Source organism: Triticum urartu, chromosome 7A (assembly GCF_056163025.1).
Source record: "Triticum urartu cultivar PI428250 chromosome 7A, HENAU_Tu73, whole genome shotgun sequence".
Taxonomy (NCBI): Eukaryota; Viridiplantae; Streptophyta; class Magnoliopsida; order Poales; family Poaceae; genus Triticum; species Triticum urartu.
In genome coordinates, this window is record NC_141879.1 from 636,628,821 (window position 1) to 636,700,909 (window position 72,089).

The following is a 72,089-nucleotide window of genomic DNA, read 5'->3' on the forward strand; positions in this document are numbered from 1 at the left end:
AGTGGTAGCCAACCTAGTGGTAGCCAACAAGTGCCAAGCCAACCAAGTGGTAGCCAACCTAGTGGTAGCCAACAAGTGCCAAGGCAACCAAGTGGTAGCCAACAAGTGCCAAGCCAACCAAGTGTTAGCCAAAGAGGATCTAGGCAACAAAGAGGTCGGCAACTAGGACTTACAAGAGGCCGTGGTGGTGGTAGAGCTCGTGGTGGTGGTCTAGGCCGTGGTGGTGGTAGAGCTCATGGTGGTGGTGATGGCCGTGGTGATGGTCTTGGCCTTGGTGGTGGACTTGGCCCTGGTGATGGACAAGGGCAAGTTCGTTATAGAGGAATGTTTGGATACCTAGATGGACCGCTTCCGTATGTTCCTCACTAACTATAATGTATCATATGTTCTTGTTTTTCATATGTTCTTCTTTTTCATATGTGCTTCCAATTGTTCTTATTGTCCGTACTAACCATTATGTTTCACTCATTGTAGGTATGGCGGCTTCCCAACCCAACAAACCAACGATGAAGCAGGATGGCGAAGATGAGATGGCGGGATGGTGGGAGAAGGCTGCCAAGAAGCTTAGAGAGGAGGATGCAGCCAAGCTAAAGAAGAAGAAGGAAGAGGAGCTTGAGAAGGATAGGAAGGAAAGAGAGAGAGCGTCAAATGCGATGCACACTAGGGAGAAAGCGTTGGTGAGGAAATGTGAGGAGGCACAGAAGAAGCGTCTAAAGGATTTTCAAGAAAGAACCATGAAGCTTTGAGTAATTGCAGCTAAAAAAGAAGAGAGGGAGAATCAGATATTCATGGAGAGGGTGGTTAAGGAGGCTCACCTCATAACAAAAAGGGAGGAGGAAGAGGAAGAAGAGAGGAAGAATAAGAAGGGAAAGGGGCCTTGCTCTACGCAATAGAGCTACTATGTGTCATGAACTATGTCTCCTCCTCGATTTGGTTGTGAACTACTATGTGTCGGGAACCATTATGTCTCCTCCTCGATTTGGTTGTAAGAACTACTATGTGTCGTGAACTACTATGTCTCCTCCTCGATTTGGTTGTAAGAACTACTATGTGTCGTGAAGTACTATGTGTTATGAACTACTATGTGTCGTGAAGTACTTCGTGCATATGTTCTCTTCACAGTTGTTTGCTTGCTATGTATCAATCCTACTTCACATCATCTTACTATGTTTGCATATGCTAAAAAATTCACTAAGTCCTAGTGCAACGCCTAGCTAGAGGGCATTGCACTGTACAGTGTGGCGCCTCCAAGCTAGGCGCTGCACAGGTCTGTAGCTTGCCATACCTTCTGTTGCTCTCTGGATAGCTACAGACCTGTGCAGCGCCTAGCTTGGAGGCGCCACACTGTACAGTGCAGCGCCCAAGAGCTAGGTGTTGCACTGTATAGTGTGGCGCCTCCAGGCCAGGCGCTGCACAGGTCTGTAGTTATCCAGAGAGCAATAGAAGGTAGGCCTCCAAGCTAGGCGACACACAGGTCTGTAACTTTTCCTTCATTGTGTTGCTCTTTGTCGCTCCAGTTTTTTTGTCCATCTAACTGGGTCATTTCAAGTCTCAGATAGTTGCATCACAGAATAAGCACTAATTTCAATATTACTATGAGCTAAGACATATAAACAATTCCCACCACGACATTACTAAGAGCTTCAAGTTGAACATTACCACCAACATAGAGTTCAACACATAGAGTGACCATCACGACAAGTTCGACATTACCACCAACATAGATTTCAACATAGAGCTACCACCAACATAGAGCTACCATTACTACCATTACTAAAAGAGGACGATGACTAGTTCCTTGAGCGCTTGCTGGCTCCCCCCCCTCTCTTGCAGGTTATCTTCTTCACCTTCCTAGGAAGAGGAACCCGCTCCGGCTCCGGCTCCGGTTCCTCCACGTCATCCACATCGTCATCCAAATAGACATCCAAAGCCACCATCCGCGAGGTGCCAACCGTCCTTTTGCCTCTTTGGGTGAAGTCTTCAGGTGTGTATTTCTTGATTCCCTTCCTAGGCTTTAACTTGTATGCAGACCGAACCTTGTAGGTCCCCAAGGTCATATCATCAGGAACCTATGCATCCACAAAAGATATGGAAAGACCGTGTGTGAGGATATAGTTAGCAATGCATCAACAATTGGATATATATCCTCATGCCATACCTCTTGGGTGACCACACCCACATCCTCATCCTCCAAAGGATCAGCATGGACAGAAGTTGGATCTGATGGTGTCGCCGACCTAGAACGTTCTGGTGATACATACTCGGGGTCACGACAACTGAAAAGGTTTGATAGCCGCCTTAACTTTTGGCCATGGCGCTGCAACATGAACAAGTGAATGAGACATCGAACGTAGCAACACATGTTAAGTGCTAGTTTGAAGGAGATGTGAACCTTAATGAATGCTCGAAGTGCACCTTCCCCATCGCTTTTGCCAGCCGGGGTTGTTTCCAGAATAGTGTCGGTCTCATCAGCTGCTTTCTTGATCTAGGCACGCTATGAACAGAAACTGTACCCACGTGTTAGGCAAGTGAAGATGTGAATAGTGCGAATGGAAAAGCAAAAAGGGCAAATACCACAAAGTTCATCATTGGAGCTGAAGGGATCACTGAGTTGCCTTTCCTGACTAATGCGTTGTACTGGTGCTGGGCTACCTCATCAAAAACGGTGGGTTCTTCCAAAATCTCCTCAACATACGCCGGCTTGCATACCTCCACACGGGTTCTTGCAAGAAACCATGTGAGATAGTTGTTGAACGCGATCGGGCAGTGCTCACGAAGCTGGGCTCGTTTTCCAGCCCTAGCTTGCTCCACAGAAAGCGCGAACTGTATGACATACTTGCTGTGATGCTTGGCCCAATCCTTGATCTTCCGCTGCTTTTTCCTATCCAACCTGCAAGTTAGAAACAGAATATTAGCATCATCGAAACCGCCCAGAAGCCGCTAAGTGCTCAAGGTTAATTATATCTTACGCGTGTAGCAATATGTCCGTGTCCTCCCACTCCGGCGGGTGTGGCTGGAACAAACCAAACGGGCGGAACACCCGATGTGGCAGGTGAAGCTCAACCGCCCAGTTGCATATGAGTGGACACCGCATATGCCAGAGACCCTATCCCTAGTGCACATCAGATTCAGCCTGAACTCTATAGGGTTCCCAAAACTCTCTCCTTTTCCATACGGTTCCCATTCAACCTACAAAATGGGATAGAATGCAAAATTGATATCGAGTTACGATAGAAGCATGATAATCACTTATGCAATGTTGATTCACCTGCTCAGGCGTGATCGCGTCCAGCTTGCTCCTGTATAGCTTATACATGACCGAGGGATCATCCGTCATCTCATTTAACACATCCCACTTGTAAGCCCAAGTGGGGAGCCATAGTGGGTCGTCTTTGTCGTCCCAATCCTCGTACTTCACGGTCTTCGGTCGTCCAACCGGCAAACGCTCCCAGCTCCATATGGAAAGTGCGAGCAAACAACCACCAATACCTCCAGATAGCCTACAACAGGCTTCGTCCAACTGCACATAAAAGAGAACACGGTTGAATTAACAGCAAGATCGCATTCATAATGTACCAATGAAGTGAAACAGAAACAACTTCATACCTGTCTATACAAGTAAGCCAGTGTCGCCGAACCCCAACTCCATTTGCTATCGATGACGGTCAACGCCTTGAGCCACATCCATGGAGCATTCTTGCATGTGCCATCAGCAAACATAGTCCTGGATATCACGTACCACATCAAGACACGAGCATATGTCTTCACCGTGTCCTCATTAGCATCCTCGGGGCAAGTACTGAAGTTCGATACAATCCACGTGAAAGTAGCACCGGCTGCGACTCTTTCCTTCTTCTTGCCTTCTACTTCTGGTTCCCGAGGCTCCGGAGGAACCATACCGATAAGGGAAAACATCTGCTCGCGCCACCCATCAGAATCGGTGCTCATACATAGAGGATTCCCATCGATAGGAAGACCGGTGATCATAGCTATATCCTGGAGCATCATGGTCATCTCCCCGGTCCGAAGATGGAAATTGTGTGTCTCCGGCCTCCAATGATCAATAAGCGCGGTGAGTGCTAGAGCATTGTTGGGTGGCGTCGACCAGCTGACCAACTGAATGAAAGGGAGAAGTCCTGTCTCCCTAACATACGGTGTGTACCGCTCATCATAGCGCATCCACCCAAGGTTGACCCCGTGAGCCCGAAGCTTCAGAGGTGCAAGCTCCTACAAGCAAACAAACAAATCATTACATATGGGGGGTATGTGTTTGAAAAAAAACACGAAATTCATAACACCGGCAACTTTCATTATTACCCGCTGCTCCACCGACATAGTGTACGACCGGTGTTGTTTGTCCCAGTGATCATCGAGAAGCCAAACCATCCTAACAATTTGAAAGAAAGCTTTCTTGTCAACACAATTATCTTTTGAATACAAATAAACTAAAGAAGGCCTACTAGATGCAACCATACAAATCTATGTATCCAACCATATCAAATCAAACAAAACTAATAAACTAGGGTTCCACAAATAACTAGGCCTACTTCATACAAATAACTTTTCCATAAACTATGCCTACTTCATACAAATAACTCTTCCATAAACTAAACTAGGGTTCCACCAATCAAACAAACAAGGGTTGTAATACATGCAAAGTTCTAATACATGCAAGATTCAAATCTAATCTAATCAAACAAGGATTCCCCAAATCTTCAAAATATCATATTTTTTATGGATAGAAAGAAGGGGGTCGGAGGAGAGTACCTTCTAGGATGGATTGGTGAAGAAATGCACAGACCAAATCGTCGGATCTGAAGGATTTGGGAGAGGGGATTGAGAGGGGGAGAGGAGGAAGCCTCCGGCGCCGCTGCTTCTATAACTTGCAACTGAATGAATGGGGTGGGGTGGGGGAGGGGGAGCGGGCGGCAGGCATCTAAGTCACAGTGCAACGCCTACGGGCTGGGCGCTGCACATTACATGTGTGGCGCCTAACTCGGAGGTGTTGCACTGCTGGGTGCGGGCCCAGGGGCTGCCACGGTGGACTGGAGTGCAACGCCCTCGAGCTAGGCGCTGCACCGTAGGGTGTAGCGTCGTCGTGGCGGGCGCTACACAAAAAGGTCAGGGGTGTGAAATAGTTTCATGGGCAGTTCATTCTGTGAATTGATTTCGTACAGAGGTCAAAATTGTCAGATTTGCCTATCTGGACGCCACCCCCGCCCCGCCTCAGGATTCGGCAGCCACGCCGCCACTGTCCCCCGGATCCGGCCGCCGCGCCGCCACCGGTCTCGGATCCGGCCGTCACGCCGCCTGCCTCTGCTCCTCGCCCGTTCGCCTTCACGCCCGCACGAGGGGATGCCAAGCCCTCGTGCTCCTCCATCGGAAGACACCGGAGGTCCTCCCGCCTGCGCGCCTTCCCTTCCTCTCTTCCTTCTCCGTCCTTCTCTCTCTCTCTCTCTGCCGGAGATGGCGTAGCCCTGCACGCGGACGAACACAGCGGCGTACTTGCCCGTCATGCTCGGGTCCTCGTCGAGTGTCTCCTGGCTCCGGCCCCACTGCGGGTCCCGGAACACGTTGATGTTGGGCGCCCCTAAGGTCAGCCCCTCTGCCTTGTTGTACACGCCCCACGCCTCCGTGCGGATCATCTGAGAGAGAAGACTCATCAAGTTCAGTTCAGTTCGGAGCGCACTCCTTGCTCATGCTCTGTTCCTGCCAATCTCGTCGCTCTGTTTCTGTTTACGATCTCGGTTCCGTGTTTGTGCATTATGGTGTTTGAAGGTCAATCAATGGACCACCACTACAGAGTTACACTTTCGAGTTTTTGGAGACGACCTGCACGGCATTGTCTATCCCAGCGCTTCTCCAACGAAGCCCCACCCAGCCCAGCGCTCCGCCGGCGATGCCCCCACCCCTCCTAATGCTTCGCCGGCGCTATCCCTATCTCCGACGACAACCCTCCATCCGGCCTCATGCGCGCCTACTTCTCTCTCTTAGTTCGGCCTGGCAAATCGCTTCAGTGCAATATTTTTTCAACTTCACTACGATGTTCGAAAAATGTGTGTTCATGTGTGCTCATGTTGCTTCAGCTTCAGCATGCTTAGAGCAACTCTAGCAGACCACGCAAAACGCCGGCCCGCAAAACGCGTTTGCAGTTCACGTGAAACCGCTTTTGCGGGTCGGCGAGGGCTAGCACAGATGCAGACCCCCCAAACGGACCCGTAAAAAAGTATATTCGCGGAATATGCTTTTTACGAGTCGGCTTTGCTCGGGCAATAGCGCAATGACCCGCAAACAGAGAAACTGCAAATCTGAAATTTGTCATAGGGCTTCACAAACAAGTTCAAATTCAAATGACATAAACAGTTTGCGCGCGAATAAAATCAAAGTTCATTACGCAAAAGAGGGCATGCGAAGGTATGCGCCCATGTCCAGCATCATCTTGGGGGGTCGATCTTCATTCGGCGCCATGGAGTCCATCTTGAAGTTCATCGGCGCCACCGTAGCCACCGTAGCCACCTCTGTCGCTTGTACCAACTCCCGCACCGAAATCATCCACATTGCCACCGTATGGAGCAGAGAAAACATCACCGGAACTGGAAGACGGACCGGCCGAGGCGACCATTCTCCTCTTCAATATCTCTCTCCTTACCATATCATGCCATGTTTTGATGACGTCGTCCATGTCATTGTGTTTCATTGACATGATCTTGTTATCTTCGGCGAGCAACAATGACGGCAATTTGTTTTCAGAGGCGCGTACTTTTCTCTCCTCAATGGCAGCTCTGCGCAACCCCTCTTCCTTGAGCATTTGCCATTTTTCTTGCTTCTCTTTTGCCTTCTTTTCGGCCAACTCTTTCTTGATCTCCAACGACTTCAACAACATTAACTCGTTTGATTGCACCATGGCATCAATCTTCTCCCTCAAGCTCGATGCTTCTTGCTCTCTCTTTATCTTCTCTCTAGTCTTCTTGTCGCCATCGGGCTTGTTCAAATTTCTTGGGCCATCATCATCTTCATCTTCATCCATGTTTGTAAGTGAGCCTCTTTTTGGTGGGGGACTCTTTGTCAGGGACGGAGCTGCCTTATAGGCATTGGGGTCAGTTGACCCCAATGAAATTTGATAATTCTTCACTAATTTAGTACTAATCACTAATATACATGACCCCATCAAACTATTTTTCTAGCTTCGTCCCTGCTCTTTGGCGATCAACTTCCACTTGTCGCACTTTTGGAGCAACTCCCAACAATGCTCGAATTTGAAGGATCTGCCTTCCGAAGCTTCCATGTCCTTGTATCTATGTTGAGCAATCTTGTCCTACTCAATGCGAACGAGATGTTGCAATCATTTTTCATGATACATAATGATGATGCACAACTTGAACAAAGGCAAAGCAAACTCACATAGTCGGACTCCACGGTGCCACTTGGAGGTGCATTGCGTACTTGCTCCAAGCAAGCTGCCCAACGGCTGCACATAGGCTTGATGTTCTCCCAACGACCTTGAAGCGACTGAAATGTGCGTGGAGTCTTGTTGGGGTAGTTTTTTATAATGCGGAAGTATTGATCTTCGATCCTTTGCCAATATCTCTTGGCAGTTTGATTAGTACCCGTGCATGCATCAAGATACACCGCACTCCAAGCTTTGATCAAAGCTTGATCTTCCAAGATGGTGTAGTTCTTCGATTCTTTGGCTTTTCCCAGCTTTTGCTTGTGAATTCTCAAACGCTTCCGCTTCGATCTCAGCCAAGTCATCCGCACAACCATGATCGTCCACGCCGCACTGTGTTTCATTGTAGTCGAAAGGTTTGAAGGGGGCTTGATCAATGTCAACCGCGTTCGTGTCCAACAAGTTCACGAACTCGGTTGTTGCATTGTTCGAACCACCGCTGTACCGAACGATAAGAAGTCACGAGCTACCGGTAAACAATGGCGAAAATGAAAGAGAATCACCAAAGTCTGAAGAGATATACCTTCCGGCCATTTTGTCAAACACCTCGCTCGCGGAGGGAGCGGCACCGTTGAACGGCATCGCCACAGCACCTCCTTGCGGGGGGATGGAGTGAGAGGTTGAAGAAGATTTGTTCCTTGAAGTCGGAACCTTCCTCCGCTTTGCGCCCGCGGCCTTGCCGGCCTTCTCCGCCGCCGGCCGGGATCGCACAGCGGCATTGCCGCCCGGAGCGCGGGCCATCGCGCCGGGGGCAACCGGATTCCCGCCTTGCACAAGTACGTTGCCCTGCCGCTTGCGGGCAGGCATGACGTGTGCTTGGGCGACGCCGGCGGGGCCTACGTGGCCGGCGACGAGATCCGCCCGAGGGAAAGGGGCGTGCGCGACCTCGACGGTGACGGGGGGCAGCATCGGGTCGTCCATGGCGGCGAGGGACGGCCGGGGAGGAGCGGCCGGAGCTTCGGAGGGGGGGCAATGGTGGCGGAGGGTGCGGGAAGCGGGAAAGGGGGCGCGGAAATGTCCCTCCCGCCAAATCTCTCGCCGGATGGGGGTTGAGCTCAGGCCGGCCTCCCAGCCCGTGAAGATAGAGGTTGGAGGAGAAGATTTGCCGCGCCCCGCAAAAATTTTTGCGGGCCGGGGCTTTTTGCGAGGTCTGCTCGTGCAGATTTTTCGGCCCCGACCCGCAATTTGGCGGTTATTTTGCGGGCCGGGGCGTTTTGCGGGGTCTATTGGAGTTGCTCTTATGGAACCTTCAGCTTGTGTTCATGAGTGCTCATCGAAACTTGAGCTAGCTCGCCGGCTCCTGGATGCCACTCCTGTACTTTCAACAGCACGGCCTGCTATTTTTCTCTTCACTGCTTCCTCAACTTGAACTCCATTTTCGTTATAGTTAGCAGCATGTTCGTTTACAGAAATTGCTGCAGAGAAATGAACTCTTAGCTTGTTTCTTTGAGACAAACATTGGTATACTTGCTAGTTAGCTTGGATTTGTTGTGTAGACAGAACAGAGCATGTGTGAGTGTGAGTGCGAGTGGAAGGAGTGATATGCTGCTGTTGGGATGGGATGGATGATGTTAGTTTTTTACCTCGCTGGTGATCAGATCTATATTATGCAGCAAAAGATTCTTTACCAAGCTCGTGTTCAGATTTCATTTGAAAAAAATACGTGGATGCTTAGGAGAGAAAAAATAAATTAGTATGTACCAAGAAAGTTCATGTTAAACTGCCTCAGGAGTTCATTTACTACAAACCGTGGATGGATACTTTTCTCTCTCCCATGTGTACATGCGTGTGTTCCTGAACTCTATGTACTGAGGCTGAGTATCCTCCCCTTACGCTTGTCCTTGCAACCTCCCAGACGCCGGATCGTGTACGTCTGCGAGGTGGTACCTTGTTACTCTCTTTTCTTCCTATCAATGAAATGAACTCCTGAGGATGTGGGTGTGGCATGTGTCTAAAAAATGAAATTGTGTTCATAAAACAAAAAATAAATAGAAGACGACAAACCCCAAGATGTTAGTAGGAAAAATTATGATAGGTTCAAATTGTTGAAATATGGAAGCTCAAAATTGTTAAAATAAATCCAAAATTTTCTAATACTCACCTCCCACCTATTTTCTCGCAAATATAAAAGTATAGAACCTCTCTCTTGAAAACAAAGAAAAACCCAAGGAATTTCACGAACAAACTTATATGAAATCCTAGATATATCGGGAAAAGAAAAACCGTCATTGTTCAACTTAAAAATAAACACGTGAAATTCCTAACAGGGAAAAACAAATTGGTTTTATTTTCCCCATTTCTAAAATAAATACATAGAAGTTCATAATAAAAAAGTTGAAAAGTTCAAATTAAAATAACGGTGTAGTTCGGCATTTAAATCAACTCTGATTTTTTTCTGTTACTAATCAGTGAAAAGTGAGAAGTTCAAACAAGAGCAGTTTAAATTCATAAAAAAATAATTTCACTGTTTCCAAATAAAAAAAGTCTAGAAGTTCAAATTTAAATAACGGACCGGTTCAATACTTATTACAAAACTAGGATTTTTTTGTTACTAAAAGAAATAAACCAAAAAGTACAAATAAAAAATAGAAGTTCGAAACTTATAAAAAACTCAGATATTCCTTGTTACCAAATTAATAAAATAAATAAATTCAAATTAAAAATAACGAAATTAATTCAATGCATACGGAAAATCCAAAATTCTTTAGCGGCTCTGTCGCCCGAACAGGGGAGGTGGGCGCGGCCAGGTGGGCCGGCTGGCTGGGGAGAGGGGTAGTTCGGCCACGGCCCAGGGGAGTTCCCGTTTTTTTATTATTATGTTTCGTTTTTCTTCTTATTACTTACGTTTTTATTTTAGTTTCATGTTAATTTAGTTTTATAAAATATAAAACTAACACCTAAATTAGCACTATAAATTACGCTGCCAAATTTAGTTTGAGGTTTAACTAAAATAGTTTAGTATTTTTCTAAATTAAAAAGCATTAATTATTTAGTTAAGACACTGTTTTAATTATTTTATTGCACTTAAGAATTTTATAAAAATATTATTTCTCCATCAATATCACCTATGCATTATTTTCCACAGTTTGAACAATTTATTTTTGACATCTTGAAATCTTTAAATTTTGACTTTAACTTCAATTTGAATTTGAACCGGGTTGAGTCAAAGGAGGATTTAGCAACAGTGAAAATGTGATATGATACCATTAACATGGGATTACCCTAGTTTAACTATCCGGGCGTAAGGTGGTCCGTGTCAGTGAACTGCACAAGGGCGGCAACTACACGGCCACGTGCGCTCGGCGCACTGCAAGGCCGAGGACGCATGGACTGCAAGGGAAGGAGGGCAACTCGTGGGGGACAGAGAGGGGACGCCTGAGATCTGCCTGTTCGGCGCCACACCGGTGGAGGCCCTCGCCGGGACACCCATGCACATGGTAGGTGGGGTGGGGTTGGAGGTTGGACATTGTAGCACTCGTCATCGGCCGCCACGGAAGTGCAGTCCGCCGCCGTACATGTTGCTGCGGTTGGTGGGGGACGCTGGGAGGCACGGGGCAACAGTCTGGTACGACCTCTCGCAGGAGTCCTGTAGCGGCGTCGGCCGGATCCACTGTCGGTGCCTCGCTGGAGCCCGCGCCGGCCGGATCTGAGGCGGAGCGGCCGCCCGGATCTGCAGTGGGGGTCAGGATGAGGGGTAGGTGGTGGTGAAGGTGGGGCACGGCCGCGATGGCTCGCCGGCGCGGTGTAGCCAGGATGGCTCGCCGACACGTGGCGTTGCGGAGGGAGGGCCGCCTCCGCCCAGATTAGTTGTCGGGGAGGGAGCGCTGGTGGTGCCATGGTGCGGGAGGGAGGGAGACGAAGGTGGGAGGCGGTAGTTGGGTGGGGCGCGAGGAGATGTGGGAGGAGTGGGGTGGATTTCGGCCAGGGGCTGACCTGTTCTTTTTTCACAAAATCAAAATGGTATACGTATCATATGACTTCCTAGAAAAATAGGACAACACTAACATCCACATGTGTGGTAGGAGCGAAACCCGTCCACACGCCCTATAACATACAGACTGCGTCACGTCACCGCATGCATGTATGTAGAAATCTTTTTAGATTTCAGTTTTTAAAATATTTTATCTCTTAAATGAAAAATCCGATTGAAGATCCGTTTTCATCATTAAATCCCTCGCGACGAGATCTTCGACACTAGATCTCATATCAATATATTTCGACGATTTTTTTGTTAAAAGTTGCCATATCTATTGTTCATGAATTGCCATGGTGTTTACATTGAAGTTGCCATGATATGTTTCAGTTATTTTCTTCTATATTTAAAAGTAAATTTGGACATATTATAAAACGGGCAATTAAGAGACTAGGCTTGCCATGAACCATAAATTAGAATTGTCATGATACATGCACTTAGAATTGCCAAGGTTCATACAAAAAATAATTTTTATGATCAAAGTACTGGAATTGCCATCATCAAAATACTAAAATTGACATGCTCTACAAACTAAAATTGCCACATGGCAACTTTAGTTTAAGCACCACGGCAACAACAGTGTAAACATCATGGCAACTTTTGGGCAAAAAAACATTTTGTCGAAACATACCAACATGGGGTCTAGTTTTAAAGATCTCGTCGAGACGGATTTAATGATGAAAACGGTTTTTTAATTAGGAGATAAAACATTTTTAAGCAGAAAACCAAAAAGATTCCTGCTAATGTCATTTATTTTGACATGGCAAAATGAGTGGTAATAAAGGCGTGTGGGTGATGTGCAAGATGCCACACGTGTGGGCGTTAGTTTTTGGCTAATACTTACCTTGAAGGAGGATATATACTTGTATATACTACGTGGAGCATGTGGCTTAAGGCCTCAACAAACTTCCTATTAACAAACGTATGCCCGTCTATTTCCTCTCGTCCTGGCGGCTGGAACCCTAGCCGCCACCAGGAGAGGCCAAAATTCCAGCGCCGCCCTTCGGCGACTCCTCTCCGCCGGTGATCTCGGTCATCACTAGTGAGGGGGTTCGTCGGATCCACACGTGTGGATCGTTTTTGCTCCCTCGTAGTCTAGGTTGTTAGGCTGTTTATCGTCTTGGCTTCGGCGGCGACGTTGACGGCGCTGAATAAAGATTCTTCGGATCCTTTCCTGACGAGGCCATCGGTCTTATGGTTGGGGATATATTTGGAAACCATTCTATTTAAGCATGGATGGGGCGGCGGTGGCATCCTCGTGGTGGACATGTGTCATCAGGCTTCGTCGTTGCGACGATGTTTGCTCCAGCGTCGCAGCGGAGCTTGGGAGGCAGTCCAGGAGCATATGCAGATTGTGATCTGCATCGACGACATCTGAAAGACGGAATATGTGCCGGGTTCGTGGTTCATGAATGGCAGGTATGGTTTCCTCCCTCGGTGTCTTAGTCGTTGTGGGATACCAGATCTGGAGTTTGATAGCGTGTCCGGGGTGTTTCCCGGTCTGATTAATTCAGTGGCAAGGGCTTCACTTTTAGTGAGCCAGTTTGGAGGTCCGCAAAGCTGCATATCAGTGATGGAGCCGCGCCAAATTCGGATGAGGAGGTGATCCGCCATTATTTTCTTCGATGGCTGCTGCCGTGGTGCCGGAGGCAGGTGACAGGTGTTGGTGTCAAGCTCAGAGATGTTCTGGTATCTTTTCAATTTTGCCATGTCGGTTCTTACATAACTTATACTTTGATCTTTATGATATGAATGAGACATATATTACCCTGTAAAAAAAACGAACTTCCTGTTTAAAAGACGGGAAAACCACAAACATCGTTCTTTAATTATAGGATCAAGTCATGCATGCAGACGCTAGCTATTGCATGCATCGGTTAGTTTGCTGGCTATTGGATATATCCAATCTAAAAGACCTGTTAATTAGTAGGAGTATGTATTTCTAGAAATATGAAAGAGGATTCCTATTCAATAACTAGAAAAACGTCCGTGTGTTGTAATGGGGCCACATTAACTTTAAAAGTTCAATATCAATTATGTTAATATTATATTTAATATTCTCATACATATTAAGTGACATTAACAATCTTTTTTACCATTAAATTCTCACACACACACCCTCTCCCTCCCTCTTCCTCACTCTCTCTCCCCCTCTCCCTCACTCGGGAGGTGGGACAAAAATAAACCCGGAACGGAGACTATCAACTGAGACATTAAGAGTAGAGATCATTTAGTTGATAAGAATAAATAGAAAACGGTGTTAAAAAGGAGAAACAAATTAGAATACGTTGAAAAACTAAAAGGACGATGTAAAAGGGGATTCGCCCTGCCCCCCGGGCCTTGCCACCGAACCGGCTCAGCGGTCCAGTCCCCGCGCGGTCGTCTTCTCCTGTTCCCCGAGACGCGTAGCTACAGAGCCGGGCTCCCGCCCAACCACCTCGCTGGCATCGAAGGGGAATGGATAAGGGTGACGCCCTTCCTTCCCTACCCCCATGGCCTCACTCCTCCTCGACGCCCCCTCCCAAATCCACTTCTCCTCGCTCGCTCGATCCCATCGATCTGGACGAAGTCAGACGCCACGACCACCATGACCGACCCCGTCCACATGGCCACTGCCCTCCCTGCGGGCTAGGAGCTTGTCGAGGAGCTCCGAACGCCTTCGCTACTTCGTCTGCGCCAACGAGATCAAGTCCAGCACCCCCGAATCGACGTCGCTGCCGTCTTCCTCAACCTTGGGCCACCGCGACATTGCCGTTCGATCCGCGCCACCCCGAGCTCCCATGTCTTCCCCTAGGGCGCCATTGATACCGCCATGATCTCCTCTTGCCTTTCCCCTGTTTTCCCTCTCATTTGCTCTCGTTAGGTATTTCGCCGTGGCTGAGAACCGCCGTCCGCCATGGCCATTGCAGGGGTAGCCACCGAGCTCCTCGGATTGACCCCGTGGCACATGCCCGCTCCTATGCACGCCCAAGCCCGAGCCTGCGGGGCCACTCCCTCTCCATGCCCACGCCCGTGCTACACCGCGTCGGTCGCGCCTGCCGCTGCCGTCGCGCTTGCCCAGCCACCGCACCACTGCGCCCCGCGCGACACACACCCTGGCCGCGCGCCACACTCTCGCTGGCTGCGCTCGCCCCGTCTGCTGCCGCCTATCCCTTCGCTCGCCCCGCTGTCGCGCCCCTGCCTCGCGCCGCCTCCAGTCGTGGCCATCTTCTGCCGGCCGCCCCCTCAGCCACGCTGGCCGCATCTCTGCCCTCCATCGTCGGCCGCTCGCCTCGCCTGCTGCGTGTTGCTTCCTGCTGCTATGCGCTGCTCTACCGCTGGTACGCTGCTGCGCCATGCCGTCGACACCGCCATGGACAAATGTGGCGGAGGGATTGTTAATGGAGTATGAGAAGGAGGTGGCGGAGAAAGTGTGGAGAGGCAGGAGGTCTGGGGCGGTGTCACCTGGCTGTGGTGGAGGTGTTTATGCGAGAAGTAGCCGGAGTGGAAGGAGAGGTCATAATTGGAAAGAATCGCAAAAAAAATCATAACCCAGAGATCTCAGTTCAAGAAAATGCTAATATCGATGGAGGGGTGATTTCCTTCAATAGGTGGAAAACATAGAAAATATTGGTGGTTATCAAGGAAAGGTAAAAATTTAGAAAAGTTAGAATTTTTGAACTGATTTCTATGCAAATGGGGTTTTATTGTTTGGTAACGTGATATCAGTACCCCGCTTGTGACGTGTCTGATTAGGAAAATTTGCAAATGTTAAGAAACTATTTATTGGGAGAAAGGTTGTACGTGTCTGTTATTTGTTTTCTAAAACAAATTTAACTAATAAGAGAAATCGATTGATTTAGATAAGTTAGGAAAGTTAGATTAAAATGTATTATTTGTTTCCTGGAAATCTGTTATTTGTATCCTAAGACAAATTGAACCAGTAAAAGGAATCGATTGATTTGCATAATTTAAGAAAGCTAGATTAAAATGTATTATTTGTTTCCTGAAAATCTGTTATTTGTTTCCTAACACAAATTGAACCAATAAAAGGAATCGATTAATTTGCATAATTTAAGGAAGTTAGATCTGTGATTTGTTATACGTTAGGAAAGTTCTGGTTGTAATAAAGAGTGGAGAGAAAAATACACCGATGGACCAGGGTGGGAGGGATGGTGGAAGGAGAGACGAAAAAAACTCAGCGAAAATAAACCGCGGTCCAAGGTGGGAGGGGGTGGTGGGAGGAGAGACGAAAAAAAAACTAGCGAAAATAAACCGCGGAGACGATTCACCAACTCGTCCATTAGAAGTAGAGATTATATCTACTATTAAACAATCAAACTAACTCTTTCTTAAAGCCATATGACAGATGTACACAGTTTAATTAGCACTGGATGATTAGGATTAGACTTAATCTAACAGCTAGCATTAACTTAACCTATTTTCTGATGCGTTGGCTGAACATGCTTCACCGCAGAGGATATACGAAGCTCCGCCCTGTACCTACGCGATAACTACAATCACGCAAAGGGCAGAAAAGAAAAAGGAAAGCGATCGCGATCAGATCCCCTCGCTCGCTAACTCCCCCGTGGTGCGACCCACGCCGCCTGCCTCTGGACACCAGACAAGGGTCGAACACCCACGCCACATGGGCCGCCTCCTGACCCTCCTCCGCCACCGCAGCCGCTGCAGAACCGACCGATGCGCGGCGCCTCTCCCACTGCGGCCCGCGACGCCCGCAGCACCTCCCATCCCCTCCTATCATCTTCCCTATCCCTACCCAGCGGACGACCAGAAGAGGTGGAGCTGACGTCTCCCTCCTTCATCTACACCGACGATGAGCCTAGATGGTGCCCTCTCGCCGTGCACGCCCTTGATCTAGATAGCACCGCCGAGCCCGTGGTCCTCCTCCCCGTGTCACCGGATCTAGGGAAGATCCGTCTCGTCCTCCCACATCGGCCACCATGGCCGTCCTCCTCTGCACCCAAGCTTTGCCCATAAGCTCCTTATGCATTATCAGGTTTGAGCCGGCGATTTGGATCGAGCAAGTCACAGGAGCTTGCTGGCAACACCCAGTCTTTGATCTCGTTTGTTGTTCATCTCAGCTGATTTTTCTCTGGAAAATAATTTGGAACATTAAAAACTGCATTTTGAAATGGTTCAAACAAACTGAATTTTATTCGTCCTGCAACTACTAGATTTTCCATTATAGCCGAGGGTCCAATCACCGTCGGATATCTAAGTTCACCGTCGGATACCCTAATAACCGACGGGTCACCGTCGGCTATCTCCCGTCGGCCTTGCTTTGTCGGCCATTACACATATATCCGACGGTACCGTCAGATAATATCATTTCCAAGGGTAATAGGCCGACGGTTAACCGTTAGACATAAATTGATCAGCGGAAGCTCGACGACACTTATAGCCGATGGTTCCCCGTCGGATATTTATTTTCCTACGGTTATTGCCTCCCGTCAATTTTCTTAATAGTCAACGGTATATTTGGCTGTCAAGGTTATTTATAACCGAGAGGAGTGTCAAACCGTCAGTTAATATGATTATTGATGGTGCATAGAACCCTTCTGGGATTCCTTTAGTTGAGAACTTTCTAGCACCATGAATTGATAAATTCACCAATGTTCCGAAGTTCCTATGGGCATATTGTGTACCCGGTGTTTGTTGCACCGTAGGAAATAAGTCACCCTTACAAATTGCTTGCATCGAGGGTTGTAGCATACCAAGAAATTGTGATTCATGGCGATAGTATTTCAAAATATTGGCCTTTCAAATACATCTCAGAATCACACAACTACACATGATCAAAGAAAATATATTTTATTTAGCATAACAACAAAAAGTATAACATGTCTAATGAGTTGAATCTATATTACATTGGCCACACTGACGCATCTAAGAAGTGTCAAATGAAAAGCAAAATAGTAACTAAGATATAATGGTCCAAACATTGTGCATAAGCTAAATTGTCCATGAACTTCATAACTTCACTTGGTTGCATGACTCGAAGATCATTAGACTCATCACCATTATCGTCGTCTTGATCGTAATGCCCATTGCCATATATATCATCTCCCACATTGCCATAGATACCATCGTCATCGTTAGTATCATAGCATTATCACAACTCAATTTATCTCCAATATGACTTCCCAATACCTAAGAAACTATAAGACTAGTTATAAGAGAGATGAAAAATGATATAATGCAGCTGACATTTAATTGAACTAAAAGGAACAAACTTGTTCGGGAATCATCTACACATTGTCATAGAAATGACATCTTAGTAATAATTATTAGTGTTACACCAGTACTTCAATCCTTTGCCAACCATATGTCTTGCAAATGGAAACTGAAAAGTAAAAGTGAACAACAAAAATAAAATGACTATTGTTTTGCACCTTTTATGCACAGGGTTATACAGACTAGTACTTCTAGATCTTTTAATACAATTCACTTCTATTTGTGATAACTTGCTTTAGTAATCAACTCTACAAGTTAACCAAGAGGAACGGTTTATCAACTTAAAGTAAAGAGTAAGTAAATCTAAAATCCACATCAACGCCTATGTGTTCATAAATCATTACATGGAGAACTAAAATGCCAAGGCGACACATACAACATGATTAAGGAACAAGATAAGATGGCAAATCTACCATCAGTTAAAGAAAAATCTGGATATGTGCCATTAAATCGACACAACTTTGAGAAAATATCATGGAAAGATCTTATTGTAGATATATAGAATTGAAAAGAACAATCCATTAGGAAATACATCATTCCATGGGCCATATGTGTCAGTTCATTGCCTCAATTGATGTCTTCTCCCCTGACCTACACACACATTTCTCGACACAAAGATATGCACCAGGGCCAGCAAACATAACACACGCACAAGATACTAGAATGTCTTCTAGGGAACAAGTAGTTGTACGAAGCTAAACTAGTATACTATTCTTTTGTAGTAGTTTTGCCAGCATAGTTGTGTGAATCGTACATATTTGACATCCTGGCTAGCAAGGATTTGACATTCAGAATCAATCAGACTAGACTAGATTAACGTGGGTTGAAACCTTAGATTGTACTCCCTTCGTTCGGAATTACTTGTCTCGGAAATGAATATATCTAGACGTATACATCCATTTTCAAGACAAATAATTCCGAACGGAGAGAGTAGATAAGTACTACTCAAAAATTACTCGCGAGTAATTGGTACGATGGAACCAAAGAGGTGGTACGTAAGTTCAACAACCAAAATTTGGCCACCTCACCGGTGGATAGGATCTGCTTGGACAATGATTCGTAGAAAATCCAGATGAATGGAAACATATGTACTCCAGCATGTATGAATTAAGAAAAAGCAGATGGATGGGATTTGATTATGGTGATACCTGATACGGTACCTCTTCGATCGGAAGGATCAAACATCTGGCTGGGTAGGGAGAAGACCTTTCCTCGGGCGGCTGTTCAGCTAGAGATGTGGACCTCTCGCCTCCTTTACCCTGCATGCGAATGAGAACCGGCCAGCGCAGAACATCAGCCCACGGCGCCGGCCGCCCATTAGCACGCCCCGCCGCTCGGCCATCAGCCTTGCGCCCCTGTCCCCCGCTCGCCCATCAGCCCGTGCTGCCGCCGCTCCCACAACAGCATGCGTAGTCACTCGCCGTTTTCCAGCCGCCACCACCAGTCGCCGTACTTTGCTGCATGAATACAAGAAAATAAGAGATCAAGGCGAGGGGAGAAAGGAAGTCCCGGGGAGACAGAGGAAAGGAGGCACTGACCTAGCACCGTAACTTGCCGAGTGCTGTCGGTCGCTGCCACAACGGGTGAGAGACGGGATCTGGGTGGAGAACTGCTCTAGGCTCCAATCGAGAGGTGAGTGGGAATGAGGAGCTTTTTTATTTTTTCATGAGGTGGAAGCTAATCTGGAGCTGGGCGTTGGCAAGGTTCACGACGTCCCAGTGGGTGGTTAGAGGAAGTTGAGATCGTGGCTTCGTGCCGCGTGGGCTATTTCGACTTTTTCTTTCCTTCGCGCGTGTTTTTTTTTTCAATTGGTTTTCATCACTAGTGTATCCCTAAAAAATACTTACGAATTTATACACATTGAAATATACGTTTTTTTGCGAGTGACATTGAAATATACGTTTCAAAATTTTAAACTCAATAATGTGTGGATGGGGACTGACAAAGTGCACTCTTTTTTTCACAAAAGAAGGATTAACACTGGCCTCTGCATGCACCCAACTACTTAATTAATTATTCATCAAAATCTTACAAATTAATACATTAATAAGTCTAAAGCCATCAACCTGGCAACAAATGTCGCTACTCCTATCAATTTGATGAAGGAGGTGCACATGGACGGGCCGTCTGCCCAAATCTCACACCAAAACCCAACATTTAAAACTGGAGGCCTCAACCAAGCCGCCCAACGGCGGGTCAGGGGGGACAAACCGGTCCAGCGGACTCTTAGCGGGCACCACATCCGTACGCCCAAGAGACTACCATCGTCTTCCGCCGATCCATCTTCAAAACAGATACCGACGCATTGATCTTGCCAGACCTTTCATCGACGCAACCATGACATCAGGCAACACCACCTTCCTACACGTGTCCAGCCCGACAAACCGTCGCCGAGACCCTATTGTGCCACGCTGCCAAGACTCCATGTCGTCGATGCGTCACCTGCAACACCGGTCCACCACAGAAACATTCCACTAGTCCCTCGAGCTGTTGAACACCTCCAAGAATGATGATCCCAAGGGGGGAACGACACAATAGCACCACCATCATCTGATCAACTGACCAAGGGTTTTCCCCGGAGGTAGCGGGAGGAGTTGGGAGCTTCATCTCGATGATGCCTTCAAGAAGGAGGCATCTTCGCGTTCTGTAGCCGACGACGATCTGGGACTCACCGTCTGTCGCTACCGCCCCGGGATCCAGACCAAGCATCGCTGCCGCCACCGACCACGTCCAATTGCGCCGCCCTCCTCCAGTCGTTCGTCCCGACCGGCGCCATCAACACCATCGCTGTGATCCAGCCGCCGCACCCATTGATCGAATTAGGGGCAACACCCCCACGATTCAGGGTATCATGTGCACCTCGGAGACCGCCACGGGAAGAACAGTACCTGCGCCACCGCCGCCGCACGCACGGGTTTTTCCTAGTGCCGACCACCGACGACGGCATAGGGGGGGAGGGGAGGAGGTGGTTCCAGCAGCTAGGGCTTGGGTCCTCTCATGTCGCCCGCATGAGGGGCGATGCGAGACTTGTGAGTCGGGCGTATATGCTCGACATACCTAATAATAAGAGCTACCTTCACTCACACGAATAAATGTGATACTTGGTTGAGTCCACCTTCATTGCTAAACATACTTTTATTCTTCCTACGAAAATTGAAAACATTAATCCAAATGATAGATTAACTATCTATTTCACATATCATTAATGAATTGGAATATTTTTATGGTTGGTCTACTATCACCCCTAGTCTCAATCAGTGTTGCCTAGATTCCATCATCAATTGGGTTAATATCTTATCTTACTATGTATTTTTCTTTTGAGAAAATTGCCAACCTATTCATCATCAATCATGATAGTACAACGTATATCAGAAATAATAAAAATTACGTGCAGATCCGTAAAGCATCTAGCGACGACTACAAACACTGAAGCGACCGAAGGCTCGCCGCCATCATCATCCCTCCCTCCTTGGAGTCGGGCGAAATTCTTGTGGTAGGCAGATGGGTACCTCCAACGACACAGACAAACATCTCTGTTGTCAACTTATTTTGGCTGAGTCATCGACATGGACAAGAACCATGCCAGACACATTTTTTTTCATGTTTACTGTCTGTGTACTATAATGCAAAACTTTAATGCACTCGCTTACAATTTCCTATTTCATACGAATAAATGAATTAAGAAAATTAACTAGCTTATCCATGATAAAATTGTCGACTAGGTCAAGCAAGACCTCGCCTAGCTTGGTCAATATACATGTTATAAAGATTGTCTACTCTTATATGCCTAGACATAAAAGACCGCCCCCTCGAAATGTCCAAAACACATAATTAGTCATTCTGAAAAAGACAACATATTTTAGTCTTCGCCATTTGTAAAATTGGTGTAGAAATACACGTTCTACGCATTAACCAATGGTTTAACTCGCCAGCCATTTACATCCACTAGCCATGCATGTGTTAGAATCTAATACAGATCTTTACACTACAATTATGTGGAATAAAACCACCGGTCCATCCATATGTCTATTCCCATTGTCCACTGAAACATATTGCCAACAGTGAACGCTAACCGTCGGTTATTATTATTGCCCCTCACATATTTTCTCAAATATCCGAGAGTATCGTATGTCCCGTCGGCCATCTTCACTCATGGCTGAGAGTTGTTTTTGGACCGTCAGTTTTTACACTTCACCGTCGGAGATTAAATGAAATAACTGTCGGTATACCCAAAACCGTCAGGTATTAGTAAGACCCGTCGGGCATTACATTGGATAGCCGAGGGTTGGGATTTCACCGTAGGGTATTTTACTCTACCGTCGGTTATAGCTAGTTATAACTATGAGTAGAGGATAACCGTCGGCCATTAATGCTACCGTCGGTAATCACTGTAATAGCCGACGACCCCTCGGCTATTAAATTTCACCGTCGGAAATATGGGGATTTCTAGTAGTGTATTCATGAAAATTTATGAATAGGGCAATCGTGTTTGCTTTAAGACGTTCTGTTGTATCAAATCCCTCTACACTGCATACATTGGGATTGAAACGATGCCATGATAGTTGGCATTCACGCTTCAGGTATGAGATCAACTCAATCATCTCCAATCACTTTCTTTCTTGTTATCCAGGTCTTGGAACAGCAGACGGTCTTTGAACAACGGGTGTATGGGAGTACACGGTTTGGTCGGTTTGGACCCCACTGCAGATTGAGACATTTTCCTGATACATAGTTTACAATTTTCACAACTTGCCAGTTGTATTTGATTGAATAATAGCATGAGCTTACAATTCACAAATGTGCGGTTTCATTTCGCATATTTATTTGACAAGTCTGACTACATTTGGTAACCTATTCTTTAATTTTCAGTTTCTTTTAGGGGACCAGCCTACCGTTTAGTATGTCTGATATCCTAGGCAATTTGCACGAGGACCAAAGGATTATCCAAGATCTTCGTAAAGAGAAAATAGCGTAGAGAGGAACATCCGCAAATAGATGGATCACCGATGTGATAATAACATATTCAAACTTTGAATTTGAGAATAATCTCAATGCAGTACATGTCAAAAATTTAATTCTCATGGAAATAAGAAATATTGAGCCCATTGAAATTTGTTTGTTTTAGCTTTGCGTATTTGCATCCATGTCAGATTTCCCGCATCTACTTGAGAAGAAACCGTGCTTCTATATCGGAGAAATTGGGCAAGATTTGAAGCATGGTTTAAATTAGTAGGTTTGGTCTCCTCATAGATATTAGTACTTTTATGATAACCATGTTATCTCCAGAATTGTGCTTCACTATTAACTTTTGATGTCATTCCTGGCAGATTTCTTAACTCAGCATCATTTCATCGAAGATGGCTAGGTGCATCGATTGATGTAGAGGCCGAGGGTTTTAACCTCCTTTTCAGAAAAAAGGAGGTTGAAGATATGTCACGTGAAAGGCGCATGGAGGCAAGGACGGGACACGCGGGACGCTGCAGTTGACGACACACCCAGAATTGCCCTTTTTAGTCCATTCGGGCCGGGCTCGGGCTTGCATTTTGTTTTTTCGCTCAGGCCAGGCCGGGCTTGGGCCTAGACTTTGCCCGTCGGGCTTTTACAAGCCCAGCCCAAAACCCGGTCCGGCCCGAGGAATGCCCAGGTTTACTAGCACTCATAAAACTTGCGCTTTGGTACTACAACTTTAAAAATACGGATTTGTGGTCATCTTACTTGCTGTTTGATGCAAATACGATGTTTTCTACCGTATCCGGGCATACACCCAGCGTGTGTGGCATGCCAGTGTGGCAGTGTTCCACATGTCAATGGCTGGGAGTAAAAAAAATCAGATAACTCATTGGTTTTATTTAATTATGCAAAAAAGAGCCCAAGTAAGACCCACTTGTCAAGTGAATAGTATAAGAGAAAAATGACAAATGTAATTCATAGTTGGCGGGTTTTGAAACCGCGACCTTATGCTGGTGAACACACCGGTTCAAACACACGCCCAATAACAACTCATGATTCACAAGGATAACTGCGCATTATATCCCTTGTTTTAAACCACATGGGCCAGTCATCTCAAATGGGCGAGGATCAGTGCAACCCATTTTGCACCCTTGATTTTTTGGACATGTGTATGCAAATTATGATCTCAGTAGTAAAGTATATTTATGGATTACAAAATGTTCGTGTAATTTTCATCCGCAAAAAATTGTTTGTATAATTTAAAATAATATAAATATTTGTAAATTAAAATTATCATAAAAAGGAGCCGCTTGGTCTCGAACCCGTGACCAAATAGAACACAAGCCTCTCCAGCCACTACAGCATTCACAATCTTTTATCTAATGTGGATAACAATATTTTTTGAATCAGGATGCGTGTGGAGCTTAAGTGGGCTGCACATACTGCTGCCTATTTTGCACACACTATTTCCTCTAAGATATTTGTATAAATAGTAAGTAACAAAGTCATATTCAAATATTCGTGTGTTAAAAATATTATACATATAGAAGATGATTAGTAAATAAATTTTTTGATATAAGCCTAGGTGTTATATAAAAACTATTTAGTAAAATGTAAGTATTAAAAACATTTAAGATATTTGTAAACGCAAGTAATAAAATTTAGTCAAATATTAGTGTGTTAAAAATATTATACATACAAACGATGATGAGTGAATAAAACATTTAAATATAAACTTGTCAATTATATTAGACAAGACTGAAAATTCACATCAAAATTTTAAAATTTAAATAATTTTAATTATACGAACATTGAACTAAATGTTTGTATTATTATTGAAATGTTTGTATAAATAAGTAATATTTCTGATTTGTAATTTACAAACATTTGTATTATCCTAAATTATACAAATATTTTTCTAATCCATAAATAATATTTGAAATATATAAATATTCGTTAAATAATACATGAACAGTTTTGAAAGTAAGTTTTCCCGTTGTATTTACAATATGTATAACAGACGAATATTTGAACATTTTTTTATTATTGATATCATGATTTACACATTATCTACAAATTTCTAAAAGAAAAAATCAAAGGTGCAGAATGAACTGCACTGATGAAAGCCCATTGGAGCTAAGGGATATGAAGAGCAGCTATCCTTAGAAAGCATTGTTTGATGTTTGGTGGGTTGGTTCATCGGGTGACCGCTCCTGCATAGTCGTGGCTTCAATTCATGCCCATTATATTTTTTATTTTTCTCTTTTACTGTTCACTAACAAGTTTCTGCGTAATTGAAAAAAATCCACCGAGTTATCTGATTTGTTTTACTCCCAGCCATCTACGCATGGGCCACTGCTACGCTGGCATGCCACACAGATAGCGTGTATGCCCGGATACGATAGAAAACACCGTATTTGTATCAAACAACAAGTTAGATGATCATAAATCCTTATTTTAAAGTTATAGCACCAAACTGAACATCTAGCGCAATTCCTGTGACCGTCAATGATATTATCTCTAATAGGTATAGATACAAAAAACACTATGCAGATGCATCCGTGGACAAATTCGGACTCAAATTAGAGGTTCCACACCCGCAAAAAAAAAGAATTAGAGGTTCCACAACTCAAATGTGTGTTGTCTTTGACTTATTCATCGCTTCCCTGCTTGTGGTGATTGGTGAACAATGGCCACCACCAACCCTCCCGCCGACGACACCGGCGCGGTGCCGCAGTGGGACCTCTTATTGTGAAGCCCACAGTCCCACACTCCTCATTCGGTTTGGAGGAGTTTCGTAGGAAAAACATAGGAATAAGGATTTCAGAGGAAAATTTTCTATGTATGCATTCGGTTTGTAGGAAATGCGTGCAGGAATTTCGTAGGAATACTACTCATTTTCCGTGTTTTTGGAGGAAACTACACATCCACTCAAAGCTCATTTTACGCATAGGAACGAGGCAAGTCAATTACGCATAGAAACGAGGCAAGTCAAAGCTCATATTCCTATACTACTCCTAATTCCTACGTTTTGATTTTCTCCAAATCGAATGAGTCCGTAGGAAGGTATCGCTCATGTGTATTTCCTTGGGCCCGAGAAGGCGTCTTGGCAAAGACTTCTGCAAGACTGCAACCCAGGTAGGTAGCTTCGCTGCAAATAAAAGTAAGTGGGAATCATCTTATTTTTTTACTTTACTTTATTCGTTGCCTCCAATTGAAGCTGTTTCTTTATTCCATCGTTTAAGTGCGAACCTCCCTGTGGTGGCCAGCGGTTTTCTCAACTCTCAAGCCAAGTACTCAAGTACCAAGCCCGAGCCGGGGGGATAGACAGAGAGAAGCAGAGGAGCAACGAGCGCGCAAGCCATGAGCACTACCGTTGGATCGCGCGCGGACATGAGGTAACTGAGAAATTGCTAGATTAAATTTATCAATACACAGAGCATCAAGTCTGACAGCAGAGTTTCTTGTTGCTTGTTGAGTTTCATATAAACTAGACTGGACGCTGGGGCGCCACCCGCAATTTTCGCAAGTTGTTCGGCTAATTTTTATTTGCTGAAACAATGTAGCAAGAGGTAGTAGCATGCTGGTTGCTTGGGGGATGAGAGATGAGTAGGTCGCATGCCATAGTTATTGACTTGTTTGGTAAGGAAATGAGGATGTAAAGAGAAAGTAGCCATGTAGTAAGAGGTATTAGCATCTCGTATTCTTATTATTTTCGAGGAAAAGGTTAGATCTATTAATAAAAGCTGGGTTAAAATCGGCATCGATGGGATGTGAAACAAACTGCGTTTCCGTAATCACAAAATGTCATTGTAAGCGTGCTTCTCTTGTATAACTAGAGGATACGTCGTGCGTTGCAATGATGTGTAGGATACTAATTCAGTACTTGCATTTTTAAACTATATGAGAAATTTCTGCATATATAAGGAAAAAAATATTGACATCAAAAGATATGCATGTCATAAGTAAATGCAATGTAATTTAAAACCCATATAAAATGTAGTAATTGATGCTACATTGTAGATGATTCTCATGCATAGATCCGGCTGATGCTAGTGGATCAAGCTAGGCAATCTGGCGCCTACAATCATTTTGACGATGTGGAAGCACAATTGTTGAGATAATTAGAAATAATGGGAAACCAGGGATCACTCCCTGCTATTTTTTTCGTGATTACGCATTGTTGCCTATCATTTCATTGATAGGGTAGGAGAGTAACTAATGAATACAAAGGGGAGAGGGGGATGGGAGCAACTCAACGGGGCGTACACAAGTTGGCACCCCGAAGAGTGCAAGATGAGCATGATGGAGGATGCTCAGCCTCAACATCTAAAAGTCAGGTTACATGAATAACATTTAGCAGCACTTTGCCCTCGCGCGAGCCCAAAGCTGGGCTTCGTCCTTGATGGTGCGCACAAGGTCAGCGTTAGACGACCGTAGGTCATCGAAGACGGTGGAGTTGCAGTGCTTCCAGGTAGCCCAAGCGACGAGCGTGATGAGGGAGTTGAGTCCCTTGCGTAAGCTAGCGACACAAGCGTTGATTGCCGCCAATGACCATGGGAAGAAACTTGCGGTGTCACTGGGCAGTAGAATTGGAAGCCGGCACCAAGAGAGGATTTCATGGTAGGTGATCCTGGAGAAGACACATTGGACAAAGAGGTGGTCCATGGTTTCCTTCTCTTGGCTGTAGAGCTTCCACATGGGTTTGTGAGGCAGGCCATGGTGGGCTCTTCGCTTAGCAGTCCGGCAACGGTCTAGGCAAGCGAGCTAGAGGAAAAACTTCACATTCGGAGGCGCCAGAGATTTCCACACTAAGCACCAGAAGGGTGTTGCGGTTGAGCCGGAGAAGAGGGCCTTGTAGGCGGAGCTTGCCTTGTAGATCCCCCCGGCGGTCCATTTCCAGGTGATCATGTCAGGGCCGTCGGGATGCGCTACTATAGGTGGAAGTATGCGACTGTGGCAGCCGTCAAGGGGGTAATGGATGTCGCGGATCCAGGATTGCTCCAGCAGCCTATCAAAGACTAGCGGGAAAACTTTGTTTTTGTCACTCTAGCTTTTGCCCCTTTTGCTTATGCCACACTAGAATTTGACATTTCACTTTTGCCACTCTTAGGTTTTGACAACATATCACTTTTTCCATTCCGTGGCAAAAGCAAAATTTTCGACAATTGTGATACATTACAAATGTTAAGAGTATCAAAAGTGAAATAAAAATTTATCGTTTTTGCCACGGAATGGCATTTGTGATGTATTGTCAAAAGCTAAGAGTGGCAAGAGTGAGATGTCAAATTCTAGAGTGGCATAAGCAAAGTGGGCAAAAATTAGAGTGGCAAAAACAAAGTTTTCCCAAGACTAGCCGTTGGCGCGTCTGATTCCGCGGAACAAGGGAGACAATCATCGGAGCAATCTCAATGATGGATTGACCTTGGAGCCGGTGGTCACACACAAAACGACATGTCTTGCCGTCTCCAATATGCCAGATCATGGAGGCTCAGAAGAACTGGCTTGCCTCCTCACCATTGGGCAGTTGCATGTGCCTCCACGGGCGCGTCCGGTCAGTCACCTGCACCCATAGCCAGCACGCACGAAGGATGATGCTTGTTCGGTACAGATCACTGATGGTGAGGCTACCGAGATCGAGGGGTCGACAATCGGCCAGCTAACAAAAAAACATCCTACTTTGGCATCCCTACACCCATGCCAAAGGAAGTCATGCACGATCGTGGTGATCTTCTTGAGAGTTGCCGGGTTCAGGGCCATGGAGAGGAGGATGTGCACACGCATAGCTGTGAGAACATGCCGAACCCGGGCGAGGCGCTCAGCGCGCATTTGAAGGGATGCCTTCCATGTAGCCAACTTCTTGATCACCTTGTCAACGGAAGGAAAGAGAGCCGATGCATGGATCTTGCAAATGGACAACGAGAGTCCGAGGTACGAGATGGGGAAGGTGGACACCGTGCATGAGAGCGTCACGATGATGCTCTCAGATACCTCAGGAGTGCAATGGATGGGCGTAGCCAATCACTTAAGGAAGTTGGTGCGAAGGCCAAAGGTGTCGCCAAACACACGAAGAAGCTCGTGGATCGTAGCTAGCTCAAGTGGGTCCGGGTGGCAAAAGATAACCACGTCATCGGCGAAGAGGAAGATGCTCGAGGCTGCGTATCCCAGCCGTAGTGAGGCACCAGAGCATGGAGGTGGCCATAGCATGCTGAAGGAGAGAGTTCAGGGAGTCAATGAAAATGGCAAAGAGCATCAGAGATAATGGGTCTCCCTGACGAAGCCCACACGCGTGCTCTATAGAAGGTTCCTTATTACCGTTGACTAGAACCCTCGTGGAGGCCGTGGATGTCAAGATGGAGATACACTCACACCACCTCCTACTAAATTCCCAGGTGCACAAGAGTCTCAAGGAGAAAGGGCCATGAAATAGTGTTGAAAGCGTTTGCAATGTCAAGTTTCAGAAGAACTCTTAGCACCTTGATCTAATGGAGGAGGCAGGCGGTCTACTGGATAAGGAGGAAGTTATGATGCGTACACCTCCTGGCAATTAACATACTCTGGTTGACGGGTACGTTTTACCCCATCCGAGGAACAATGCGAAGCGAGAGAACTTTGGAAAAAAGCTTCGCAAGAATGTTAGTGAGACAGATAGGCCGATAGTCTGATAGCGTAGAGGCATCCGATTTCTTGGCTAACAGGAAGAGAAGTGCCTCATTAAGCTTGTGGAAGCATCCCCCATTCATGGCAAAGATCTTGTCAAAGGCCTCGCAAACATCGCTTTTGATGATGGGCCAACATGCGCAGAGGAACTCGGACGTGAACCCGTCCGTAACTTGAGCTTTACCAGTGAAAAACTTGGTGATCGCATCCCAAATCTCATGCTTGGTGAATGGCTGCTCCAACTCGGCAGGATCGAAATGTCTAGCAGAAATCGCCTTGAGGCAGATAGAGTGCTCTTGAGGGGGGTGGCACCAAGGATGGTGGATAAATGTTCATACGTTGCACGTGACATGGCTTCCTCGCCGGAGACCATGGCGTCGCCAACACGGATGAGAAAGTATGCGGTTCTTCTGGCTCCTATGAGCGTCATTGATTTTGAAGAATGTGGAGTTAGTGGCCCCCTAGCAAATCCAACCAACGCAGGCGTGTTGGCACACGATCGATCTTTCCAAGGAAGTGAGGCCGAGGTAAGAATGCTTTAGCTTGCATCGCAACCATCCCTTGGCCAGCGAAAGTGGTTGGTGGTCTTTAGCCATCTCCATGCGGAGAATAAGCTTGCGCGTTGTGACAAGCTCCAAGGATATGTGATGGGTGGAGCGCGCTCTCCAACTTTGCAACCTCCTTGCAGTGGCCTTGAGAGGGGCATAGATACGCCTGAATGGGTCACATCTAGGGGGGCAAGTTTTAAGGCTAGCCATAATGGGGGTAAATTAGGTAGTAACTTAACACATCCCAAAACAATTTTGCTTATGTGGCAAGTATTTAATGAGGAGAGAGGTGCTTCGAGTAACATAATATGTTACTGTAACATAGCGCTTCCCGAGGTAAAATGAGTCTATAAGGCAATAAATGAAACAAACTATGACACTACTACTAAGATACTTTACACTATGAGGATAGTAACTTAGACTAGTGTCATGCATATGACACTAGTCTAAGTTACTCCCCACTATGACCAGCCTAAGCCTCCTCCACCATTTGAAGGAAACTCTCCAATGAACCAGAAGTGCTCGGAATGGAACCGACACTTGCCATGGGAGCGGTGCGAGTAATCAATGACCAAAGGATGGTGGTCCGAGGTTGCCGAGGCGAGGCAACTGAGTTTGTGCCTGGGATGGGAGCGTGTAATAACCCATTAGCACTTGAAGACCGCTTTTTGGACTATGAGAGGCCATAACTGCAAGGCCAAGTGCACGAGACTCCGGAGCATTGTTTCCTCGCTCTCTCCTCCATATTATGTTTCTCTAAAACAAAGCTTGCCTTGATCTTGCCCGAGATCGTCTTCGAGATGCTCGCACCCCCCTTTATGGATTTCTTATAGCTTCTCATGGATGGCACCAGGGGAGGCATTCTCCTGGCCTACGGCAGTGATCGTGTCGTGTTATCAAACCCTGACGTTAGAACCTACTATGTCTCTGTCGTGGTCACCATCGCCCCGGGCGTGACCCCTGGTTGATCACCGGCGTCTATGGCCCCCAGAGTGAGGTGGACAACCTTGCCATTATCTCTAAGCTTCATGATCTTCGTAGTAATATGGCCGGGCCGTGATTTCTGGGTGGTGACTTCAACCTAGTTACTTTCGTTGCTGACAAGAATAAAGGTCGTATCAACACCGTACATCGAGTAGATTTTGGCGTTTCATCACTAACCATGCCCTATGTGACATCTACATGCATGGAATACATTACACGTGGCCTAACGAGCACACAAACCCCACTCAAGTTCGCCTTCTCTCATTACTCCTGGTCTTCACCTGCTCCATGAATTTGTTGAGGCGTGATGTCACATGTGACGTAAACTCTTGCACTAGAGTCTCTGCAAAATCATCTAGATCTGCCTCCTCTCAAAACATGCTTCTGTCCTGCTTTATATATAAAGCACCAACCAAACACAATATGCAGGTGAATGGTACAAGGTGTTGAGGTGACCCTCTTACAAAGCCGATCCCAGTATAGACAGCTCACGCACACAATGCTACCGAATGAGAAAACACAAAGACCTGAGCACAACGCCACACTATGACTTACTACACACAAGCTCCATGACAACACCCTCAAGAGGGAGAACGGTGCGGAGGGTCGCCATTGCCGAGTCCACAATGAACAAAGGTCTTCACCTGGAGCCCAGCCATGTATAGGAGCACCATGATCATGTCTTCAAGAATAGAGCGGCACCTGCGAGCATCACCATCATCGACACCAAAGCGTAAGGATTTCTCGATAGCTCCCGCGTGTCACTATGAGGTGTACAGGATAAGCGCGAGAGTCCAGATTCCCAGATCTGGATCGGTGTGTCACCACTGTCAGAGACAAATAGAGCACCTTTGCCACCCTCCGCTATGCCTCTTGCCGCCCACACGACCAAGAGATATAGCCACCACCGTCACCATGGTGCCCGCCAGAGAGCCAACCACGCATACCGCCTTCTAGGGCTACCTCTCTGGCATCCATGCCAAGAGACAATGCCAACCGCTCACTTCACCGTGCACAAGCTACGGTAGGAAAAGCCCGGCGCCAGCCCCTGGGCCCGGGTTAGCTCCACCACTGTAGGGGCACCGACACCTGCAATACCTTCCAATCCTGGTGGACCAAGGGGATATGGTCCAGTGGCTGCTGACAGCCACCATCGAGCCATGAACTTCGATGACACCAAATCCGCGTCCTTTAGCACTAATCCTACTGCCGGAGAGCGACGTCTCGACCACCACTGCTACAGACCTACATCGATGCCATAACACGCAAACGCTCCCAATCTTCCCGCAAGAACCTTCCTTGGCTTGTCCAAAGGCGGCCCAGAATCATAAATTGACTCCAAGGTGACCTCGCACTGGATCTCGTGCGAGTAACTGACCCCGGCCAGAGGACCAAGTCAAACTCGTGCACTAGCAGCCAATCCATGATGCTAGCCAACTACAGCCATCACACCCAGGAATTGCGGGCACATCCCCATCGAATCTGGGCATCCTAGATCAAGACGGGGAGCCGCTCATGGCAGCCGACAAACTCCGGCCGCTGAGCGGCCGCAACTGAGCCCGCCTCCTAGGAGCCACAATTAATTGAATAGGAAACATTTACCCCCTATGTTGTAGGGATATATTTCGGAGCCTTCTTTCTTCAATTTGTGACAAGTATTAGTATATATAATAGCTCCCTTCTTCATTCTCCAAGAAATAATTAATCAAGGGAATATCTATTCGTGACATGTAGTAGTGCACTAGCGTGTTGACAATCGCCGTATTGGGGGCACCCGGGGACATGGTAGATCAAGGCAATGTCACTCTACTGTCATGCGTTGGTATGTTGGATTCGACATACTTGTGTGCGACATAGGAACTACTGGTAATGGTGTTTACAGAGGCGTCAATGCTTGCAACATCATTCGTGTCAGATGCACGAGTAGTCATGGCGGCACCAGCGGTGGGGGTGGGGTCCCTCAATGACAGTGACAAGTAGATCAAGTGGTGCGGCAGCGCATGCATGTTATTATACTTGCAAGCATGACATTGGTGGTCGTAGGCAGCACCCATTTGCGGCACAAAGAGGATTTACGTCCGGTGCAAGGCCAACAACCATCGCATGAGGAAGCTCGACTTGCCAACGACTAAGTCTGGCGCTGATGATCAAGGGGTACTCTAGTAGTTCTGGCATCTACCACCGGCACAACAGCTCCGATCGTATGGTGGATTTTATGTTGTGACTTGTGCTAATGTGGAGTAGTAGGATCTAGGTCCGCAAAAAGACATGGGTGGCCCCTTGATGTCGCAGTAATTTTCCGAAAATGCCTCTCTGAGGATAGAGAACTCGTTAGAGATCCAGATGATCCACACAAGGATGATTTACCTAGGTTCAGGCCCTCGAATTGAGGTAATGCCCTACTTCCTTCTCCTCTATATTGACGGTCTAGCATTCTATGAGAACTAGGGTTTTGTGTTATAAGGGGGTCGATCGCGAGATCGTATAGGGGTTCAAGCCTCAAATTTGTTGCCAGAACAATGTGCCTAGCAAGCATTTTATAGGTGGACGAGGTAGGGTTACAAGTCCCTTTCTTGAGGAGTTGTCCTACATTGCTTATGGTGCCTAACCAGGGTCAATTAGTACATGCCATATACGGATGATCCCTCGCCAAATTTGGAGATGATTCTTCTTCTTGTTTCCCAAGGTGGTGATGCGCTCCGGATTGTCGGTGGACGTTGAGTTCTAGGCTTGGGCTTCCCTACTATCGTTGGGCCTCTTCTATCCTCTATAGCTACACCCGAAGGCATGAAACCCTTAGTATCCCCTGAGCTCTTCCAGTTCTTGGTTGTTGGTACCTTTTTTGCTTATATTTGCTTGAGTGATATTCTTAGAGATACTTAGAGATAAAGACTGGACAGAGCACACCCCATCATTTTGGTCGGCAAACCTGCCTTGATGAGCTCAGAAGTACCAGGAATAAGACTGTTAGATTGTTAGGAATATATGGTCAGAGAAGACATTTCATATGCATGGCAGATTTTTTTGAACAGTTATTTGTATAATGGATGGATTTGGGTACGTATGAATTTGATCTGTCTGGTAGAGGTCGCCTTGTAGTGGTGGATGCTCGTGATGTGTGACTTTGTTCTGCTATGTAGAGGTCATCTTGTTGTGGTAGGCTGAGCACGTCAAGAATTTAGATGAGACCCTTGCAAGGTACATATCAAGTAGAGAATTGTTTTTGATGCATGTGATAGTTTCTGACAAAACACAAGCATTTAATATAGCCGGGGGTTGCGATGCAAGGAAAAACACTTCAATAAGAAGCTAACCATGGTTCCAATGTTGAAACCACACTTAGTCCCAAGGGATATAGCTACCTAAAACACAAAATCATATTGTATCGAGTAGGAAGCATTATCGCCAATCCGGGATCCTACGAGCAACCAACTATCTGGATGCCGGAGCAATAGAGCTTCATTTCCTCATTTGCATTGTCCATCACGACTCAAGTCTCTTCGCGCATGTCCGACCTAGCTCGTGGGCTCCTGGGAAAAGGGAAGGCAGTGCTGCCATGACGTGGTCCATTGCCACCCTCATCTTCTTCGCTGACCTGGCGTCCACTCGACCAGCTTCAGGTTTTGAGGAGATTTGCCGACCTCAAGCGGCGATACCAAGATAGTCAAAGCCTCAGCTGTGTGCTCTACCAAAGGCACTGGCTTAGATGAGCCCATGTCCCCTAGATCTCCAACCCCGACTTCTTCGCGACTCATGGCAGCAATATCCTCAGCGATAGACACCACGTAGATCTCCACATCCGTATTGGCATTGTCTGCTAGGGTCAAATCCTCTTCGTCAGGCACTGCTATCCAACATTAGCAGCCTCCTGTGTCTTATCTTGGTCGCCCTTGGCAGCATCTAGCACACCCGACGCGGGGGCTCCGGTCATCATTAAAGATAACATGGAGCCCACAGCCAACTCATTTCCTTGGAAGGCCGAGCGGGCCTCCAGGCACGCAAGATCAAATGAGGTGTAGCCAGGTGCAGACATATGGTCACAAACCAAGGAAGAGCAGGGGCATATACGGGCCCTTTCCAAGGACATTGCATGTAAACTGCGGCCTTGCTACCGAAATAGGAACCGCCATGAGCGGAGACGCCCTTGTGGCCTCGACGGGTTCACAAATCCTCATGTGGCGTGCCACTCGTTCACAAATCCTCCCTGGCGCGACCTTTCTTCGACCTCCACAAAGATGAAGGGCTTAATGCACCCTCTTTTTCGCGGGCTCCTCCTTATCCTTGGAGGTCTTACCATTATCATCATTGTCGTCACCATCCTCACCTTCGCCCTCCTCTTGTGTGGAGGGCATTGTAGAGTCACTCTCTTCTTCCTCCTCTTCAATAGAGGGTGCGACCCTCTTCTTTCCCTTCTTCTTAGGAGGAGCTTGATAAGCAGCCGTGGAATCCTCGGGCACTGACCCCAACAGCTTCACCTTCGCCGGGTCCAGGGCATGGCTGGTCAAAGGAGGATACGACAAAAAATCCCTGAAGGTCATGAATTCTGGTAGGAAAGAGAGGATCAAATAGGGAAAGCAGGAGCTAAGATAAAAACAAGGCAAGCAACTTTCATCACTGGGTGGGTTCCCCGCGTGGAAGGCCTCCACCATGATCCCCGCGGGAATCTTCTTCATCTCCAGGCCTGTCAGGACGCTAATGCACCACCACACTTCATCCAGGCTGAGGTCTCCATGGAGACCCATGCGGGGTCCCCCCTACCCTATATAGGCATACATCAGAGAAGCCCGGGTGTCCATCAGGAGCACGCGGTGCTCCACCCACGTTGGGAGAAATATCAACTCCCAGTAGCCCGCGGACCTTGTCATGGGTTACATCACCGACAAGCCATTGGGTATTCTCGGACGGCTTGTATATTGGCGCCTAAGACCCCAAGCACTTCAGGGGCTTATTCATGATGGTCAGAATATCGTTGTCGAGGCCGGACGTGTAAAACCAAAATTTGTGCCACTCCCACTCTAACTTCGGTAGTGGGAGCTCATACAACTTGGTCTTTTGCCGAAGTTGCAGGTTCACACCTCTGAGGCTGCAAACGTTGTTCCCATTCTTCTGGACCTAGATCCACAAGAAGCAACGGAGCAGATCAAGATGAGGAGCCATACCAAGATAGTTGAATGATGGCATTGGGCGTCAGATGGTGCAGTTGACACCCTTAGAAATGGAGCAGCCCATGCACAAAGCTGCGTAGCGGGAGCCAAGCCCATGACCAAAAAGCTCCTGATGCATGACCCACTTATCGTTGGCCGGCGCCCTGCAAGGCCTCTTCTCCCGGAAGCCTCTACATCACCATCGTTGCTAGCGACTTCTCCGACACTAAAGCCTCTAGGTGATGGTTGTGGGTAACTGATGGGACCACTTCCCCATCGTCCCATTGAAGGCCCGCTTCTCTCCCCTGCTGGTTGTTGTATTCCCCTTCTTCTGCTCTTTATCGACAATAGTCTGGGCTCTGCCCTGTGCACGCAGTCGGCTTTGACCTGCCTCTCCCCTGGCCATCTTCTTAAATTGGGAGAAGGGGGATGTGGATTTCGGGCTCTGCAAGGTGTCAAGAATGGCGACGGAGGGCAAGGGAAAAATAGGAATGGATTCAGAGAAAGGGAAGGAGAAGGACTGAGGCACCCTCCTTTCCCCCTTTATATCTATCAAGAAACCTGGGATGACTGTCTCAACGGTGCGACACATGCCCCACGTCTTCTGCGGTTTCCCTTTTTCGCAAGGTGTGAGTACGGGAATTTAGGGGCAGCCATCATGACACACCAGTTAATACGTTACTGATGGGCACCATGACAGACAAGATGGGATGAGAGAAACTTCGACGAGCGAAGATTCTGATGTTAGGTTCAGGTGCACAAGGAGGCGGCCTCGTCAATATGCTAAGATGCGATGTCTCGGGGCCTCCGAGATAGAGTAAGCCTCGCACATCCATGAGCCCCGGGGCCTCGGCGCAGTATAAGACATGACAAGAGGCCTTGATCCTTGAAGCCCATGCTTATCATTCTTAACTTACAAATAGCCCGAGGAGATCGCGTCACACATAGGCCTGAAGGCTCTCCTGAAGCTGTACTTACAAAAGAAGGTCACAAAGGCATGAGGAGCCCGCCTGGATTCTACTATGTGAACATGTGGGCAACTTACAGAGAATAGTTTGGTAACCTTTAAAGAAAAAATAGGCCCAATAACCTACTCAACTCTACCTATTTTTCCTAGTATAAAGAGAACTTGGTACTTAATCATTCATCTCTACCATATTAGTAAAAAGAAACCCTTTTTGCTATCAAATTGGGAATCTCAAGTCTTCATCCACCAAAATATGGAAGAGGACACGGGACACATCGCACAACTTGATGGCAGTCATCGTGGATTGATTCTTTTCCCTTGGGTGGCTTGCCGACGAGGAGAATGACACAATGGTGGTTTGGACCCACTTGAGGAGGCTATGGTGGTGGGGAAGATATGTGGAGGGCAGGACATGATAGCCCGCATGACGGAGCTACCGTCATTTGTGGAAGGGTGGCTCACCAACTAGTGATTTATAGCATGGGTAACTTAATTACTAGTGGCCCATACTACACTTGTCAACATGTTAACTATATAATTACTAGACTACCATGCTATAGTGATACTTACTCACATGTGGCTAGATTTGCCACCATTGGAGTATTGCTATCATGGGCTGCCTCACACTGTCTTCTTGTTCACCAGATGGGTAGACAACCTTCCTTAAAGGGGAGTTGGATGAGGCAATTTACATGGAGTAGCTAGATCAAGAATACCCACACATTACCAACATGAGACAACTATAGTTACCAGTTGTTAGAGCTATAGTTCTGAACATAAGACATTACAGTTATCAGGTTTCCCATGCTACATTTACAATCAAGGCAATTATCTGGTTACCAAGATGCTCGTGCCATAGTTACAATGTGAGAAAACTATAGTACCATATGCCCATGCTATAGTTACCATGTAGTTACCAACAGCCCGTGCTGTAGTTACCAACATGTGGCAATTAAAGTTACCCAATTGCCCATGCTATATATATGTACCAACATGAGACAACTGTAGTTTCTAGCTACCCATACTACAATATGTTCAATGTGCAAGGTCATAGTCACCACCACTATAGTGATGTAGTTACATGGGTGGCTACGATAGATCTAGTTTTAGAATTAACAACTACACACGAGTAGTATGATAACCCATATAATGTTTGTTGCTAATAACATATAAACAATAAGGCAACACTTATAACATGGGGTGATAACTTTTGACCAAGTAAAAAATCCTCTAAATATAGCAAAATGTTTTTGTTTTCATCGTGGTAACTTCTATGTGAACATGTTGGTAACTCACACACTATAGCTTGGTAAGTTTCACCCCAAAAATTCATCGAAACATATCAACATGAAATCTTTCGAAGATCTGGTTGCAACTGATTCTATGGTGAAAACGGATTTTAAAACATACCGATGGTTTAAGCTAGCAAACATTTTGAGCGTCAAATTTCAATGAAATCTTTGCCAACATGATATTTTGTCCTCTAGTGCATGGATGTATGTGCATGTGGGGAAAATATGAGCTCTTTTAAGATGGTCCCAAATGACATGAGTTGTCTATTTTTTACTCCCTCCGTTTTTTATATAAGGTGTATTTGTTTTTTCTAAAAATTCCATATGTAAGGTGTATTTCTCTTTTCCTCTCAATTTTTCATGTATGCCCTTCCACCATCCAATACATGCCATAGATAAAAAGTAGCGCGTAGTCCCCAATAAGGGCATCTCCAACAGATTGTATGTTAGAGTTGTTGGTAAAATGTCCATGCCATCAACCAACAAGCTATCATACAACTACTTCAATGGGTTGTATGTAACCTATCCAATAGATGGTGAGAAAATAAATGTGATTGCTCTCTATTTCACCTTAGAGCTTGTGCAAAAATTGTTGGTTAATCTACATACAACTTTGCTCTCTCTCCACATTTAATACATGCCACATCATCACTATATCCTAGGTGGCAAATTTACCAACACCTATCTTACAACTGTTGGAGATGCCCTAAAAAGGTAGTAAAGAAAGAATCTCTCTCCTTAATTGCATGCACTCACATTTCTCTCTCTCCCATCCCACGGATTGATTTTATTTTGGTGCAGCGAGATTTAGTTGTCATTTATTATGTCGCTAGTTATTTTGTTGCCTATAATTAACTTGCGAACTACGTAGTTAGTTAAGGGTATTTTTGCCCAAAATTCTCCTCAATTTTGTGCCTTGGTCACCGCGCTCAAAAAATACACATTACGTAAAAGAATGGAGGGAGTATTGATCTAGTGGTTAATAGAGGTATTGCCATCTAGGAGGTAAAGATGGTAACGATTATTTAAGGTTAAAATGGTCCTTGCACTCCTTCAAATAAGGAAGAACCTTATTATCTTTAGAGCACACAACTAAGTATGGAAATTATCACAATACGATTAACTAATGATATCCCTATTTCTAATTTTGCTTTCGTTACAAGTGCATCATGTGTCTAGTTATCCGATTTGATGACACTTGGCACATGCCAGTTTTTCTTTTGGGAAAACTTCTCATCTATTCATCTTCAATCATACCAGTACAATGAATACCGAAAATAATAAAATTACATCCAGGTTAGTAGACCATCAAATGACGACTACAAACACTGAAGCGAGCAAAAAGCACACCACCATCATCGCCCCTCCCTCGCTGGAGCCAGGCAAAACTTGTTCTAGTAGACAGTTGTGAAGTCATCGTGCTAAAGCCGCATTGGACCAACGCACGAGAACAACAACCAACGCTGATGGAGAGTATCATAGATCAGAAGAATTCAACCTGAAGACAAGAATGTAGATGAACGATGACCTGATCCAAGCAAATCCACCAAAGACAGATCCATCGGAAACACATCTCCACACACCCACCGACAATACTAGATGCAACACCACGACATGGGTTAGGCGGGGAGAACCTTATTCCATCTTCAGGGAGCCGCCACCGTCTTGTCTTCCTGAACAAGACACAAACCTTAACAAAACTAAAAAAACATCTAAAAAGGAGCCCTCACATCGGCAAGGGTCAGAGTCCACCGTGCGTCGAGGTCACAGAGACGAGGTGGACGGCGGCTATGACGATGCAAAATACCGTCAGATCTCTCGGTAGGGGTCCAGCAGCTGGAAGTCTTAGATGGAGGTAGCCCGTTTAGCCATGATCGTGCATATCCAGATAGGAATAGGGACATGGCATAGTGTGTTGTCGATATCTCCATGAGCCATCTTGACGAGTGTCAGGTAGTCGCTGGGCCAGAGGTCGCGCTTGGTGTTGCCTATGTACTTTTCAATGCCGCGTACGACGAAATATTGTCTTTCTTTTTTGAATACGCGCGAGTATGCCTATCATATATTAAGGGAAGAAAAGGGGAAGAAACCCTGACCACAGTTATTTACGAGGCGTTAACACAACACACTCCACCACGTATCAACCTAAGTGAACTACTCGCCATTAGTCCACCCATCTACTCTTGCAAAAGAGATATGTAGGTCGGCATGTAGGATGCCGGCCTGCTTCCACGCCACACACTCAGAGAGGATCCGTCGTAGCACAAGTTGCACGTCCGGTCTCATTCCTTCAAACATAATTGAGTTTCTATGCTTCCACGACTCCCACATTACGAGCAGGTGAATGGCGCGTACGGTCTTGGCATACCTTCCAGGAAGTGTTGGCCGTGTGCACCATGTCGGTAGCTCATCTCACAGGCCTACCTTCGTCCAAACTTCCCTTGCAAATACACATTAAGCCAGGAGAAGGTTGTCGAAGTTGATGGGTTTTCAAGGATATGTCAAAGCTGACGTATCGAGATCATAGATAGAAGATGCCTAGAAAGGCAGATAGTTTTACAACTTAGCCACGGCTATGAAAGCCAGTTTTCGACATGCCGATTACTCACTACTAGCCCACTCATCTACTCTAATCGGAAGCGATCCCGCCTCTCGCAGCAGCCCTGCTGCCCTCCAGTCATGCCCTTGTAGATCAATCTTCCTAAGGAGCTCACTTGTGGAGGCTGTCGCTCCATTGAACACTACATCATTTCTGTGTTTCCACAACATCCAAGCAACCAATGCAATGACGGTCCAAGTCTCCTTCCTAAGCTTTGGCTATGGGTTGATGGAGGTTCACCATTCCACCAGATTGTCATCCGCAGTTGGCAACCAAGTTAGTTTGTTCCAGTGGTCGAGAATGGAGAACCACACTTGTCTAGCAAAGACGCAGCCGAGAATGATGTGGTTGATTGTCTCCGGCTCCTGATCACAGAAGGGGCAAGCCGGAGGATGCGGTAGGTGCCAACGCGCAAGCCTGTCAGCCGTCCAACACCTCTCCCGAGCCGCCAGCCATGCGAAGAATTTGCAGGTCACCGGCGCTCTTGACCGCCAGATTTGCACAACCCTAGCGGCCTCCACTCTCCCAGCAAAGAACGCCCGGTAGGCCGATCTCGCCGAGAAGGACCCATTTGGTGGGTTATGACCTCGTACCCAAAGCATGGTGGCGCGATCCCTAATCTTAGCTGCGGTATCGGGGCTTCGTAGTCCGGCCCGTAGCGCTCCATCGCGTGGCCTCGAATCAGATCGTGGAGGTCTGGGCGAAAGCCTAGCCGGTCATGGATTGACTCCTCCTTGTTTATCACGCTTATATCTGGTGGTGGAGGTCGTTGGCGTCCAGTGACGCCTTGGCCTCTCTCATGCATCGGGGGACCCTTGGTCTTGCTTTATGATTGTCTCGTAATGCGGCGACCGGATGCTCTCCGTCCCTGTCCGTTCACTTCTCCGCTTGACGGTATTGCTGTCGAGCTCGGCTGTCTTATGTATGACCTCGGTGAGTTCTACCAGGAGGTCTGAATCGGTGGGCGCCACCCTCAACTTGTCCAACAATGCTACTAGTGCTTCGATGCTCTGGGTTGGTGAAAGGTGCTCGGCCGTGTCGTTCCACTCTTGGAGGCTCTTGTTTCTCGCCCAGTCGGAAGCTGCGTCCTGAGCTTGCCGGTCCGTACAATGGATGAGCTCCAGGTGGAGGTCGGCTTGTTTGCATGCTGCGGCTTCTAGGTTATCCTGTTGGAGCCGCACGTGTCACTTTAATGCGCATAACCTTTTGGCTTCCCTTGACAATGTCGTCGGGTCGTTGCCTTGGATGGGTGTCGCGAGGCGCCTGATAGTGTTGGTTGTCGTGTTTGGGGACGGACGCAGATTTTTTGAGCTCGGGTTTCTGGACACCTCTTATCCTTACCTTTCAATGGTGCTTTGAGATCCGTACTACACAACTAATTTAGTAGTACATGAAATTTTCTCTTTTTTGTTTCTTCAAAATAAAACAACATATAAACTTCAAACTTTTCAGGACAACAAAACATTCTTAGTAGAATGTGGGATAAAACTTTCAGATTTTTTGGTCCAACAAAAATATAGAAAATGAGATTTATTTAATTAAAAAAGTCTTATTTTTAGTATTTATGATGCATGAAAAAAATCTGAAACTTTTTTCCCACGTTCTTGTTAGAATTTTTTGTTGTGTTGAAAAGTTTGAAGTTCATATGTTGAACTATATGGGAGAAACAAAAAAGAGAAAAGTTCTTGCACGAACCGTGATGCAGAATTGGATGGCTAGATAAGGGGGTGCCCATGAGCCTATACTCCATAATATGTTTACCGTTTGGGGACGACGCTGCTACCTCGGTCAGGGCGTGTTTGGCAGCCCCCGGAGTAAAGAGTTCCAAGTGTTCGGCCTCTGGTGACTGTATCGGTTTGGCTGCTGGCTCATGGTGATGATGGAAGGAAGGTCTGCACTCGTGTTACTATTTTCATGGTCGACCGTGGTGTTGTGTCGTCACTTGCTTCGGCCTCCACCTCTGCTGCCATCACCTGTGTACTGAGATCGGTTGTGGGACATATTCCTCGATCTCCTCCGTGGGCTTTCATTGGGCACCGCCTTCTGTGGTGGTCTGCTGCAGCTCGTCGGGGCCTCCTTGTCTTGGAGGCCCGTTTGTAGCTAGTGAAGCCATTGTCGACGTCCTCGTGATAGGAGCACGATATTAGATCAGCTATGTCGATGATGGAATCCAAGATGGTCTCATCGAGGAAACAATCTTCTGGTGTGTGGTCGATGTGGCAGTTGTCGCTGACCATGGCAACGAATTGTATGTTTTCTTTGTGTGTGTGTGTGTGTGTGTGTGTGTGTGTGTGTTTGGGGGGGGGGGGTGATGAATCTCTTGCTGATATGCAGCCCCTGAGTTCTTAAGTCCGAACGGGAAGACGTGACCTAGGCCAGATGGTAAGGTCACCGAATATCGAAAACATGTCCCGCGTTTCTTGTTGAATAGGTGGTAAGCATAGTCGAAGGGCACCCCGAGAGTTGGCGTTGAAAGAGACGCTGCCCACGTAGATTGTGCATACAGGGTGGGCCGGTGGGTTGATGTTGACCCAGCCTGCCCCATCGACCGGAAGTGTGAGGGAACCGAACGTTAGGCTCTCACCTGGCGGAAAGCTGTCGGGGTCAGAAGAAGATCCAATGCAAGATCGATCTCCAGCCGGCGAGCCCGTGCCTGGCGCGCCAATTGACAGTGCAAAATACCGTCATTTCCCTTGATAGGGGTCCAAGCATAGCTGGAAGTCTTAGATCGGAGGTCGTGCAAAGGATTTATCTAGGTTCGGGTCTCCGTAGAGTAATACCCCACATTCTAGTTTCCTTTGTTATTCATGGTGGGGGAATACCTCGTGCGAGGGGTTACAGTGGTGTATGAGATTTCTACGAAGAGTTTGTCTACGAGAACATCGATGCCCTTGGGGGCTGCCCAACCTCCCTTTATATAGGCAGGGAGGTCTAGGGTTTACATGACTACATATGCGATTTAGGGTGCCGCCGTTGTCTAGTCTTGGAGGGCACGAAGGTCTCCCGACACTCTCTAGGGTTTCTCCTCTGCGCTAGGCCAGGTGGGCCCCTAGTTGGTATCGTGGCCCGGGGCCCTTGAGAGAGCCACCCTCGGTACAAGACATCATCAGGCTACGCCGGCGGGAAGGAGTGGAGCCCTAACTTTTTGAGAGGCGTCGGTTGTGTGTTTTGGTTATTAGTTATTTACAAATCTTTTATGGACATGCTATCTTTTTTAGAATACATGTACGATGTATCATATATGAATGTTTTTTGTATGTAAGTATATTGTGTATTATTTACAGAATACATATTTACCTTTTTTGTGATAGAATATATTTCCTTTTTTTGATTGAATATATTTTAACCATTACTTATAGAGTTTGAAAAATGGGTTTATATATTTTTTGAATTGTTTGAATTGCTTACCACATGTGTCAAGGGTTTATAAATTTTCAAAACATACATATACGGTATAACATGCTTATCTTAAGAGAAAAAGGCAAGTATCTATGTTTTATGACAAAGATGCCCAAGTATCTCATATCTCATTTGTACAAACCTAACACATAATGGACGCGAAGATAATCACATTTGAAAGTGCGTCTGTGCGGTAAACTGTAAAATACCAACCATACAAGTAGTGCATACAGACATACATTTGGAAGGCGCGGGTATTAAATCTGTCAAAATATTTCCTTTCAATCTTGTTGTGCCCTTTTTCTTTGACCTGTTAAATCTTGTTATACTTACCATGTAAGCATATATAGCCAAATTTACCCTTGATCAATGAATACCTCGTAAGGGGTAAGAGGGAGTATCTTAAAATTTGTCATATTCTTAATGTTCCCCAAATAGTGTGGTCCATCAATCAATATACACATTAGTTTGTTTCCTATCTATATATCATGTGATTTGAATCTGAATTGCATGGATTGGTTATTTTGTATCAGCAATACTACTTTCAACCCGCCGACCATCTCATTGCCCGGTGCCCAGCAGCTATGGAACCAGTGGGAGGTCCAATGCCTGGTGCTGGCGAGCTTCTCCTTGCAAGTCTTCCTCCTCTTTTTCCCAGGAGTTCGAAAGCGCCGCAGGTCCAGCGTCCTCAGCTTGCTGCTGTGGGTTGCGTACCTGCTGGCAGACTACGTCGCAACCTTCACCCTCGGCCGCCTGGCGCTCCACCTCAATGACCCACGCCACCAGCTCCTGCTCTTCTGGACGCCTTTCCTGCTCCTCCACCTCGGTGGACAGGAGACAATTGCGGCCCTTTCCACGGAGGACAGCTTGCTGTGGAAGCGCCACCTCCTGAGCCTCGTCTCACAGGTCACGCTATCGGTCTACATCGTCACCAAGTCATGGCACGTTGTCAGCACCAAGCAGCTTATGGCGCCCATGGTGCTGATGTTTATTTCTGGGACAATCAAATACTCAGAGAGGACATGGGCGCTCATGACCGCTGGCAGTTCCATGACTCCCGAGAGCAGCTCCATGTCAGACTCTGTGCTCAACGTAGAGAGTAATGTTCTTGATGATGCAAAGTCATATTTCCAGAGGCTCCATGATCTTTTATCAAGTGACAGCCAGGACAAGATAGATTACGAGGGCCTCGTGGAGGTGGCAGGGAAGGGGATCAGGATATGCTTGGATTTCTTGACAGACATGACCCCTTTCTTGATGTGGAACAAAGGTGACATCATTGACACCACCATCGGCAAGTTAAGAGGTCTAAGGAAGCCAGAGCTCCGGCACCAGATCGCCTACAAGTTGGCCGAGATCCAGCTATCACTCGTCTATGACTTCATGTACACCAAGTATGGAGTGCTCCAGTACCACCTCAACCTCGTCTACAGTGGGGTCGAGCGGCTCGTCACAATTGGCGCAAACTCTGCAGCGCTGGTGCTGTTCCTGAAGGCTGACCTGGATGGGCAATTCATCGACGACGTCAGAGCTGATGTCGTGGTGTCCTATGTGCTGCTAGCCGGTGCTGTGGCACTGGACTTGTCCTCCACCTTCATGGTCATCTCGTCATACTGGCCTTACCTGCCTGGCCGAAGCCCCTTTGGGAATGATGGATTCCCAGGTAAGAGGGCAATGTTCAATCTGACCAGGCTTGTCCATCCACTGGGGAAAGGGTTGTGGTCTGTGCAGATGGCGCAGTATAACCTGATTGGTGAGTGCATCCGCGAAAAGCAAGCTAATCTGTTCATGTGGGCTCTGCTGAAAGTTGGGCTTGTATCTGACGTCAAGCACATACAAGTATCTGCTGACCTCAAGAAGTTCGTCTTCAGAAAGCTGCTGGACATAGGGGCCACTAAAAAAGTAACCGAGTACTGGGAAAGGGACTTCAGCACATTCCACGGCCAGTGGGCACGGTGGGCGCTCGAGGCGACGGCAGAAGGAAGGTCGATCGATCAGTCAATCCTCAACCTGGAGGGCGGGACTGTCGCGGCGGTCGTCCTCATGTGGCATATGATCACTGAGATGTGCTTCTACACGACAGCAGATGAGGACAGCTCCTCCTCAATGCACAGGGACATTAGTAGGCAGCTGTCCGAGTACGTCATGTACCTGGTCGGGAAATGCAGTATCAAGAACGCAAGCAGTGGCCATTTCGAGTTTGGTAAGGTTCGGCGCGATGTGAGGAAAGCTCTCACTCAGCAACGTTTCTCTGGAGGGCACCTGGAGCAAAGCAAGGTCATCTTGTATGGGTATGAGGGGCATGGGTTTTTCACCTCCCGTGCCAGTGCTACCGCCAAAGAGCTGCTTAAGATCACATGCCCAGCCGAACGATGGGAGCTCATAGCCACGGTGTGGACTGAGATGCTTTGCTACCTGGCACAGAACTGCGAGGCGGCATTCCACATAAAAAATCTAAGCACTGGTGGTGAGTTCGTCACGCACGTCAGGGTCTTATCGATCATTCTGGGCATTCCTTTTATCCGGGAGGCATCTCAAGCTGAAGGTAATTGCAAAAACTTTCTTTAAGGCCTGCAGCCAGGTTGGAAATTACTGAAGATATTACTTTTCTCCTTGCAAATACCTGGTAGGCTTTAGGTAAAATTTGGTTTCTGGCACATTTTAAATTATGTTTTTTTGCGAATAAGCACTTTTTAAATGATGTTACTTTGGATTCTCTACTAGTAGAACACTAACATGCTAACGTATACAAAGTATAGCAAACGTTTCCGTTTCCATCTTTCAATAGTGAATTGTACCCCGAATTTTACATGTGGCCAGTTAATCATCAAATTATTTAGAGATCCTCCACAACAATAAGAAATTTAGGATTATGAAATACAAATCATTGGGGATAGTTTGAGAACACGCGAAATAAAGTGGCCTTATCGGTTACATGCATATATAGAATCTCACGATCTAATTAAATCCACGCAGAACACGATGGAAAATACAAAAGCTATTATTTTTAAAATAATAAATTTTTTATTAATTTTCATAAATATTACGCTGGGTAATTTTTTTTCAAAAATAATACACAGTCGGCCCGCTGCAAGCCGACTGGGCCTAGTCGGCCCACAGCAGGCCAATTGGATTCCAGTCGACGGTGTATTATTTTTGATTTTTTTATCCAGCTTAATATTTATGAAAATTAATAAAAAATATATTATTTTAAAAAAAAGCAATACAAAATGGCGTACATTAATCTGGATTTCTAAATTTGAAGTCTTAGTCAATGCTATATTTATGAGATTTTACATGGAGATTCATATAATTTTTTTTATTTTTTTGTTCTTCTTGTTTATATGTTGCTTGATTTCCGTTTCCATCTTTCAATAGTGAATTGTACCCCAAATTTTACATGTGGCCAGTTAATCATCAAATTATTTAGAGATCCTCCACAACAATAAGAAATTTAGGATTATGAAATACAAATCATTGGTGATAGTTTGAGAACACGCGAAATAAAGTGGCGAAATAAAGTGGCCTTATCGGTTACATGCATATATAGAATCTCACGATCTAATTAAATCCACGCAGAACACGATGGAAAATACAAAAGCTATTTTTTTTAAATAATACATTTTTTTATTAATTTTCATAAATATTACGCTGGGTATTTTTTTTCAAAAATAATACACAGTCCGCCTAGTCGGCCCACAGCAAGCCAATTGGATTCCAGTCATCCTACAGCTGGCCGACTGGCCCCTGTCGGCCCACCGTGGGTTGATTGGGTCCTGTAGGCCGGCTGGAATCCAATCGGCCTGCTGTGGGCCGACTAGGCCCAGTCGACCTGCAGCGGACCGACGGTGTATTATTTTTGAATTTTTTTATCCAGCGTAATATTTATGAAAATTAATAAAAAAATATATTATTAAAAAAATAGCAATACAAAATGGCGTACATTAATCTGGATTTCTAAATCTCAGAAGTCTTAGTCAATGCTATATTTATGAGATTTTACATGGAGATTCATATAATTTTTTTTTGTTCTTCTTGTTTATATGTTGCTTGATTTACGTCTCAGTCGACTGAGATCTATCCACACCCCACATTAAGTGGTTGGTTAGATATAGGGAATTAGACGTGAGATTTTAGAAATGATTTTTGAAGGAGTTTTAGGAAAGCCAGTTTTGATTAGTTATTCTGTTAAGGCAAATATACACACTACCTTGTTTGGATGGGAAAATTAGAAAAACATGATTTTGAGTTCTTCCGAAAACAATTCATGGAGGTGCGGTGCTTCGGCTTGCTGTTGACACCTACACGCACGGCGGCAGACAACCATATCGTAAATGGCTCTCTGGCAAGGGTGCGTGGCCATCGCCAAGGCCACCAGGGTGGTCGCACTGCTCACCTGATTGTGCTCTGCTTCGTTCGCCGGTGTCATGCATGCTGGCGAGGGTTCCCATCGAAGATGCACGTACACGGCGTAAAGCACCTTGGGATGCATTTGGTTGTTCGCCTCGTTTTTTGCCCATTTGTATACTTGTTTCAGTTGGTCCTGGTTGAGTATATGCAGACAAAAAAACAACATCTGCAAGTTGATTGGTTGCCTGCATATGCTCTCCCTGCATCGTAACAACGCCTCTGCGCACCGCGTTTGGTTGTACGCATTGTATGTAATTAGATGAGTGCATGTTGTTTGGTTGCATACGAGCATAGAGTTGTGATCAACTTATATCCTACTTGGTGAGTTTATCAATACTACTACACCTTACACACGATTACAACGAGCACACCAACACCACAACACTACTATGACGATGAGCTGGACGAAGATGATGAAGTTCTTCAGCCCTAACGGACTATCCACCTTGCCAACCTCAACCTTGCTGCGTGACTGCTTTCGCACATACTTAGAGTAAGCATCTTCTACCACTTGCCTAGTCTTAAACCCTTTGTGGCTGCTGTTGTTGTACCCTGAAACTTGTTGGCTGCAAGCTTTCTATGAACTGTAAACCCCTAAAACACTCCCTTCAAACACCACGTACCTTTTGCCCTGAAAGTGCAAATGAGTAGTAAGTTGAAGCAACAAGCATTGAAACACACAAACAGAGCACTCTAGGAGCAAGCAATGAAGCACAGAAGCAATGGAGCAGAAGAGCATTAGTAAGCATGCATGATCATACTATGTAGCAAATTCAACCTAGCACTACTTTGGTGTCATCCTACCACCACATCCAAAAAAGATGTAATCCTACCACCATAAGTTCGCAATCACCATGAGGATCACAATGAGGGGTTAGTATATTACCGCCCCACCAAAATATACAGACCATAAGATTGTTTTCAAGCCCTAACTATACAAAATATATGTTGTCATCGTCATCGTCGTCCTTGTCACCATCGCCATCGCCGTCGAGGATCATGCACGCCGTCGCCACCAATTGAAGCGGCACTAGTAGAAGTGCTTGCCCAACCAGGTCCTCAGCCAGAGCACCCTGTGGGCGTCTCCCATGGCAACAAACCCAACACCCTGGGCTTTGTTGTCCAGCAGCTGGCTGAGAGCCACCATGAGAGCCTTTAGGCTGAAGCCAATCTGCTCCATGCCGCCGCCGTAAAGCTTCGGGTGGACGTCCACCAACATGCTCTCCCTGATGGCGGTGGCCACCTCCTTCACTGCTTGAGTCATGCTGCTGAAGACGCTCAGCTCCTCCTCCAGGAAGCCTGCCCGCTTCCTCTTCTTATCAAGCACATGAACCTGCCCATCATCCTTCTGAGGAGCATCAACGTTGATGGTGTCTGACTCATGGGTGTCTGGATACTTGTGCATCGGCGAGCCCCGCGGCTGACTAGAGCCCATGGCATGCTTGCCGGTTGCCAGCCAGAAGGAGAAGATTTGCTGCATCTGGTGGTAGTTTTGGATAGGTGTGTTAAGGAACTCTGCATCCTTGGGGTGAGCTTAAGAAGAAACAGTGCAGAGAGGTTAGTTAGTATGGCAATGGCTCATAGGCTGAAACTGCTGGTTAGTTTGAATGGCATGGTTTGTGAGCTAACCGCGATGTGGCCTTGGTAGTGCTTTGCCTCTAAAAGGATCGAGCATGTGTCCTCATCCCATGAAGCACCGCTTAGGTCTCTGAGCTTGGACGCGATGATCCACCTCGGTCTCCACTTCCTCAAGTGGTTGTACACCTGGGTCGAGGTGACTTTCTGTCTACAGAAGTCGAACACCTGCTTTGCAACAAGGTTCAAGTGCACCTCCTTGAACCCCTTGCCAGTCCTCACTCCACTAGCTATGATCTCACACATCTTGTTAAGCACAAAAGTGGAGAGGAACAACTGGCATTTTATATTGTTTCCCCTGCCATCCTTCTCCTTCAAGCATGAGTAACAGCATTGGGCTAAGCCAACACAAATGGAGGAACAGTAGGCGGTACCTTGAAAACGTCTGAATCAGGAGGCATCTGTTTGATGGGAGGCTGGGAGTCCTTGACATACGACGGCGGAAACTGGCTCTTGGACGACACGAGGGCCTGACTAAACTCTTGCATGATCATGTCCTACAGACATAAGCATCCTCAACACCACAACACACTACACATAGATAGTAGGAACTAGTAGTATAGTATGGACAGATTGAACAAACAGTAACACATGCACACATGGATGATCTAGTTGAAGGCAGCACTACCAAATCCATCAAAGCATACAACAGATTAATTACACAGCATAACAAAGCACTAATCATGGACACATGGAGGATCTTGTTCAACACTTGCATAGTAGCATACCACACATCTAAGCATACTACCAATCCATCCATGGCCATAGGTACCAATGCTTGCTGACATGGAAAAAACCCGTAGAATGCTCCAAATCCATCACAAGTAGCTACTACAACATCACAGTCAAACAGATCAGAGGATCTAACCCTACCAGATCGATAGATCTAGCTAGAACTAGTAGAGAGGAGGTGGTGATTGAACTTACAAAACGCCATCGGAAGAGCCGCGGAGGAGGTGCCTGGCACATCGGAGAGGAGGAAGAGTCGATCCGCCGCCGCAATCAACCGGTCGCCGGAGTAGTTGTGCCGCTTACCTCGTCATCGAAGTGGCTCCGAGCTGGAGGGAAAGCTTAAGAGGGGGGAAATGGTGGCGGAAGTTTTGCCGTAGTAGTCACACTGGATATATAGGGCGACCGAATCGACAGGCGGTGACTCGAATTTATCCCGCCACTTTTTTGGAGATGCGCCATCGTTCCCGCTATCTCCCTGCCCGCAGCTGCGCGACGCGGCATTCCCCTCCTCTGCATCGCTCGAGCCTGACTCGCTGGAAACGGCCGATTCGGCCGTTCTTAGCGGGCCTGGCTGAGCATTGCTTTAAGTTTTATGTGGGCCAAGATTTTGATGCAGGCCAGGGAACCAAACAGGCCGAAAATTGCCCGTACGTTCCTGGCTGAGCCTAATGCAAACAACCAAATGCATCCTTGATTGATACTCAGGCCATGAACGCATGTACAGTAGCATGTAGCTGCTGGATTGATTCGCTGGTAATAGCAGAGCACAACACACACATGGTAGACAGGCATGACAAGGACGTACAAGGTGGAGCATATGGACGACGACAATGGTTGTGAAGCAGCCGATGGACACGATGGCGGCCGACCGAAGTGCGCATCCGCCATGGAGGCGCTGATCTAGGTGGAGCATCGCAATCTGCTCCGGCTGCCTGGCCGAGATCGGCAACGACGGTTTTGGCTTTCTCACGCAACTGTCACAGTCAGCAGAGTTTACCATGATTAGCGCGTCAGACTTTATTGATCTCCCTATACATATAGAAAATACGTTTATATAAGAAAAAGATGAAATCACTAATTAAGTAGCATTGTTTGCAAAGGTCACTCTCATATTGCGACAAGTGACACACTACATGCGAGTTTTTTTTCGTAGATAAGTGAATGCAAAATGTGTTATCTTTTAAATCATGCGTCTAAATCTCAAACTGTTGTCACCGTTGAATTCCTCACTCAAGATATTCAAAATTAGATCTCATGTTGATAGGTCTTGAGAAAAGAAATCACGAAAAAAACCAGACGAGAAAACCAAACCGAAAGCATGTTTTTTTTTCTTTTCGAAAAAGACACAACTGTGCCTCTCGCGGAAGAAAATTCATGCCTCCACGAGATCTAAACTTGTGCCTCTCACGTAAGGGAAAAAACAAAACACATTTTTTCCGCTTCCGACAAGCATGATCGTGCCTCTTGTGGAATTAAATTCATGCCTCCACGAGAAGTAAATCCGTACTTCTCGCGGAAGGAAATAAATGTTTTTTGTTCTCGAGAGGCACGACTGTGTCTCTTGTGGAAGGAAAAAACATAATTTTTTTTCCGTTTCCGTGCGTGCCTCTCGCGGAAGGAAAAAATATATATATTTTTCCGTTTCCAAGAAGTATGGCCGTGCCTCTCGAGGAAGCAAATCCATGTCTCTTGCGGAAGCAAATTCGTGCCTCACGCGAAAGTAAAAGAAACACAATTTTTTTCAAAAAAGAAAATGCATTTTTTCGCGTAATGTTTTTTAAACTTTTTTGTCCAAAAGATAAGAAAGACCAGTAGAAAACCAAAAAATCCAAAAAGCCAGAAAAAAGCCAGCTAAAAAGCCAAAAACTCATGAAAAAAATGGAGGAAACTCCCAGAAGTCAACATGTGGCGGCGGCCGAGAACATGCCGAGTGGCGCACTCCCAGCCCATCCCAGGTGACCCTTGCGGGGGCTCGCGAAGGATTACTCCTTTGTTAGTTGCTCCCCTATTAGTTGATTTTGTATAAACTGGGTTTTTGGACTTTTAAAAAACTTAGTTTAGTATATCCTCGAGTTAGTTTGATGATCCAAACAATGTTTTAGGTTGTTACACCAGAAATCAGGTTTAAGGATAACTAGTTTTCTATAATTAGGTATCCAAACAACCCCTAATTGGCATATGTATATGTCAGACTAGTTACAATGGATAGTAACATAGACTAGTAACATGCCCATGTTACTAGTCTATATTACCATCTCTATAGTGAGGAGTAACATATGTGTGGTAACATGTAACACTTCATATATTAGGCTATAGACACATCTTACCTTGATATGTGTGATATTACTCATAGTATTAGTAACTAGCTATGTTACTACTTTCCCTGTTTCTTCATTTATTGCGTGCCACATCATCTACTTTATCTAGATATGTGTGATATTACTATCTATGTTACTCCCATTGTGAGTAGTCTCATATGGCCAGCAAACGCCGAAAACTAAAGGGGAGTGGGAATAATCAGAGGAGAAGCCCCCGGCATCGCTCTCCGACAGAGGCTCAGACGGCAACCAGATCAGTTCGACCTCGGCCACCCCTCCCTAGCTTCACACCCCGTCACCGCCGTCAGTGGTCATCTTTATCAAAGTCCGGCCTGGTGACGGCGGCGGCAGGAATTTGCCCTTCCCCGCTTGGTGGCTGCTTACTGGCGTGCGGTCGGCTTCTAGCGGCGGTTACTCCGGGCCGAAGACCATGGGCCTGGCATAGGCGTCCTTCCTCTTCCACAGGGGAGGTTGGCCAGCGGCGATGCGGCCGTGGTGGCTAGGCGTGATGGATCTGCATGGTGACCACGGAAGTGAGGTGCTTGTTTGGCTCTATGGCGAACTCCCCTTGGCTAAGTGGATAGCAATGGGAGGTGTAGCGGGTGGTCCTGGCGTTGTCGTGGGTTCAATGGCGGCAACTTCCTGAAGGCTTCAATCCGGCGGCGGCCGCGGCGGCTGTCGCGGTGGCGATCCTTTCGTCGATATGGGTTGGCGACCTTGCTACTCAGGGTTATGCGGGTCAGAGCATCTCTAGAAAATATGGTAAAGTCACATCCCGCAAAATTCGTTTACGAGAGGCCTGTAACATTTTTTGTGGTACCGTGAGGCTTCCGATAGAACATGTCCTCTAAACTTGTCGTGCAAATATTTTGCGGGGTGGGTTTAGAGGATTTGTTCCATGCCGAAGGCCTCGCGATACTGCAAAAATATTCATAGGACAAATATTGACGAGTGCTTGCATATGGATGCATGACATTCATATATACAACACTAGTTTACCATCACACTAGTTCATCTAGGCCAAAATCATGTGGAACATACGAGGTAGCAAGTTTGGCCTTCCAAAATGTGCGGTCAAGCAAAATTAAACATGATTGAATGATCACCACCACGACAACCACATTGTTCGGACAATGAGCACCACCACCACCACCACCATCCACATTGTTTGCCGAAGCACCACCACCACCTCCACCATCATTGCCAAAAGCTTCACCATCACCATCACCACCACAACCCCCAACGCCGAAACAAACACCACCTCCAAAACCATCTCCGCCACCACCTTCTCCACCATTGCCCAAGACAACACCACATGCAAACACTCCACCACCACCTCCAAACCCGCCACCACCAACATTGCCGGAAGCAAAAACCCCTCCAAACCCCACACCACCACCTACACTGCCAAACCCTTGGCCATAAGCTCCATCTTTATTCGGCACATGACCTCCATTCTTTTCAGTTCCCAAAATTCTCTTGTCATTTCATGCATGCCCTTAGGATTCATCAACATGAACCGGTCCTCCTCGACCGTTCTCTTGTCCCTCCTCTTTTGTTCCTCTAGGGCGATCTTGCGGTCCTTGAAGGCAGACCTCTTCTCCTAGTTCTCCTCCTTGTGCTTCTCTTTCTTCTCGGCCATGGCCACTTTAGCGCCCCAATGCTTGGTTAACATGGTCTCTTTCATCTTCTCCATGTCACCAATTTTATCTCTCAAACTAGTTTCCTCGGCCGTCCTCTTCACTCTCGTTTTCTCCTTCTTGCTTACATCCGGTTTCCCCTTGTTTCTTCCTCCTCTTGGCGCATCATCACTAACATCATCCTTATCTTCCAATTTGAAAAAAACACCTTTCTTTCAGGGGAGCTTCCTTGTTCGTCACCCTCCACTTCTCACTATCCTTAAGCAAACACCAACAATGATGAAGAGTGAACGACCAACCCTTGAAACCCGTGGTTTGCTTGACATATTCATCGGCAATGTTATCCTACACATTGACATTGAGACAAATATGAGCTTAAACTTTTATCAACTCGGTCGAAGTCAACAAAGTGAAGAAACACTCAAATAATCATGAATAGTGACGCCAGTTGGTGGTGCATTCCGCACTTGCTCCAAGCACCCACTCCAATGGCCATAAGTTTTCTTAATCACGTCCCAACGGCCATGGAGTGATTCAAGGACTGGCTGGAGGGGAACGACATGATTTGGTGGTACTTGTCGTCAATCCTTTGCCACTAATTTCCAAAGCTTTGATCCTTGCCTATCACTGTGTCAAGTGACATACTCCCTCATCCTTGAATCAAGCACACACCCTCCGTTTCCGTATAGTTGCCGGTCCTCCCCACCATAGCATCATACTCGGCCTCCTCAATCACTTACACTTCATCACCGCCATCATTCGTTTGATCCACCTCCACCTCAACCTCCACGTGAGGTGTATCAAAATTGTCAACGGGAGCACACAAATCTACCGCATTCTCCTCCAACATTTCGGTATATGTTGACTGCATGTTCTGGCTACAAAATTCAACGGGAAAAGCTCAAACAAGTGCTTCAAAGTCAAAGCAAAGATCACCGGAGTGCCTCAAGCAAAAGAATTTTTTTACCTCCCGGACGTTTCATCGAACACATGGTAGGCGTGACCTGTGGAGTGGCCGTGATCTGAGATAACGGAGCCGGCCGGAGACGGAGGAGGAGTCCGACCTCTTGCCGCGAACACCTTCTTCCTCGGGGGCTCAACCCATGCACAGGCTGGGCCGGTGGAAGCGGTCTTCTTCCTCGCGCCGGCGTCTATGATGGGAGGAACCGGAGCAGGGGCAGAAGGAGGTGGTGCCATGCCGGTTACGCCCCGTTGAACGAGGTGATTCCCCTACAGCTTCCTCTTGCCATTGGCAGTGAAAGACGTTGGGGCGGCACCGACATGCACGGCCGAGCAAGGCGCGGGAGAACGGAGCGGTGGCATACTTGGTGGCGGCGGCGCATGAAATGTGGCACCTGGAGGCTGTGCGCACTTCATCTGGTCGGTTGGCGGCGCGGCAAGGCCGAACGATGAGGTTGGAGGCAAGATCGAAGGCGGTGGCGGTGCGTGAGGCGGGATCAGAAGGGGCAGAAGTTTCCTTCGCGCCAAGGATAAGGGAACTGGCAAAAAGATGCTTGAACCCCATAGATATGGCGATGGCCAATTTTGCGGTATCTGTTTGAGGCGGAGAAAACACCCTCGTCCGCTAAATTGACGGTTCTTTTTTCGGATTATCTCTTTTGCGGGATCTGCTAGAGATGCTCATATGCTCCGAATGAAAGCTTCATGGATGTGGGTGTCGCATCGTCATTTAGGGAGTCGTTATAGTTCACTTCATCGTTCTGCGAACCAACCCGTGGTGGATGATTAGAAGGACAGTGGTATGTCTAGTCCACCAGGGTACTAAGTTTTGGTCCTTGCATTTCATAAAAGGAGACGTTCCCGTCGACTACGAGGCGCCCACAGTGACTTCGTAATATCTCAAGATGATATGCCGGCTCAGTTTTTCGGAGGTGCTCGTAAGGATAAGGTGTGAGTGTATACGTTTATAGGGATGAATATATGCACGTATATATAAGCGCTTGTGTCTGTATTATGTTAAAGAAAAAGTTCACCTCATCATGCCAGGCCTTCATTTCAGTCTCGGGCGGCGGCGGTGCGTATGGTCGTTAGGCGTCGTTATGAAGCTTTGGTTCCTCCTGGTCGCAGCTCGCAGCTCCGGAGGAAACACTGAAATCGAAAATACAGGACAATAAAAAAAAACCAATCGATGTGCTATGTTTAGTGTATGTTCCTTGGAAAATAAACCACAGGAATTGTTCCAAGTGGCTATTTAGAAGTTTGGTGGTGCTCTTTACGTCAGGATAATTTGCTCTTGTTCTCTAATTTATTTGATTTTAGTGCTGCAGATTTCACAGTATATGATTGAAAATTCTAAAATTAGTTAGAGATCGCTAGATCAAATTAAACCAAAATTTTAATGAATGGTTCCAATCAATATAACTGAATAAGATTCACATATTTCGGTGGTTTGATGATCTCATTATTGGTTGTTATGATTTTTGGGCACTTTTTTGCATTTAATTTTAAATTTAAGGTTTCCCTTTTAGTTCTCTTTATTACACCACTGTGCATAACTTGAACCACACAGGCACCGACAAGCATTTTACAAGTGTATTTGCCTTTATGCTCGCGCGTCAAAATATTTAGTTTTCAGATTATTTTTCTTATTCTCTTTGGGGAATATACTTACCCTCGCATAATGTCGTGAACCAGCTGGAGATGAGACCGAGTATTCCGATTCTACAATGTTTTAAACCAAATAGCCCGGAGGATCCCAACTTCAACCCTTTTGAAGAAGATGACCATGTTGAAACGGATTGTGTTGACAGAGATGAAGCAGACTTCATGTCTTGTGATTCTATATTGCCACCTATTCTGTAATGAAACTCAAAGAGACTTGTGCCATGTGAAACTCGTAATTTATAAGCGGTATTGTAAGAATTGTTATATATATAAGCTTGTGTTTGAGTATTTACCGTAGAGCAACAACCCGATTGTCGCTCCCACGGGGAGTCTGAACATAGGACCTCGAGTGCTACTAAGGCTGCTGTAACCACTAGGCTACCACAGTTTCTAAAGTGTGAAACATGATTTTATTATATAATTATGTTGGTGTGGTTTAATATATTACAAGTTTTACAATTATTTTTTGCATCTGGGTCCATGCATTCTATATCTATACCTACTCTATATCTATATCTATACCTACTATTAAAGGGAATAAGTATTCTTGGTTTGGTTTAGTCCTTTTCGTTTGGTTTGAGTGCACGCTAAGCGATCTTGGCCAGATACTTGTACATTGATGGGCCTTTTATGGGCTTTTATAGAGACCGCAAATAATAATTAGGTCTATACCTACTATTAAAGGGAATAAGTATTCTTGGTTTGGTTTAGTCCTTTTCGTTTGGTTTGAGTGTACGCTAAGCGATCTGGGCCAGATACTTGTACGTTGATGGGCCTTTTATGGGCTTTTATAGAGACCGTGAATAATAATTAGGTCAAAATAAATCAATATTCTCGGAATTGATCACAGGAACTACTATCTAGATGTTTTATGTAACAACCAACAACCTATACACCATTCACATTAACTAATCCCAACTCGTTCTAAATATATGAGTGGCAGCCCTCGTGTTTAGGGCGAGCTAATTAAAGGAAGGACTTGAGGTAAAAAATATAACATAATTTAAAAAAGATTTGTAGGCTTTCATGTGTTGGGCTACTAAATTAGAAAAGGAACAATTTGATTTCCGACTAAAACGGGTGAGGACGTCATGGTAACTAAAGGAAGAATTTTACTTAATTGGAATGGAAGATTATGCCCGGCAAAGAAAATATAACATGGCTAAATTGCATCGTATTTTTCTATGTTCATTTTATAGAAGGATGCTATGAGACATTATGCTTAAACAAAACATCATTTTTCCCCCTTGCAACGCATGGGCATATGTGCTAGTATTCTTTAACAATCTTTGATGGTATAGTTTTGGGAAATGATAAAAAGCCAAACGTCAGATTTGAAGGAATTGGATCCGAACGCCCTTCTAGCTGTTGATTCTAGGCACAAATCTTATAGCAGCCACGTCACGTTATTTTCTCGTTCGGTAAAATTAGCCTTCGTCCCGAACACTCTCCTCTCCTCTCCTTGCGCTGCGTGCCCCTCCGGCCGCGGCGGCGACCGCCCTCGCCGGTTGCCACTCCGGCCCGGCGACCACTAATCCCGCCGATCGTCACTCCGACGCTGGTGGCCACCATTCTCGTCGGCCGTCACCCCGACATCGGCGATCAATGACCATTCTTGCAAGCTCTCTCTGACCTCAGATTCGAGCCGGGGTTGGCGTTCGAGGCTTTCATCTGGAAGTAATTTGGTGCACCTGTCAATCACTTCGAGGATAGCAAGCTCAAGGAATTCATCATGGTAGCAGAATTCTCTCGTTCAAAGCTCCGCATCAACACTGATTCGGCCAGTCTCATCCTGCAATCTTGCTTTGGGGATCATGCCTCCCGTTTCAAGGTGTCTTGTCTGCAAAATTGGTCTTTCAAGTTTAGTGTTGCCTCTAGAGATGTGGGTTTCGCCATCATCAAGGGTGGGAATTGTTCAAATGATCTGTTCAATATGGGGTTTTCCTATGGGGAAAGGGGGCCCGAATTTCCGTAAAGAATTCAGACTTTATCAGCAAGAGATTGAGCAGGAATGGACTTTGGTTGATCGCTCCAAAGATCGAAAATCATACGCTGAAGCAGTTCAATCTCCGCGAATTTTCCCGCAAGAAATTTGAATGTTCTACCTTCAGGTATGCATGCTCTGACTGTTTCTCAGCGCCTAACTCAATCAAGGCCGCCTTCAATTCCCGGGTTAACTGAACCCAATAATATCGCTATTGATGGGGCGGGATCAAGGGATTCTCGAAATGTTGGGCTAGGAATCCGTTCAACTGTTGCTGCAGCCCAATCTGATAAATCCCCGCTTTGTGTCCGTTGTCTTGAGTCGGGCCACTCTTGGCCCAGCTGCACTAATAGAATTCGTTGCCATGGGTGCAATAGGTTGGGCCATGTTAATGCTAATTACAGATTTTGTGGCGCAATTAACGTTTCGGCTTCCAACACGTCACCAGTCATCCAGCATCGAAATCCGAGGACTTCAGATTCCCATGCGAACCGACCATCCTTTGATGGTACCCACCTTGTCAGTGACTCGCGCTCGAGCCCTTTTCGGTCAAATCTGTCTGACCCGAATTCTCTGGGACCACGCAGCAGAGACATAGCTGTTCGGCTTGACGCCTCTGATTCCCACCGCGTTGCTGCTACTCTGCAACATCCGCATTCATCGCCTCTAGTTTCCATTGTTGCTCCTTCGACCTCGTCGACGCTCCCAGCAATGGCTACGTTTCCTTTCGATCCCACCCCCTTCCTCTCCGCCGGCTGCCAATCCGTTGAAGTTGATGGCAGGCCCGCCCGTCACCGTGTCATCCATGGCACTCTTGCGCCGGCGAATGAAGAGCTCGCCATTGCTACCATTATCCCCATGCCAGAAGGTGAGGCCGCTTTTGCCAATGTTCAGGAAGTTCTGCATGAGTTTCTCCAGTCCAAACGAATGGGGGTCTCTTCTATTTCTTGCTACCCGTTTGGACAAGCTTATGTGCGGTTGGTTAGTGCGGCAGATCGTGATTTCCTGGTTAACCAAGGACCTCATGCTTTTGGAGATATCCATGTTGTCTGCCAAGGGCACAATGAGGGTCTAAACTAGAGGAACTTTGAACTTTCCAGAGATGTTTGGTGGTTGATTGTGGGTTTTCCTGCTGATCTGCGCTCGTTTCATGAGATCTCTAATGCCCCTACTGGCTTTGGACAACTTATGGTTTGGGATAGATTCAAATCAACTGATGCAGCAGTGGTGGTTCGTGTTAAGATTGATGCTCTTCGTGATGTCCCAGCCAGCATCTTAGTTTCAGGAGCTAAAAACTTCAGTGGGCAGTCTTGGACTTGCCCGGTGGTTATCTTTCAAGATATGCCTATCGGTCATCCTCCACCTAATGAAGATCCGATACCTGAAAATGGCAATCCTCATCCCAGACCATAGCAACCTTTCCACCATCTGAATCAAGATATGATTGTAGGCCCAGTTGGCTTCCACCTTATTCAGCATGAGGTCAATGCTCCAGAACAAGTTGATGAGGATGAAGGTTGGGGGCCTTAGGCAATGCCTCAGGACCAACACCTCATTGACCAGGAACTTCAAGCTGGCGAATTTTTGGAACTGACTAATCTGCTTGCACCTCTTGAGGAAGAAGTGCACATTGAGGGAGGCAGTGAGCTGATTCTTTCACTTGGTCTGAATGTTGGTGTGCCTGCTGGACAGGTTCGGTCTGACAACTCTGTTATTGGTGGTGGTCCTCCTCCAAATCTAGAAGAACTGTTAGCTCCTTTGGTCATCCCAGCTCACCATCCTGAAGTGCAGGCAAACTTTGATCTTAATTTGCCAATTTTGGAGCCTGTTGCAGTTGAAGCAGCTTTTGTTCTGTAACAAACTAATTTGCAGCCGGACAATGATCACTTGTTGCATGAGGTGCAGCAAGCTGTTGCAGTTCATCACGATGCTGCCATTGTCGATATGTTGCAGGCTGTCCAGGAAGTTGACTCTCTTCCCCCCGATAACATTGATGCCATGAAGAGTAGCGAGCACAATGATAATGTGCCATCACCTGACAAGGCTGCCTCACCTGAAGGCCCCTTGGAGAATATTGAGAGCAATCCTCTGGTCCAAGATATTACAGCTGTTGCCCCGTCTGATCCCCTAAACACTCAAGCTGCTTCTGACAACTCTGAAGGTACCAATTTTGGGCCTCCTCCTGGCTTTCCTTTGCCTATCTTCATATCCACGGTTCATGCTACTTCTATGAAACTTCCAGAGTAGTTGGGTTCTTCTCTCAGAGACATAACAACAGACAGTTCTTTGCCATATGCAGGGGATGATTTTCTGTCCAAGGAAGGACTGGATCTGTGGGACAAGCACTTTAAGCCTGCTGAAGGAGCTGACAAAGTGATTCAGGTACCATGTGAATGGTTTAAGTTTGTCACTGTTGCTCTCTTAACTCCTGATAGCTTTAGTTGTGATAAATCACTTTTGTCATCTCAACTCTGGAACTACATCATTGAGGGATCTATTAACAAATAGTATATTCCTTTTGCACTACCTGACTCCTGTATCTCTAGTCACACTCCTACTTGTCAGCAGCTTAATTTGGAGCAGGAGGTTTCCACAGCTCAGCCTGCCACTCCAACACACACTAATGTTGAAGAGGATCATGTTGTTCGCTCAGCTAGCACATCTGTTGTGTATGCTCGAAAGAAGAGGAAAGACAAGGCTCCCATCTGTGAAACCAAGGTACGCAGAAGTTACAGATTGCAAGAGGCTAATAAATGTTTTAAGGGAGGAGTTTGCAAAGATAAAATTGCCAACTTTGCAGCACTGACCCACCTGCTTTGACTTCAATAGTTATAAAAATTCTCTCTGTTTCCTTTTGCAAGGCTAATGCTAAGGACTGCATTGAAGAGATGCTCTAGCAAACTAAGAAGAAGAAAGAAGCCAAGGGAGTGCAGAAGAAGCCTACAACCTTTCGGCCTTAAAACTTTAGTTGCACTCTTGCTGCTCTTTCTGCTTCTGTAATGATATTGGACCAGAATCTTAGCTCTATTGGCACTGAGACGTGTAGTTTAAATTGGAACCTTGTTGTGTGGTCTTCCTTTTGTAAGAGTACTATAAGAACTTTATCAGATTTGCTGGCTACAATCTCCTGTTAATATCAGTTATTCCTCCTTCCTGAAATGGACAACTCGTTAGGTTTTTGGTCCCTTTTTTCTAGATGCATTGATGTGTCTGAATGCTGCTGGATAGTTGGTCCCTCAATACAGCGTGTGCTGATAATCATACATCTCTCATTATGCCTCAAACAAACAGGAACTGGAGTATTTTAAACTGGAATATTAGGGGCATTAATGACCCTATCAAATGGTTGGCCTTGAGGAATAAAATAGATGAAGCAAATGCTACCATCATCTGCATTCAAGAAACTAAGAGGGAGTTCTTTGATGCCAGATACATCAAAAAAATTTGTCCTAGGAGAATCACTCAATTTGAGTTTCTCCCTTCAGTGGGTGCTTCAGGTGGGCTGCTTATTGCCTGGAATGGCTCTTTATTTGCTGGGGATCATCTTTTTCATAATGATTTCTCACTATCTTTGCGTTTTACTTCTACTCTGTCTGGAGCTTCTTTCATTCTCTCCAAAATTTATGGGCCTTGTCAGGGACCGGAAAGAGCTCTGTTTCTGAACTGGTTCAAGGATATTCAAATGCCTGCAGATGCCAATTGGATTATAATGGGAGACTTCAATTATGTTAGATTTCCAAGTGATAGAAACAGACAAGGAGGTAACTTCACAAATATGCTGCATTTCAATGAGGCCATCAATGCCCTAGCTCTGGTAGAAACCCCCCTGAAAGGTAGAAAATACACCTGGAGTAATATGCAAGATGCCCCTCTATTGGAGAAGGTGGACTGGGTTTTTACTTCAGAATATTGGACCATAGAATTCCCCAATACTTTGGTCCTGCCTCTTGCCAAGCCAATTTCTGATCACACCCCATGCATGATTCAAATTGGTACACACATTCCAAAATCTAAGATCTCCAGGTTTGAAAATTACTGGATGCAAGTGCAGGGTTTCAAAGAAGTTGTCAAACAGAGCTGGGAACAGAATATTCACATCGCAGATTCTGTAAAGAGAATTTCAGCTAAATTCAAGAGACTAAGAAAGTGCCTTAAGATCTGGGCTAAAACTATTTCTAATTTGACCATCTCAATCAAGAACCCTAATGAGGTGACTCTTCTTATTGATACTATAGAAGAGTTCAGGCCTTTATCTACCTCAGAATGGAATGGCAGAATTTTTATTAAACAACATTTGTTACAACTTCTGGAGTGGCAGATGATTTATTGGCAGTAGAGAGCCACCATTAGATGGGTCAAATTTGGAGAGGCAAACTCTATGATTTTTCAAGCTAAGGCCACTTTAAAATACAGAGTGAATCACATTGACAGCTTGCAAGATGAAGATGAAGATGGTAATATTGTCAGGGAACACAATCTAAAGGCTACTATTCTTCTCAATGCTTTCAAGAAAAGACTCAGCAACTCCATGCCCACTTTCAATCTCCTTAAGCTGGATTCTTTGCTTCCTCATGATATTGATCTTTCTTTTTTGGAGCAACCTTTCTCCAAAGATGAGATTGATAAGGTAGTTCAGGGCATGCCACATGATAAAGCCCCTGGACCAGATGGCTTCAACACTGATTTTGTTAAATCCCGTTGGGACATCATCTCCCCAGATTTCTATGCTTTAATCGAGGATTTCATCAGAGGAACAATCAGTTTGTAGAGTATCAACAACTCTTATATCACACTCATTCCAAAGAAGGATGCACCTGCAACTCCAAATGATTTTAGGCCCATTTCTTTGGTTAACTGTTCTATAAAGATCATCACCAAGCTACTTGCCAATCCTGAAATCAAGTCTATTCAGGACTGCTTGGCCTGGTTATATGAGTACCTTTATCAATGCAAGTCTTCTAATAAGGAGCTGATTCTTCTTAAGCTAGACTTTGAAAAAGCCTTTGATATGATTGAACACTAGACAATCAAAGAATATCTTGGCTGCTAGGGGCTTTGGGCCTAGATGGCTCATGTGGATGGATATGATTTTTGCTTCTGGCTACTCCTCAGTGCTGCTAAATGGTGTGCCTGGAAAACAGTTTCTCTGCAAAAGAGGTGTCAGACATGGAGACCCTTTTTCACCCCTGTTGTTTGTGCTTGCTGCTGATTTGTTTCAGTCTATACTAAATAAAGCCATGGTGGAAGGCCTCATTTCAAAACCTCTTGAACTACACCCCTGTCCTGATTTTCCTGTCATTCAATATGCAGATGACATAGTTCTAATTATGCATGCATGCAAAGTTCAGTTAGAGCAGCTCAAGAATCTTCTGTTGCACTTCACTACCTACACTGGCCTTGATAACCCACAAGTATAGGGGATCGCAACAGTTTTCGAGGGTAGAGTATTCAACCCAAATTTATTGATTCGACACAAGGGGAGCCAAAGAATATTCTCAAGTATTAGCAACTGAGTTGTCAATTCAACCACACCTGGAAACTTAATATCTGCAACAAAGTGTTTAGTAGAAAAGTAATATGATAGTAGTGGTAACGGTAGCAAAAGGTAACGGTAGTAATGTTTTTGGTATTTTGTAGTGATTGTACAATAGCAACGGAAAAGTAAATAAGCGAAGAGCAATATATGGAAAGCTCGTAGGCAATGGATCGGTGATAGAGAATTATGCTGGATGCGGTTCATCATGTAACAGTCATAACCTAGGGTGACACAGAACTAGCTCCAATTCATCAATGTAATGTAGGCATGTATTCCGAATATAGTCATACGTGCTTATGGAAAAGAACTTGCATGACATCTTTTGTCCTACCCTCTCGTGGCAGCGGGGTCCTAGCGGAAACTAAGGGATATTAAGGTCTCCTTTTAATAGAGTACCGGACCAAAGCATTAACACATAGTGAATACATGAACTCCTCAAACTATGGTCATCACCGGTAAGTATCCCGATTATTGTCACTTCGGTGTTAACGGATCATAACACATAATAGGTGACTATAGACTTGCAAGATAGGATCAAGAACTCTCATATATCAATGAAAACATAATAGGTTCAGATCTGAAATCATGGCACTCGGGCCCTAGTGACAAGCATTAAGCATAGCAAAGTCATAGCAACATCAATCTCAGAACATAGTGGATACTAGGGATCAAACCCTAACAAAACTAACTCGATTACATGACAAATCTCATCCAATCCATCACCGTCCAGCAAGCCTACGATGGAATTACTCATGCACGATGGTGATCATCATGAAATTGGTGATGGAGGAAGGTTGATGACAACGATGGCGACGGATTCCCCTCTCCGGAGCCCCGAATGGACTCCAGATCAGCCCTCCCATGAGGTTTTAGGCCTTGGCGGCGGCTCCGTATCATAAAACGTGATGAATCCTTCTTCTTTATTTTTTTCTCTCCGAAAGCAAATATATAGAGTTGGAGTTGAGGTCGGAGGAGCTTCAGGGTGCCCACGAGGTAGGCGGGCGCGCCCAGGGGGGGCAGGAGCGCCCCCACCCTCGTGGCTAGGGTGGGGGCCCCCCTGGTCTTCATCTTTTGCAAGGATTTTTTATTATTTGCAAAAAGACGTTCCGTGAAGTTTCGGGCCATTCCGATAACTTTTGTTTCTGCACATAAATAACACCATGGCAATTCTGCTGAAAACAACGTCAGTCCGGGTTAGTTCCATTCAAATCATGCAAGTTAGAGTCCAAAACAAGGGGAAAAGTGTTTGGAAAAGTAGATATGACGGAGACGTATCAACTCCCCCAAGCTTAAACCTTTGCTTGTCCTCAAGCAATTCAGTTGACAAACTGAAAGTGATAAAGAAAAACTTTCACAAACTCTGTTTGCTCTTGTTGTTGTAAATATGTAAAGCCAACATTCAAGTTTTCAGCAAAGATTATAAACTAACCATATTCACAATAACGCTTAGGTCTCATGTTTACTCATATCAATGGCATAATCAACTAGCGAGCAATAATAATAAATTTCGGATGAAAACACTTTCTCAAAACAATCATAATATGATATAACAAGATGGTATCTCGCTAGCCCTTTTTGAGACCGCAAAACATAAATGCAGAGCACCTTTAAAGATCAAGGACTGACTAGACATTCTAATTCATGGTAAAAGAGATCCAGTCAAGTCACACTCAATGTAAACTAACAGTAATGAATGCAAATGACAGCGGTGCTCTCCAACTGGTGCTTTTTAATAAGAGGATGATGACTCAACAAGAAAGTAAATAGATAGGCCCTTTGCAGAGGGAACCAGGGATTTGTAGAGGTGCCAGAGCTCGGTTTTGAAATAGAGGTGAATAATATTTTGAGCGGTATACTTTCATTGTCAACATAACAGCCAAGAGATGGCGATATCTTCCATGCTACACACATTATAGGCGGTTCCCAAACAGAATGGTAAAGTTTATACTCCCCCTCCACCAACAAGCATCAATCTATGGCTTGCTCGAAACAACGAGTGCCTCCAACTAACTGTGAGAACCTGGAATTAACTTCCAGACCCTCCTGTGTATATTTGTCAACCCCAGGATCATTGGTGACAACACAGTGAAATGATATCATTGCAGAATACGTAAAAGGATTACAAGTAGTATATTTGTCACAAGACATACCTAGTGAGATGTCTCATGACATTTACAATCAGAAAATAGTGGAAAGTAAAATGTGTAGTGACTCCATCTCAGCCACAGGCAGTCGATGTTGTCCACGTGACCTCACTCCTACGGATCGCCATAGTGGTCATAGCCATCACCTTCATCTTCATGCAACTCTGTTGTCAACAAAATTATTGCCATGAGTACATTACGTACTCAACATGCCTCCCACGTGGAAGGACCTAATAGCTACATGTGGCTTCAAAGGAAGGCCGTATGGCTCATTTGCATAAAGCTAATTTTGTTTGTCAAATAAAGTAGTTGGATAAAAGCTGTTTTAGATGAAAACATGTTTTATCTCCAGAATAACTTTCATCAAGTGAGGATCCTAGATCAACTCACGTCCTTCATAGGTTTCAAGAATAGGGGCAAAGAGGGAATAAGAAAGACAGGTCCTGTATGTCAAGAAAGATTCATGTGTTGTCCATGACCGTGGACACGGCTATTCGAATAGTTTCACACTCTGCAGAGGTTGTACACTTTACCCACACGACACAATCTCGTCTTGATGCCACCAGTGGCCGCTGGTATAGTACACCATTTGGTATACCGGCAGGGAGATTGTGACGAGGTCTTTGGACTAGAGCCCCCAAAGATGTGACAAGCCCACCGGGTCTGGCGCACGGAACTGAGAGTATGTCCTCAAACCGGTCCCCCCATCTGTGCCGAGGATACTCCTCGCAAGGCAGCTATCCCATCTGCGGTACGGCAACATCGACAGCTAAGGCTGACTAGCTTACTTGACCAAGCCAGTGCCCATATAGCATGTTGCTGTACTATTATCACAATCTTCAAATCGAAGACTTATTAGGCCTTAAGCGACACACACGAATGATTGCCCCCTTCAACTCGTGAAGGGTGGCCAATCGCTCCTTCAATCCTTGATTCAGCTATCGCCCGCGCCAGTATTCAGATGGTAAGTTTCACCCAGAGTAGAAGAGGATAGAGAGGGTCAACAAGGGCCAACAGGCCTAGCTCAGCATTAAGTTTCAACTGTCAATGACTCAGTGATCATTCAACAAGGCACCTATAGGGTGATAAGCATGGCTAAGCATTTCTACTCTACGGGAACCTTATATTTCTACTCAGGTGTCAAGTAAATAAGCGACAAGCGGATCTAGGTAATGTGTCAATCGACACGCTAGCTACGAGAATTAAAATAGCATGCACAATAGTAACAATAAAACTCAATGCAATTTTGTAAACCATAGGATAAGTATGATCAAAGAAGGAGGCATGCCTTCGTTGTTGAGTCCTTCTTTAGTAACCTGGTTCTGTTCACGTGCAACATCGTCGTCACTCCCTACTCGCTGTAGCGATAGCAAAAGACAAACCATAAATACCAAAGCAAAAGTAAATCCAAATAACATCCAAAACAATTAAGAGTGGATGGATAGCAAGATATATATTGATCAGATGGAAATTCCAAAAGGAGATAGCATGATTGGAAGGTAAGTAGAGTACTCAACAAATTGACAGGGTTTAGGTTGACATGGCTAAGGAAGGCTTGGAGATCAAGACTAACGCCCCGATACGAAATATGCTACTAAAAATTAGTAGTGCCCACTACACATCGGTTAACTATATATGAAACTACTATATAGAAAACACAATGACATCAACACATCAACACATATGGAAATGGAACCATCTTATGCATTTAGCTACACAATCACAACATGACATGATGAAGATAAAAGTTAACAAAAAAATAAATATTTATATAGAATCTAAATATTTATAATGGTCAATAGCAGTCAAACATTTACATCAGCTATATGCTAGATTAAAAGGAAGCATTCCCTAAGATAACGAAGCCAACATTATAAACCATAGTAGTCAAGCAATCAGACATAATTCAATAAAATGAATTGAATCGATCTAGGTCTAGAACTAAGTCATTATTAAGTAAAATAGGATCAAGTACATTATATCAAACCAAATCATTCGCCAAACAATTAACAAGAAACTATACAACACATGGAACAAATGGATGAACAACTATCCTAGACATGATATGATTAAGATTAATAATCAACCACATGTAAATATTTGGATGAATCCAAATATTTATAATGGTTAACAACAAGCAAAGACTAAACCCCAATCATAACAAGTATTAGTAAGCATCTCTATAACAAGAGTTAAACCATTATTACGGTGAAAGCTAATAAACAACTGAATAATAAGACACATTTGATATAAGGTATGTGAAGAAATAATTATAAAGACGTCTTATCTAAGAATACACGCATCAAACATACGGATCATGGCAAGGTACCCAACCAGGACGTTCTTTTAACAATAAAGAAACAACCAATACCCAGTAACAACTAAAGTACATGCTTAAAAAAAGAAATCTATGCACACTAAGCATACAATCAAAGAACAATACTACTATCAAGAAAGACGAATTGACAATAGCATGTGATAAACTATTGCAACGCATATAAAACACTCACAACACTAATATGAGACAAGTCAAGCATATATGAGCAACACAAGTACAACTATAACACATGGAATATAATAACCCATGAAAGATCACGAGCATGACTTGATGTCTAGACTTAGGCATAGCACAAATGCAACAGTAAGATAAACCAGATATGATGCCAAGCATGTATGATCATCACACGAGCTGCCAAAATATGCTACTAACAAAATACAACTTGTAACCATGAGATAACCTAGTTGATAACAACTAACATGGAGATCAAGCACAACGTTAGCATACAACGCTACCATGCTAGTTATGATAATTAGCACATGAAAGCATACTAAGCATGTAGGAAGGTAAGCAACTAGATCATCTGATCGGCCAAATCAACATGCGTTATAGAAGCATGAATAACAAGATGACATGCATTTCTATTTAGTCATCCTACACTTGCAAATATATAAAAGGTACAGAAGTAAGCATCAGACAACACACGGATTGGTACACACATGTTATGTAATCGAGTTATACAATCACATCATTATGTCATGGTATTGATCGAGCAAAAAGGAATCATACTTAATTAAACTATATAAGACCATAAACTACTAACATGTATCTCTACCAAGCAAAGGCTAACCATATGTGCAATCATATGGTAGTGCATACTATCAATTCTATAACACATGGTAGGACACAATCAAAACTAGCATTCTACTTGAAGAGATTGTTAACATGGTATGGTATTAAACCAAGATAAAAAAAACCACACCAAATAATTACCAAAAGTAATAAACAAGGGTATATGCCACAAGAATAAATCCTATATAGCAATACAACATGACATAGGGCAACCAAATCATCTAACCTAGAATGGTGACATGTAAGAAACCATAGGAACAACTACACAAAATGTGTTATGCCACATGGAACTATAATAGAACTGTTCTAAAGTAACATAGCACTTCATTTAACATCTAGAGCCTAACATAAAGAAAATTATGCAAAAACACACATGACAAATACCTAAACAACTATCATAGGCATGGCATGATTTCAAACCAATAAATAAACATGCAACATGGATGAACATGATTATGTAAACTATATCTAAGATATATCCATGCTAAACAAAACTCAAGATATGATGTAATTCATGATGCGACAAACAAAGGGAAGCCTAGAACAATTCTATGGAATTATATGCATGATGAACATTCATAAAAAAATGTACGCGTGCACAAGAGAGGACTACGTGATACGCAAAAATAACAATACGAGACAACGTACAAAATTATAATAGGTAAATAAAAGAAATCCTTGCAATAAATCTAGTCAGTCACATTTAAACTTCTAAAATTATGAAATAATTATGAGCGACTCCTAGGCATATCACAAGCATAAATATTTAAACAAAATTTAACCGATGAACAAACTCACTTCAATCTTGGCAGAAAATGACTATTACAAAATGTATACTAAAACCTTATTGATAAAACTAGCGATCTAACTCCACATGGGATTACCATGGGTATGAGAAACAAATCATATGTTGAACACAACATCATCCGAGGAACTAAAAAGTACACGGACATGTCGATGGGATCCGTTCATGCATCAGCGCGAGCAACAACAGAGATATATTGAATAAGAATGTCTACGAGATACTACAAGTGATGTTCAGAAGGTGTGCAAGAGGAATTGGATAGAGGCTCACCGATTTGACGCAACAGAGTTTGACGCAACAGTGTGATGAACTCGACGAATAGTGTACACGGACATGCGGAATTCTTCGTGTGTGGTCGACGGATCGCGGTCTTTCTTCTCTGAATGGATCCATGGTGAGGAGAGGAAGTTCCTGGTGCAAGGGAATGGATGGAGGTGCTCTGAGTTGCCGGGAACGAGCACTCGCGTCCATGGAGCAGCAGCACTTCGTGGATGAATTTGGGAAGAACAGAGAAGGGAGATGGCAAGAGGTGGTAGGGAATTGTAAGAGGAGGTGGAGGCGCACAAGAAGATGTCCTCAGTTTGTGGAAACAACCAAGGGAGAGGGGAGTTAAAAGGAGGAGGCAGGAGATGAATCGCCCAAGATGTTGTCGTTTGGTCTCTGTGAGCGTAGAGCGTACAGAGGAGAGGAGGAGAAGAGGCGTCCGCTCGTGGGAGAGATGGACCAATTTATTTATCTACAGATTTGGAAACGGTAGCAATTAAAGGAGTTGGAGGAGGGGTTTCCATCATGGCTGAACGTTTTCTATGGTGGTTGTTTCCCTTCTGTAGATTGGGAACGTACAAAAGGAGAGGAGGCTCTCGCTCGGGTGAGTGAGATGGCCCAGATCGGCAAGGCCCATGAGGAAGGAGGGGAGGAGGAAAATAAGAG

At 45.4% G+C, this 72,089-nt stretch overlaps 1 protein-coding gene and 1 long non-coding RNA gene across 2 annotated transcripts; one reads left to right on the plus strand and one right to left on the minus strand.

Annotated features, from left to right (window-relative positions):
- Positions 1–17,191: 17,191 nt before the first annotated feature.
- On the minus strand, positions 17,192–19,337 carry LOC147960925 (uncharacterized). Its single transcript, XR_015611500.1, has 3 exons — positions 19,196–19,337; positions 18,806–19,114; positions 17,192–17,581 (listed from the first exon to the last, which is right to left on the minus strand). It is a non-coding gene; the product is annotated as an uncharacterized LOC147960925 (long non-coding RNA).
- A 6,552-nt stretch (positions 19,338–25,889) lies between these two features.
- LOC125525177 (uncharacterized) lies at positions 25,890–58,000 on the plus strand. The gene is made up of 3 exons (XM_048690193.2): positions 25,890–26,005; positions 44,734–46,745; positions 57,591–58,000. The coding sequence occupies exons 1-3, from the start codon at positions 25,971–25,973 to the stop codon at positions 57,629–57,631; spliced, it is 2,088 nt and encodes a 695-aa protein (XP_048546150.1). The 5' UTR covers positions 25,890–25,970; the 3' UTR covers positions 57,632–58,000.
- Positions 58,001–72,089: the final 14,089 nt, after the last annotated feature.

What these genes read in the sequence shown, in the direction of transcription:
- LOC125525177 (XM_048690193.2), top strand. Translation starts at nt 25,971, where the DNA reads ATGAGCACTACCGTTGGATCGCGCGCGGACATGAG. An exon ending in GGATCGCGCGCGGACATGAG is followed by an intron (nt 26,006 to 44,733) that starts GTAACTGAGAAA and finishes ATTTTGTATCAG; the next exon opens with CAATACTACTTTCAACCCGC. An exon ending in GGAGGCATCTCAAGCTGAAG is followed by an intron (nt 46,746 to 57,590) that starts GTAATTGCAAAA and finishes GTCGTGAACCAG; the next exon opens with CTGGAGATGAGACCGAGTAT.